At 33.9% G+C, this 72,089-nt stretch overlaps 5 protein-coding genes across 6 annotated transcripts; 3 read left to right on the forward strand and 2 right to left on the reverse strand.

Moving 5' to 3' along the window:
* The first annotated feature begins 1,191 nt into the window (after positions 1-1,191).
* LOC106394024 (probable aquaporin NIP4-2) lies at positions 1,192-5,684 on the forward strand. Its single transcript, XM_048760585.1, has 5 exons — positions 1,192-1,881; positions 1,997-2,221; positions 2,343-2,540; positions 3,414-3,475; positions 3,566-5,684. Exons 1-5 carry the CDS (start codon positions 1,750-1,752, stop codon positions 3,783-3,785), a joined length of 837 nt encoding a protein of 278 aa, XP_048616542.1. The 5' UTR covers positions 1,192-1,749; the 3' UTR covers positions 3,786-5,684.
* Positions 5,685-14,133: 8,449 nt separating this feature from the next.
* LOC125588783 lies at positions 14,134-15,278 on the forward strand. The gene is made up of 2 exons (XM_048760586.1): positions 14,134-14,909; positions 15,015-15,278. The coding sequence occupies exons 1-2, from the start codon at positions 14,856-14,858 to the stop codon at positions 15,261-15,263; spliced, it is 303 nt and encodes a 100-aa protein (XP_048616543.1). The 5' UTR covers positions 14,134-14,855; the 3' UTR covers positions 15,264-15,278.
* Positions 15,279-29,470: 14,192 nt separating this feature from the next.
* LOC106391366 (5-oxoprolinase 1) lies at positions 29,471-34,008 on the reverse strand. Of its 2 annotated transcripts, XM_013831988.3 has the most exons (3): positions 33,781-34,008; positions 30,138-33,627; positions 29,471-30,059 (listed from the first exon to the last, which is right to left on the reverse strand). In XM_013831988.3, the coding sequence occupies exons 2-3, from the start codon at positions 33,623-33,625 to the stop codon at positions 29,747-29,749; spliced, it is 3,801 nt and encodes a 1,266-aa protein (XP_013687442.1). In that variant the 5' UTR covers positions 33,626-33,627; positions 33,781-34,008; the 3' UTR covers positions 29,471-29,746. The 2 variants fall into 2 exon arrangements, with proteins under 2 accessions (XP_013687442.1, XP_048616545.1); XM_048760588.1 differs by lacking the exon at positions 33,781-34,008 and having other exon boundaries at positions 30,138-33,637.
* A 10,023-nt stretch (positions 34,009-44,031) lies between these two features.
* On the reverse strand, positions 44,032-45,372 carry LOC106391365 (E3 ubiquitin-protein ligase SINA-like 10). Its single transcript, XM_013831987.3, has 2 exons — positions 44,878-45,372; positions 44,032-44,807 (listed from the first exon to the last, which is right to left on the reverse strand). The coding sequence occupies exons 1-2, from the start codon at positions 45,208-45,210 to the stop codon at positions 44,151-44,153; spliced, it is 990 nt and encodes a 329-aa protein (XP_013687441.1). The 5' UTR covers positions 45,211-45,372; the 3' UTR covers positions 44,032-44,150.
* Positions 45,373-55,817: 10,445 nt separating this feature from the next.
* BNAC06G12260D lies at positions 55,818-58,300 on the forward strand. Its single transcript, XM_013832455.3, has 8 exons — positions 55,818-56,384; positions 56,469-57,161; positions 57,249-57,320; positions 57,412-57,479; positions 57,567-57,687; positions 57,771-57,851; positions 57,925-58,014; positions 58,085-58,300. The coding sequence occupies exons 2-8, from the start codon at positions 56,955-56,957 to the stop codon at positions 58,175-58,177; spliced, it is 732 nt and encodes a 243-aa protein (XP_013687909.1). The 5' UTR covers positions 55,818-56,384; positions 56,469-56,954; the 3' UTR covers positions 58,178-58,300.
* The last annotated feature ends 13,789 nt before the right edge of the window (positions 58,301-72,089 follow it).

Consider the following 72,089-nt stretch of genomic DNA (forward strand, 5'->3'; position numbering starts at 1 on the left):
AAAAAAATCATTTTATTTGCTTTATACGGTATATAATTAAACTTTTGTAAATTAACATAGATATATATATATAGTATATTTTAATATAAATATTTATTATTGACACTTTCTACTTATATGATTTTATTAACATTTGTATATTTGTTATATCAAATATTTAAACCGTTAATCACAAAACTGTAATGTGATATTTTTTAATACAAATTTCAAAATTAAAATATTAAGATCTCAATAATTTTCCACTGCAAATTTTGAAATCAACATATTTATATATATTTTATATAGTATATAATTTAATTTATATGATATTAATATATATATATATATATACACACATAATATGAATATTTGTTAATGAGACTTCATATTCACATGATTTATGATCATTCAGTGCACGACATCAACCGTCTTTCGTCGTACACATGGATGCAGAGTTACCAATTTGGTTTACAGAGTCAATATGAGTCTGTGTTTGTTTGCTGTAAAAAAAATGATCATTTGTATCTTGTTTAAACAAAAAAAAACCCTTTGATCACAAAATTTTCAATGTGAGACTTTTACCATTTTAGTAATTTATAGGCTCTAACTGGTAACCATGAAAAGAATACAACTAATAAGAAGGAAATGAATGAAAGGGAAAAAAAAAGAGAGAAAAATCTATTTCTCTCCTAATTTGATAAGGAATAATTGTAGTCTTTTATTCTTTAAATGTTAAGGATTGTTAAAGAGTCGTAGGTAATAAATGTTCTTTTTAAATGGTGTAAATTGTAAAGAATGATAAGGAATTCACTACTCCCACTCATTCCCTTGGTCACCATTTAGAGTAGTCTTTTTAAAAATTTAAAACCCTTGGTCACCATTTAGAGTAGTCTTTTTTAAAATAAAAATATAACATATAAGAAAAAATCTAATTTTTTTAATTATATGGTTATATGATTGTTTAATTTCTTTTAATAATAAAAAATTAAACTAAAAAAAGAGAGGATACAAAATTGTTATCAAATATCTATTATTCATAATCATTAATTATCATATATATGTTAATCATGTTAGGTAATTACATAGCTTTTATTTAAAGAAATAAAAAATATTCTCAATTTGTACACTACTAATTTGTACACTACTAATCAATTTGATAGTTAGTTTAATAAAAATATATAATATATATTTATATGAACCAACTTATTTTTCTAAGGATTCTAAAAATCATTATAGTGATGACACGTGACTATGAAAACATGTTGTAATGCTCGATGATTAATATACCGGGGATATTTGGTTTCCCAAATTACTGCCTAAAATTATAGTTTCCAAAAAAATTTGTTATCTTTGGTCAACATAAACAATATTTGGTTTCTTTTTTTGGATCAAATTTTTAAATTTTGCTTTTACCAATTTAGTAACTTAAGAAAGACAACGTGGATGATATTTGACTCATTAATTTATTACCAATTTTAGTCGATTTTCTTAGCATCTCTGTATATAAAAACATCACAATCTTATCATATTTTTCATCTGTTAAATCCAATCACAGCTTGTCGTCCCAACTCATTAAATTTAATCCAGTCCTTCTGTGATTGTTTCAACTAATTTCTGTTTACATGCATAAAACTCTTTAATCTCCAACTTCCCTATCCACAAAAAGTTTGAAGTTTCTTTTTTTTTTTTTGTAAAAGCAAAGACTGTAAACAATTTTTTTTTTGGTCAAACAGACTCTGTAAACAATTAAGTTATAAAATTTAGAAGAAAATGACTTCGCATGGTGAAGGCATCGAAGAGGAGAAAATATCGAGAATTGAGAAAGGCATAGAAAAAGATTGTCATGGAGGAATCGAGAGAGTCATATGTTCTTCTCCCAGCATTGTTTGCCTTACACAAAAGGTATAAAACAATGTATTTGTTTTTATTCCCTAATTATAAACTTATAATGATAGTAAATAATTTAAACAAACTGATTTCTTGTTTTCTTTTTTGAAAAAAAATAAAATTCTTATAGTTGATAGCAGAGTTGATTGGGACGTATTTCATAATATTTTCTGGATGTGGAGTGGTGGTGGTGAATGTGTTGTACGGTGGAAAAGTAACGTTTCCAGGGATATGTGTGACTTGGGGTCTAATTGTTATGGTCATGATTTACTCTATCGGTCACATCTCCGGTGCACATTTTAATCCTGCAGTCACCATTACTTTCGCTGTTTTCCGGCGGTTTCCTTGGTATCAGGTCATTCATCAACTCTCAGTCTTACTTTTGTTTATCTTAAAGATGTATGCATTGTTTCAATAGTGTATAAAATGGGACAACAAATGTGCGACTGAATTTCTGTAATAATTATTTTGGGCAGGTACCATTGTACATTGGTGCACAACTTTCTGGATCGTTACTTGCGAGTTTGATACTTAGACTTATGTTCAATGTCACACCCGAAGCTTTCTTCGGAACAACTCCGGCTGATTCAGTGGCACGAGCGCTCGTCGCAGAGATCATTATCTCATTCCTCCTCATGTTTGTTATCTCCGGTGTCGCCACTGATAGTCGTGCGGTTAGTGTTTTCTATATATGTCACCATTGTTTCATTCCTTATCTCCTTCTAGTTATACATATTGGTAGTTCTTATGAATTGCAATGGGCACACATCATATCTTCGGAGCAGTGGTGGAACCAAAAAATATTTTTATTAGGGTCTTAATTTATATTAATATTTTAAATTATTTTAAAATATAATATTTTAATATCAGTTAAAAGTACTATTACATAAATCATTAGAGTTTAAAAATCTTGCAAATTTTAAGATAATATTCGATAAAACAAAAAAATACAGTGCTAAAACTATTTTAGTAAGAAGATCTTTTATTTGTTATACCAGTTCCAAAAAAAAATTATTTAAGGCTTTGAAACAAAAGTAGAAAATGATCTTAAATAATTGTAAAACATATAAAAAATTCAAAAGTTTTTAATGTGACAAAAGAAAAATATTATCTATAGAAAATATTTAAGAGAATGACAAATGTTTGAAGCTAAATAACATACAATCAAACTTCTAAGAAACAATGGAATGGTAAATAAATTTGAAAATCAAACAAAAACTAGTTTGGCCCATATTCAACAAAAAATCAGGCTTTTAGGCCCATAATTATGTAAAGAAAAAGGTAAAAAAGAATGTCAACTGGGTGCAGCATTGAGGTTTGATTGTGGGAAGGGGGGGGGGGTCAAAGCAAAAGATCTAAACCAACTGAGCAAATGATATTAACTTTTATAAGCTTAAATATTTTAATTTTCATATTGGACTGGGGTCATCTGACCCCCCTCTTGCCCATGTAGATCCGACCCTGCTTCGGAGTGAGTAACCATTAAAACAAGAAACTATGCAAATGGTAGTTCTCATGTTTTGGGACTTCTCTTAATATATTGACAGATTGGAGAATTAGCTGGAATTGCGGTAGGGATGACTATAATATTGAACGTCTTTGTAGCCGGGTAAAACTACTATCTTTTAATTTCATTTTACTAGAAACACAGTTCATATGTAATTGTAAATATTTATTCGGGTTTTGATTATTTTGTTAGACCGATTTCTGGAGCATCAATGAATCCAGCAAGAAGTCTTGGACCAGCAATAGTGATGGGAGTATATAAAGGAATTTGGATTTACATTGTTGGTCCTATCGTCGGTATCATGGCCGGAGGTTTTGTTTACAACTTTATAAGATTTACGGATAAACCACTCCGAGAACTAACTAAAAGCGCTTCTTTCCTTCGTAGCGCTTCTCCTGGTCCTAACAGATAATCCTTTGCTCTCTTTTTTTTTTAATCTTATTGTTACTTGTTGAATATTTTTTACATTTTTCTAGTAACTTAATTATGGTTGAATCAAATCTGGAAAACATAACTTTACATGTTTTGCTCATCTATCTACCAACAATCGATTTCCTCATTTCCACTAGACGTCACTTTGTTTGTACCTGAAATGTTGGAGGTGGTTCGCATGAAGGAACTAGCTGCATGGTGTGACAAATAAGATTTACACTGTAATTAAAAGTGAATCACGTATATTCTATTAGATGATGGGTGGTGCATATCATCTAGAGAGTAGAAGTTAGAAGTCTGTATCTTCTCTGAGTAAACCACACATTTTTATCAATGGAAGGTGAGTGGTACAAAGGTTAAAAAGAGAGGCTTACTTTTGAAGACACTAAGAACAAAAAAACTAGTTTAACAAAAAGAATTAATGCACAGTTCTCTCGATATTAGTTGTCTTTTATTAGAAATCAATAAAAAAAAATTACACCTTTTGTTAATTAGATTGATTCGACTTTATGAATCGCCAGGGACTAATTTCTAATTTACCCAACCTTTATCTTACAATCAAGTTTTCCAAAGTATTCAACTCCCAAAACCTTATTAAACCTCACACAACTCTAAAGTTCTCTAGTCTAATCCTAATTTAATCTATTGGGCTAGATAAGTTTGAATTTTCTGATCCACCCTTATCTTTAAGCTATGTATTATTGTCAATCTTACCAATAACTGACAACATGTCATCATGATTGTGACTGTTGAATGTCAAAGTTGGTCCTAACAATCAACAGTCAAAACGGCTGCCACTGTTATTTTTCTTATTATTTCTAATAATCGCGAAGTTAAACCTTTGTTGCGTATGCCAGGAAAAAAAGTCAAATTATAATCTTAGGCTGAGCTAATCCCTCGGTTATTAAACACTAATAATTAAATTGGTTTACTAGACAGAAGCAGAGCCGGCCTTTGGTAGAAACAAACGAAGCACATGCTTCTAGCCGTTGAGTTTATGAATAAAAGTCGGCCGTAATTTTGAAGTTTCTCCTTTGGTGTAGTGGTATAGTTTCGTTAGCTGGAACTCTGTTTCAGTAACCTGGGTTCGAATCTTCGATGAAACGACCAATTCTTTTAAATTTGCTTGTAGCCTTACAATTTGTAGGACCGGCTCTGGACAGAAGCAAACAACAAGAGTATGCATCAAAGTGATCGTCTTTGCAGCTACGAGCCCTTTCCCTCCCTTGTCTTCCAAGAGGTGACAGAGAAGATACGGCCAGGAGTTACCGGCAGAGAAGGACGATGAGTGGCTGGAGATGGAGCCAAAGACACAGAAAGCATCGCCATCGTCGCTTGAAGAGAATCGGGAGTGGGGTTCATGAAAAGCTTTAGGGATTTTATGCTATTTTAAAATTAATTTAACATTTAATTTCTAACTAAATATAAATATTAGTATTAATTAAATCTGAGGCTAAACATGGATTAAATTGAAAATAAAATGGTATTAGGACAATAGTTAGAAATAAAAGATTATAAGGACCAGAGTTCATTTTTTGACCCAATTTGGCAAATTTTTCTATTTTGTTTTATAATGTTTTGGCTTTAGATTCAATTCTAAAAACTAAAAGCATCTAATCTATTAATTTAGGATTCTATTTTTATTTACCACTAGTCCTTTTTCAGCGCTACGCGCGGATTATGTGCGTTTAAATTTATTTTCAGTTTTATTACTATGTAAATTATTTTGTTTTATTTTCTGTATTTAATTTTATTATTTGATAGTTTAAAAATAATTTTAGTCTCAATTCTTCTAATGTATTTATCATTTGTATCATACACTTAAAAATTAAGAACAATTTCCTTTTCTACCAATTTAAAATTATGATCAACTATGGGATCTAATTTTTTTTTTCCTTTTTTTGGAGTTTATAATTTATTTTACTTAATGTATTTTATTTACTCTCTCCGTTTCATATTGTAAGTAGTTTTACGGAAATTTTTTTGTTTTAAAATGTAAGTATTTTTCATATTTCTAGGTAACTTTTACATTTATTGAATATAGTGTAACCAATCAAATTAAATAGACTTATTTTTGATTGGTTAAATTATATATCTAACCTATTTATTATACAATACTTTTTAAAACATAATAATTTTATTAATCTTTGTTCTTTTAGGCAAAACTACTTAAATTATAAAACGGAAGGAGTATATTATACAAATTTTCGCATTAAGTATCAACAAAGATTTATAAATTGGTTTTGCCACTTAGTATTTACTGGTTATATTAGTATATGTCTTTATTAATGTTTTGGTTAATATTTTGTTTTTGCTAATCAACTGTAATTATCTTTCAGAGCTGTTTATATTTTTTTGTTAATTGGTAACAAAAAATATATGAACTATATTTTCTAAATTATTTTATAATTATTTTATTGCCTTTTTAAATGTAAACTCGAATAAATGTATAAAATCGAATTCTATTTACCTTTAAAGTTATAAAACATTGGATTCAAATCTAAATAAGCAAAACAAACATATGTCTTTCCATTTAAAATCATTGAGGTTATAGATTTCTCAGCTTGGCTAGGCACAAAACCTAATCATTCCCACAATATCCTATAATTCGTATCAGTTTAAGTTATTATATATTTCTTTGTGAGCACATACGTACTTTAAACACACTTATAAAACAAAACAAAATTGGCAATTTGTAAAACTTACTAACTTACCGATGTCCGAGACTTTTAATAATATAACATGTTAAAAAAGTGGTAGATAATAAGCCGCTGGATTTCTAATACCAAATCAAAATTACTATTTTTGTTTTTCATTTAAAGCTTTGAAATTGTGCACACATATTAAAAATATTTAATGTTATATATTTTCTAAACAAAAATATTATTTAACTGTAATTCAATCAACATAAAAAATAACCTGTAAAATATAAAATGTTATATAGCATAAAAAATAAAATTTTATATTGTAAATTTAAAACGTCTTGTAATTTTTTAAAAAAACTTCAAAACGTCATCTATTAAAAACAGAGAGTGTAAAATAGAGATATTTTTTACATCTGTGGATATATATAGACGATTTTATATCCGACAATTCTACATAATTTATGAAAAGTCATGTCTGATTATATCATTTTGAACTGTCCTATAGATTCACGTCTACTAATACTTCTTGAACCACGTTGAAGATCTCGTGTAAAAAATTTCTCTACTATTACATAAATTTTTTTGGTTTCGAAATTGAGACTTTTGGTGTAAAATTATTAATGAACCATTAACAAACCACTTCCACTTGTGGTTATATTTTTTCTGTTTCCTATTGGATTAAAGGGGCATCCGTTTCTTGTGTGGAATATTTATGTTGTTCATGCTTAATTTTGATGGAATTCAAATATGTACAGATGGTTTGGTCAGCTTGTAAAAACATTTATTACACTTTAGATTTCATTTTTTATTACAAATGATGTAACATCTACATATTGTATATGTGGTATAAACTAACATCCTTAATTTGGAAAATCGTTTTCTTACTAAACTGTTAAATTAATCTTACTTTGTTATATATGCAACTTCTAATTTCATTCATAAAGACGTGAAGACTCAACAAAATCACAAATATTATTCGAATAGTAAAATAAAAAAAAATTACTTACTACATCGCTAATTGTCGTATCATTAAAATATGTGATCATTCCACATCACAAATCGTGTAATCTTTTTCTCGACCATCACATGCAGTAAAAATTAAAAACAATATTTATTCACACAACACAAAAACAATTTATATGTTCTTCAGGTTATCAAAGCAAAGAGACATAATTTACAAAGGATATCAGACGTTTCAGATCAGGAAATAAAAAACTTGGTTGTGGCTTTTGCTTCCTCAGAGATTAATCTGTGTCTCTTTCCTTCAAAGCCATAACCTACAATTCAACAGAGATATCTGAAAAGGTTGTAGATTTCCCTATAAATCTGAGGTACATGAAGAACAGGCGAAGACTGAGTAAAATCGCTCTGCATGATCTATGTATAGAGAATAGTTGTTCGTTTGTGTTGATGATCACTACCTATCAACAAAGACAAAAGGTTCCTCTTGTAGAGGTCTCTCTCTTTAGCTTTTCGCTTTGTGTTTTGTTTATTTGGTGAAGGCTTGAGCCTGGATTTTCAGGAATGCTGGAATCAAAATGAACAGTTGTTTGAATATGAGAACACAAACTACTTAAAATGTAAAAATGAAATCAGATTTTACCTCGTGTGCTACTACTGTACCGGTGTTCATACTTCATAGTCAAACCTGCTTAAATGAAAGAGGAGAAAACCTTTTTAACACTGAGTCAAATCACAAACAAAAGACATTAAAACTCAGTGGAAATTCACCTCTGAAAATGCAAGATAAACGGTGGGAGCTGCCTTCATTTTGCTGAATATTTTGTCAAATTGAACTCAGAAGTAATCAAAAGAAGATCATTCAAATCAGCATTGCTATATGAGGAGAACTGCACATGACCATTCAATTTCACAGAGAAATCTAGATCCATAATATTCTACACCAGATCCAAAACCGTCTTCCCTAATTCATGTTTCAAGTTACGAACCGAGGAAACACCATCACGACAAGAAAACATCGTAATTCTGACGGACATTCTGACGGAAAATGAGATCCTCGGAATATTTCTACGAATTTCCGAAGAAATTCCGAGAAAACCCAAAATTTGGGTTTCCTCGGAATTTCCTCGGAATATACCGATGCAATACCGAGGAAATCATATTACTCGGAAAACACCGACGAATATCTGAGGATATATTATAGTCGTTAGAGAGCCATTGGGGGATTTTAAAAATTCTAAGGAAATTCCGAGGAAAGAGCCGTTGCCGTCGGGATTTCGTCGGAATTTCCTCGGTACTGTCGGCAGCATTTCATCTACAAATACCCGCACCCCCCAGCCTCTTCATTCACTCCATTTCTTCATCCTCTCACATACTATATTTACACACGAATTTGATTGAAAAAAGCATGTCTTCTTCAAATTATTATCGTTCTTGGATCGATCGACCTCATTTGGATCCGAACACGAGATTGCTTACGGAAGAATACCAACGAGGTATAACCGAATTCATGGGGTTAGTTCAACGACAACCGGAAGCAGAAACGGGTATGTTAAGATGTCCTTGCTCTAATTGTAAAAATAGAAAGATTATTAAAGAGTGGGATGTTTGGACTCATCTATATTTGAATGGGTTTACACGAAGTTACAAAATTTGGTATCATCATGGAGAAACTGATTATGAAAATGGTAGTACTAGCGAACCTCAGCCTGCGGTTAGGTTAGAAGAACCAATTAGAATGAATGTAGATTATGGTGTAGGTACTGAGCAGATGGTAAATGATCATTTTAGAGGGGAAGAATTACCCAATGCAGAAGCTATGAGATTTTATGATATGTTGGATGCTGGAAAGCAACCCTTGTACGAAGGTTGCAGAGATGGTCATTCAACTTTATCATCTGCAACAAGACTGATGGGCATTAAAACAGATTATAATTTGGCTGAAGACTGTGTGGATGCGATTGCTGATTTTGTAAAAGGTATTCTACCTGAGGATAATGTAGCCCCTGATTCATACTACGAGGTTCAAAAACTGGTAGCTGGTCTTGGTTAATCGTATCAGGTAATAGATGTATGCAGCGATAACTGCATGATTTATTGGAGGGCGGATGAACAGCGGGTTACATGCAAATTTTGTGGAAATGCTCGTTATAAAGATACGAGTGGAAGAGTTCCAGTGCCATTTAAAAGGATGTGGTATTTGCCTTTGACGGAAAGGTTGCAGAGGTTGTATCAGTCTGAACGCACAGCGCAACTAATGAGATGGCATGCAGAGCATTCAACAAATGGTGAGATTAGACATCCTTCAGATGCAAAAGCGTGGAAGCATTTCCAATCAAAATATCTCGACATTGCGTATGAGAGAAGAAATGTCTACCTTGGTTATGTACTGATGGTTTCAGTCCGTTTGGCAAGAGTGGAAGACAATATTCTCTATGGCCAGTCATTCTTACACCATAAAACTTACCGCCAAACTTGTGCTTGGGACGAGAGTTTTTGTTTCTTTCCATTCTCGTTCCCGGACCAGAGCATCGTAAGAGATCACTTGATGTGTTTCTTCAGCCACTAATATATGAGTTGCAACAACTATGGGCTCAAGGTGCTGAAACATACAATGTTTCATGTAAAGAAAACTTTCAAATGCGGGTAGTACTTATGTACACAATAAGTGATTTTCCCGCATATGGTATGTTATCTGGATGGACAACGCATGGAAGGCTATCATGTCCATATTGTCAAGATAACACTGATGCTTTCCAACTAAAACACGGAAGGAAAACGTGTTGGTTTGACTGTCACTGGAGATTCCTACCACCTGATCATCCATATCGTAGGAGTAGGAATTTGTTTACGAAGAACAAGAGGGTGTTTGACAGTCCAGCTCCAAAAATTTGTGGGGCAGATTTGTCAACACAACTAAGAGATTTTGGTGCAGAAAGGACGCAAGACCAAGGTGGACATGTGCATTATCCGGTAGATGCTGTTGGAAAACTACATAACTGGCACAAAAAGAGTATTTTCTGGGATCTGCCATACTGGAAAGATCATCTGCTGAGGCATAATTTAGATGTCATGCATATTGAGAAGAACTTTTTTGACGATCTCATGAACACGATCCTTAACGTTCAAGGTAAAACAAAGGATAATTTGAAGTCAAGACTGGATTTAGTCGATATATGTGCTCGTTCAGAACTTCATGTTGATGAGAAAGGTAGGGCTCCTTTTCCCATATACCGACTTGATGAAGAGGGAAAAGATGCGTTCTTTGATTGGATTTCAAACGATGTGGAATTTCCAGACGGTTACGCATCTAATTTGCGTAACTGTGTCGACAGAAAGGAAGGAAAGTTTATCGGCTTGAAGAGTCACTATTGCAATGTAATGATGCAGCGCCTCCTTCCGTTTGCCTTCAAGGAAGTATTACCACGGAATGTTCATGAAGCAATTGCAGGGATTAGTGCTTTCTTCCGCGATTTATGCACGAGATCAATGACTCTTGAAGGTATTGAAAATTTGAAGACTAACTTAGCCATGATTCAATGCAACCTTGAGAAGATATTTCTTCCATCATTTTTTGATGTTATGGAGCATCTTGTTATTCACCCGGCAAGAGAATTAGAACTTAGTGGTCCTGTGCAGTATAGATGGATGTATTTGTATGAGCGGTATATGTACCATTTGAAGAAGATGGTGAAAAATTATAGTAGGGTGGAAGGTCCTATAATCTCACAGATGATAAATTCAGAAACTTCAAACTTTGTCGAGTTCTACTTTCCAGCAGAAGTGCAGACCAAAAACAGAAGACCTGCTCGGCATGATGATAGAGGCGAACGGGCAACATATCATGTTACGGTTCCAGACATCTTCAAAGATGCTGGACGACTTAGCGGAAAACCAAAGGACTGTCGACTTACTGAGCAGGAGCACAATCATTTGCAAACATATTTGTTCACCAACTGCGAAGATGTTCTTCAATATGAGAGGTAAATAAATTAGCTTACAAATTTTTATTTTAACAAGTTGAAATTTAAATCTTAATTAATTATATTATTGTCAACATATGTACATGATTTTCATGGCAGAAAAGCGGTTCGAATATAGATACGCCACAGAGGAGGAACTTGAAGAACTGAAGCAGAGAGAATTTTCTGGATGGATGCTTACTTATGTGAGTGCTTTAAACAAATTAAAATATTATTTATCATATATTTATACTAATTCACATATATTGATATAACATATATATGTGTTATTTATAGGTGTCTGCTGGTATGACCAGAGGTGAAGCATTTGACGATTGGATACGCGAGATGGTGCGTGGACTAGAGTATGTTGTGAAGTCATATCCGAGATTTTATACTCGAGGATATGCATTCACAACTCAAAAGAGGAGACGTTCGAGTACGACTTATGATGCTGGCGTTTGTTCTGCATCTGGAGATGATGTATACTACGGAAATATACGGGAGATTATGGAAATCAAGTATCCGGGCATGGTTGGATTGCGCTGTACTGTTTTCTATTGTGATTGGTATGACAACACTCCAGATCGAGGTGTGAGAACAGATGCATTTTGTGTTACATTAGTACATTCGAGACGAAAGTTGCAATATTAAGATCCTTTCATTCTTGCTTCTCAGGCCGATCAGGTAATTAAATATACATATATCAATTATTCATAATGATTCATCATCATGTGTATTAATAACACTTATTTACAAATTAAATAATTTTTTAAATGTTACAGGTTTGTTATATCAAGTACCTCCGGGTTGGGAACAGAGATGATCCATGGGTCACTGTTACATCACTCAACCCGAGAGGCCGAGTTCAGGGAAGTTCTGAGCTGGAAGACCCACTACAACCAAGCACATCCGGTAACTTAAGTGCAACAGAAGATTTAGCTGCAGTTGGCCTTGCAGTCGATTTAACCGACTTTGGAGAGGAAGCCGTCGTTCACGTAGAGGATGAACCAGAGATTGGAGAGTTTCACCAAGATCCAGATTTAGATTCATCTGGTGATGATGACTCGGAAACAGAGTAGCATCGCCTTTTTTTTTTTAATATAAGAATACCGAGGAAATTCCGAGGGATAATAGGATTTAGGGATTTCCTTGGAATTTCCTCGGAATAGTCCGAGACTTTTCTGACGATTTAGGACTTTTCTTTTAGGGTTTCTGTTTCCTCGGAAAAGCCTCGGAATATTCCGAGGAAATTCCGAGGAAATCCAAGTGTTCCTCGGAATTTCCTCGGAATATTCTGAGGCTTTTCAGAGGAAGTAGGGTTTTTAAACCGAAAACAACGTTTTGCGGTTTGAATAACACTTATATAACCCTTATTAAGTGTCTTAGACTGATTATGAAGTCAAAAATTTGTTCCTTACCCTATAATAAACACTTTTCCGATTGTATGAGCGAAATCCCCACAACATAAGAGAAACACTTATACACTTTAATGAACGGTAAAGGGAATACTTACAATTCGTTTTGAAATTTAGTTATTTCATAGTTTATGATCATCTATACAAAGATTCCTCAATGGTATGCATTGCATTTGTATAAGTAATGATATAGGGCAAAAAAAATTGATGTTTTGAAACCCCAAACATGTGTTCCTCGGAATTTTCTCGGAATAGTCCGAGGAAATTCCGAGGAACAATATAAACCAATAGAAATACATGCATAGGATATTCTTTTTCCTCGAATTAAAAAACATACCGAGGAAATTCTGACGGATATTTAAGTGTCCGTCGGAATTTCCTCGGAATATTTTCATTTAACTGGGTAAACCAGCCGCCAAATATTTCGCGAAAATTGAAATTGAAAATACCGAGGAAATTCCGACGGACCCTAGGTTTTATAAAGACGAAACACTTCTTCTTCCCCATTTCTCTCTTCTTCCTCCGGCGATGTACCCCTTCTCTCGCGACGATCTCTCCGGCGAATCCTCTCTATTCCTACACAAATCATGTAAGGACCCTATCCCACTCTCTTAGGTTCTATTTGTTAGGTTTTTATGTAGATTTGATGATTTTAGAAGTTTTTTGATAGATTTTTGTTAGGGTGATTGGTTAGGATTGTGATTTGGTTGTATAATAGGTTTAGAATTGTGATTTGGTTGGATAATTTGTTCTGTTGAATTGATTTAGAACTTTTTTATAAATTCTTTATTATTTTTGTATTTATAAAATCGATTTTGGATTTTACAAAACGTTTTTTGTATATAAATTCAATTTTTGGTTTATAAAAGATGATTTCATATTTATAAAAATATTACTAATTTTGTATTTATAAAACATTTTTTTGATTTATAAACACTATTTTATTATTTTTTGTATTTATAAAAACTATTTTTAAATATGTTTTTTTCAATTAATATTTATTAAAACCATTTTTAAATATGTTTTTTTTAATTTATATATTTATTATAACTAATTTTAAATATTTTTTCAGTTAATATTTATTAAAACTATTTTTAAATATGTTTTTTTTTTAATTTACAAGTCTACTCTTGATTAGACCCGGTCTCGATCTCGTCGTGCCTCACCACGAGGTCGTAGTGGTACGGGGAGCCACTCTCAGAGTTCGTCCAGCCATTATCGGGGTTCGTCCAGCCACTTTCGGGGGTCGAGCAGCCACTGTCAGAATTCTTCATTTCCCGCTCCGGTTTTTGCTCCCACTGCTGCACCCCCTTCCGTTGCTGCACCCTCTCCCACTGCTGCACCCCTCCCGCTCCTCCAGTCGTTCCGGGAGTGATGTCTCTTGCCCAGTTGGTTCAACAGCCCGGTCGTGAGCATCTTCCCTATCTCACTCCGTGTCCAAAGGGACGACGTCAAACATGGTAATTAAAAGTCTTTTTTTTCCTTTCATTAAAATTTGATTCATTATTAATAATTTGTTTCTTATATTAGGTTCAACCGATCCGGGAACGGGATCAACGCATGGATCAACAATATGATGTACTCGAACCTCAGCAAGGGATATCCGACTTTCACTCACTTCCCTGCCGAGGACCAGGAGATGTGGTTTCGCCAGTTTGCGGTAAGTATTCTAATTTTTTTAATTATGTTTTTAATCTTTAATTTAAAATTTCTACAAATTGTGTTTTTTTTCAGCAAGAGTTCACCTGGAATCTCGATCACACGAACTTTATCCGTGACGCCTTCGTCCATAAAGTTATGGACAACTATGAGAAGCAGATCTACAAGTGGAAGCAGAAGTGGCTCATCAACTAAGTTTTTTTTTTAATTTATTAAACAATTTTTTGAATTTATTAAACTATTTTGGATTTATTAAACTATTTTATATTTTTTTTATTAAAAAGTCCCGAAGTTGATCAACAACACGGTCTGGGAGGAGTTGTGTGTGCATTGGGATAAGGACGAGACGAAACCTACCTCCGTGACCAACTCCACCAACCGCAAGAGCGATCGTGGCGGGAAGGGCATGTACAAGCACAATTTGGGTGCCCAGACTATTGCCACTCTGGGGGATCGCTTGGTAAGTTCAATCTCTTTTTTTTTTAATTATTTAAGTATTTTTTATTTTATTTTTTATGCATTTCTTCTAATTTCTAATGTTTGTTTAACTTTTGTTTTTTTCAAGGCGGATGAAAATGATGGCGAGCCGGTTGATGATTTCGTCCTAATGAAGACGGCGCATACCAACAAGCACACCGGGGAGATTGATGATGGTGTTGTGAGGGATGTGCTCAGCCTGATCGAAACTCAGAAGGAAGACGAAGAGACCCGTCTATCTCAGCTTCAAACCGACCTGGACGCCACTTCGACGGCTTCGACCAACTTGTCCCGGATTCGAATCAACGAAATCGTTGAATCGATATGTTCTTTATAAAAAAGTTCAATTCATTTATTTCTTTATTTTCATTTTATCATATTTTCTATTATTTAAATTTGTTTATTTTCTATTTCAGTCGGTTCCAAAGAAGAAGGGACGTTTGGTCGGTTTGGGTTGTCGAGCCCGGTCGGTTCCTCCTTTTGCACCACAGCCCTATGTTGATCCAGAAGTGTTTATGGACCAGTTGAAGGACAAAGATGACTGCATAGCTGCGTTGGAGCAAAAGATGGCAGATCAAGAGGCGGGATGGGCAACGAGGAAGCAGAACGAGCAAATGATGGAGATGATGACGAGGATGTACCCGAACGAGCAGTTCCCGTAGTTTCTTTCTTTTTTTTTCAAAAACTCTGAATGTTTTATTTTGGTATGTACAACTTTGAATATTATCTAATATGTTTTCTATTTCAATTTTAATTTTATATTTTCGAATTTCAATTAAAAAAAATAAATTTTTAATTTAAAAAAAAAAATTATTTTTGGAAATATTCCGAGGAAGTGTATTCCTCGGGATATTCCGACGACAACTTCCTCGGAATATTCCGAGGGCATATCTCCTCGGAATATCCCGACGGATACACTTCCTCGGAATATTCTTCCTCGGAATATTCCGAAGGCAAAGGTTTCTCGGAATATTCCGACGGCCGAGGTTCGTCGGAATATTCCGATACCTCTTTTCTCTCGGAATGTTTCCGAGGACCGTTCCATCGGAAATATCCGAGGAGATACCGACGAACAGTCCTAGGAAATGTTTCTTCGGAATGTCCTCGGAATCTTTAATTCTCGGTATTCCCTCGGACGAGGAAATTTTACTTTCCGACGAGAAATTTCTGACGACCATTCTCGTCGGTATGTCCTCGGAATACCATTATTCCGAGGACATACCGACGATATTTGTCGTCGGAATACCGGTGTTTTCTTGTAGTGCACATGGTAAGAGTCTAAGACACACATAAACAGAGGACTCATTGCATAGCACATAGTCTCACCAAATTGAACACAATTTAAATTGAGAAAAGTTACACCGAGCTGGTCGATGTAACCAGTGATATCATTACCTCGAGCTTCTCACGGAGACGTTTGTGAACTTCCATTTGTAGCCTTAGAACTTGTGTGATCTCAATGCTCCTAGTAAAGGAAGAGTGAAAAACTTTAACATATAAGTAAGTGACCATATAACAATCAAATTGCTAAACAAATACGAAGAAAATATTTCAGGTTTATTATGCAGTCAGATTTGATGTTTTCGATAGATGTCATCCTCTTCTCTTGAGGTTCTCCTGTGAAAGAAAGAAACACAATTATACAAAGATACTACTGCCAAGCTGATTAACAGCTTCAATGAACGCCTCATGAAGTTCATCAAAACCCAAACCATTAACCCTCAACACAAATCTATGATATAGTAACACCATTATGGAATCCCACAAGAAAAAACCTTATCGCCACCTGTCCCTTATGATCCCCATCTCTCTTTTGCCGTTTACACCTTCTGCCATTCTCCTCCCTAATGTGTTCTTATTTCATATATAAATATTCCTCTTGTGGCTCCTGCCTCTTTGTAGTTCCAACTGGTACATTTATGTTGCTTCATAAATTTTTTAGTTATCCATTTGGTCTCTGGTGTCCTCTCTTCTTGTTGTCCTTCCATAAGTTGACTCATCGAGACTTCTGTTAATAGGAAAAAAAAAGGCTCAGATTAGAACACGTCTTGTATAATCAACATGAAAGAGATCATGAGTGTTGAGTGTTTCAAGTGAGTGATTGTTCACTACAGAAAATGTAGGTATTAATAGCATTAGATTATAGCGTTTATGACAGTGGTGCTATTGTATACCAACACTGGAGTTTTTAATAGCGTTTATAAATTTAAAACGCTATGTTTGGTATCGCGGAAAAATAAAAAAAATTAGTCGTGTTAATTTGCTAAATGTAGGTGTCTTACCATTGCAGACCCAAAACTAAACGCTATAGTAAATGTAAAATATCTCAAATTTTAGTCAAAAAATACTTTAAGTTAATCTAGGCTTTATACACACAAAAAATATCAATTATCTTCTCTGTCGCATTACAAAAACAAAAAAAAACAATTATCTCCTATGTTACACAAAAAATACTTTAACTTTTGACCAGGCTTTATCATTTTTTTAGAAATTATGTATTTTTTATATATGATCAATGAGAAATATTAAATATAACAAATAAATAAAACTGTGTTACAAGCCATCAAACATGCTAGATAAGCATGATAAACACAATAAAATTAAATAATTAGATAACTAAACTTAGAACATAGATAAAACTAAAAATAAATACATTTGAAGTATATAGTTTCTATATGATTTCGCGTAACAACCACCACCTTCGTACTCATTCAACAATTCATTTTCCACTACAGTCGTTCTCTTGACAGAGCTTCACTAATGGCCATCAAGCACGCCCATCTGGAGAAATAGGATGGTGATTGGTGATCGATCAAACATCACATATCTGAGCAGTGGTAATCAAGATAAAAAAAAAAGTATGTTAGTTCGATAGAGATAATGGGTTTGTAACATTAACAAAGTCGTACAAAATTTACTTACTGAACTTGGCAATCAAATAATCCATAAGATAAGTAGAAACATTAAAATGAAAAATGATAAATGCATTTAAAAGAAACTCTACAACCTTTATATCTACAGAATCTATGTTCAATCCATATATATGTTTGCAGGTTCTACGTTATTCAAATGCAATTTGCTGTTAAGTTAATTCCATTAACATCTCTTATAGTAAGCTAATTCATATCAGTTAGCTCTTTACTAAAGGATAATGTGAAACGATAAAAACTGCAGTTGCACACATGACACACCAAAAAAAATCAACTTTCAAGTGCTCTGTTTAGAGTCCATTAACCTGGAGAGGAGACTTGGTAGATTCATCTTTGAGGATTAAGAAGAAGAAGCGTGTGTTGTTTCAGAAATCATGAGCAACTTTATCCTCTCTACACATGAAAATATAAAACCAAATTGATATTTATGCACAGAACAATATCAACATAATGTTGTTTACTAATCAAACCAATGGAAATATCTCATTACCAAAACAACACAAATCAAATACTTGAAGTTAGAGATTACAAGGAACTAAGGCATTTCACTTACATATAAAGGTTCACAATCGAGAGGCCTTTCTGGAATTCCACACTGGTCAACCCTACCACTGCTGCCTTCGCTGTACACTCCAAGAAAGACGTACGCCATGGTTAGCAACACAACCACTTTCGAAGATAGAGATAAACTCGAACAATCTCAAAAGTAACAACAGCATATTGACCAAAGAATAGTTCAAACGCGATCTTTGTTGCCGCAATCCGCTCTCACCCTCCTCGCCCACTCATTGGCTTGATATCCCCTGCATATATCATCACAATTTACCAAGAATAATAGTTCATATATAACAGCAGAATGAGTTTTTCACTGAGATATTTCAAACGAAATCAGATCAAACATTAAGATTATTGCTAATCTCTTAAAAGATGAGAAAATACTTACAGTGGAAAAGATGCTTAGAGGAAGTTTCAAAAGGCATAAACTCCAACACAACGGGAATCTGTGAGCGAAGGCAGACCCATCAATAGAAATGATCAAAGGAACCAAATTTATGAGAGCCAAGGAGATCTGTGAAGCATTTAAGAGAGAAAATAAGCTGATGCCTTACGCCACCGACGCATACCTAAAGATGAATCCAAGGAAGACTCAGAGAAGACGACGGCGCCGGAGGCAATTGCGCTGGAAGGCCTGTATGATCAGCCTTCTTTCCTCTTTATCAGTTTGGTTATGTTGGCTCCATGAGATCAACCGATCTTGGTTCATGTCTTGGTCAAGGCACTGTGAAAGATGATGCTGTACAAAACTAAATATAACTCAAATCATCTTCTCCTTCATGAACACACTGCATAACCCAATATCCACAGCCACAGCCATCAGAAACAAACAATAATAATAGACAGAAGAATTTTCTATATACAAATGCTATCAAAAATCAAGTCATATAATCAATATAGAGCACAAAATATTGTATACTCCTACCTTTCCGTTTGATTTAGGCGTGATCTCTTTCTGTGGAAGTTTCCGATTTTGTCTGAATTTAGGTTAAGATGTAGTGATTTATATAGGTCGAGAACGAAGGAGAGGTGGAACGAAACCATCAAAGGGGGATTGAAGAGCATCATTGATTGATCAGGGGGGGGTCTGTTATGTGACAGGACACGTCACTAACGGTTTTACGATTAATCTTTATTAAGTTAGTTTATGATTTCCATTCCTCTTAGGATAAGGATTAACTTATTTAGCCTTATCATTGTTTTCAGCTTTGCTATATAAGTACTCTTACGATTTGTAAAGAAAAACACAATATCAATAAACTATTTTCTCATCTTACTTATCTCTCAAGTTACCCAGCAAGAGCTTACGCAGCAGCTACGCTTACGAACGCATAACTTCTAAGAAGATCTTTCTTCATAACCGATCATCTTCTAAGTTTGTGAATCCCCATTCTTCGAATCCGCAAGTAGGGTTTCTAGTTCGGGAATCTATCTATCCTAATACCGTCTCAGTGGTATCAGAGCAAACATTCCTAAGGACTAAGCTATGGATACTCGGCAAACCACAGCTTTGAGCGACATGAACAAACAAATTGAAGAACTTCGTGCTTCACAAACTCAACAGAGTGAAGAGATTCGTAAGGATATAGGTGGAGAAATCTCAGCCCTCAAAGATATAATAGAGAAATACTTTGCTAACTCCCCACCCTTCAACCAACGTGAAGGAAAGCAAGCAGAATCATCCTCTGATCTTACAGGAGCAGATACAAACAGGCGACCCGTCCCACCCGATCGCTTTCCCCCAGACCAAAGTGCATCAAAAACAGATCACCATCCATTCGACCATACACAGAACCAAAACCAGAGCCGTCCTAATAGCTTATCATCACGACTTACGAAGATAGGATTCCCTATGTTTGATGGTTCAGAAATCCGAGAATGGATTTATCGTTGCGAGCAATTCTTCTCAATTGACAGTACCCCACCAGAACTAAAAGTTCGTTTCGCCTCTCTTCACATGACCGGCAAGGCTTTACAATGGCACCACGCTTATATCGCCAACCGCTACAACGTGTTCCCTCTATGGCCAGAATACGTTGCTGCAGCATCAGAACGCTTCAGTGAGCTCTTTGACGATCCACTATCCGAGCTAGTCAGCCTGAAACAAGGGAGCGACTCCATTGATGCATATCTTGAAAAGTTTGATTCGGCTATGACAAGAATTACTCTTGCTCCAGAGCATGCTTTGAGTATCTTCTTGACAAACATGAACCAGCACTTAGCTCTTCATGTTCGACAATTTAACGTCACAACCGTACCAGCAGCAGCAAAGATAGCAAAACTCCATGAGTTATCTTTGGCGCACACACCAGCTAAAACAGCGCGTCCAGCTTTCAACCCCTCTCAGCGATCTAGCTTCACACAAAACAAGAACCAGTACAGCAGCACAACACCAACTACACCCAACACCACTAGCAATCAAAACACCAAACCAATACTCGCTACCCCACCACATAAGCGAATCTCTTTCGACGAGATGCAAGAACGGAAACGAAAGGGTCTGTGTATGTTTTGCGACGAACAATTCACACCTGGTCATCAACTCAAGCATCGACGCTCCGAGTTCTTATTGTTGGAAGCTGATCCAACAGAGTTTGACGAGGAAATTGCTCTTGAAGAACAAATTCGAGAAACAACTATCGAAGATGAAGACGATAAAGTCCCCACTATTTCCGTCCACGCCTTAAATGGTTGCCCAACATTTAACTGTATGAGACTTCTAGGCCAGTATGGAAAGCGGAAAATACACATTCTAATCGATCCCGGCAGCACACACAATTTCCTCGATCTACAAATTGCCAAGGGTTTGGGATGTCCCTTGACACCAATCAAACCAATGTCTGTCGTTGCAGCTAGTGGAGACTTGATTACTAACTACAAATGCAGCTCTTTTCTGTGGAAAATGCAGGGCTACGAGTTTAAAACAGAAACGAGAACACTACCATTGGGATGTAGTGACTTGGTACTAGGTGTTCAATGGCTCTCTACCTTGGGACCTATCCTTTGGGACTTTCTAAACCTGCGAATGGAATTCAACTTCAAGGGTTTGAAACATGTTCTCCGAGGGACAACACCGAACTCCTCTAAAGTAGTCACAGGAAGCAACCTAAACAAGCTAATATTGCAAGAACCTCAGCTCGCCCTGCTCCACTTAAGAGAAGTCGACACCACCATACTCCCTCAACAGCCACTTACGCCACAAGACATCTTCTATCATATCGAAGCCAGCGACCCACAACTCGATGTAAACGGAGCACTTACTCAACTACTCGGCTCCTACACGGACATCTTCGAAGAACCATCATCTCTCCCTCCATTCCGAGAAGGCTTCAATCACAAGATCCCACTCGAATCAGGAGCTAACCCTGTCAACTTACGACCATACCGATACTCATCTATGCAGAAGGACGCAATTGACAAGATGGTTCGTGAGATGATCGATCAAGAAATTATCCAATACAGCTCCAGCCCCTACGCATCTCCTGTGGTTCTTGTGAAAAAGAAAGATGGTTCATGGAGACTTTGTGTCGATTACAGAGGTCTAAACAAACAGACGATCAAGGATAAATACCCTATACCTCTCTTAGAAGACCTCTTAGATGAGCTGGGTGGCGCCAAATTCTTCTCAAAACTGGACTTACGCGCCGGCTTCCATCAGTTGCGGATGTCACCGGAGGATGTGTATAAAACGGCATTCAAAACCCATTCTGGCCACTATGAATACCTTGTCATGCCTTTCGGACTTACCAACGCCCCATGCACCTTTCAAGGCCTGATGAACCATATCTTTGAACCGGTGCTTCGAAAATTCTTACTTGTCTTCTTCGACGATATTTTGATATACAGCGACACATGGGAGGACCATCTCACGCATCTGGACATGATTTTCGCGATATTACGCCATCACCAACTATACCTTAAACAGTCCAAATGCACCTTTGGCGCTACAAAGATCGAATACCTCGGTCACTTCATCTCATCTGACGGCGTAAGCACCGATCCAAAGAAAATAAAAGCAGTAGAAAGCTGGCCGGTTCCCAAGAATCAAAAACAGATACGAAGTTTTTTGGGTCTTGCAAATTACTACAGACGCTTTATACAAAGCTATAGTATTATCGCACGACCCCTTACCGTTCTACTACGCAAAGACGGCTTCTCATGGAGTCCAGAAGCAAACGCCGCCTTCCAAGCCCTGAAAACAGCCCTGATGACAGCCCCGGTTCTCGCCTTACCCGATTTCTCCAAGCCTTTTGTTGTCGAAACAGATGCATCTCAAACAGGTATAGGCGCAGTACTTATGCAGGACAATCACCCAATTTGCTATATCAGCAGAGCACTCGGTCCTCGTCATCAGAACTTATCAGTTTACGAGAAGGAGCTTCTCGCAGTGGTCCACGCAGTGCAAACATGGAATGCGTACTTGGCTCACAGCAAGTTTATTATTCGAACTGATCAACGAAGCCTAAAATTCTTGTTGGAACAGAAAATCACCACTCCTTTCCAACACATGTGGCTCTCCAAGTTAATGGGTTACACATTTGAAATACACTATAAACAAGGAAAGGAAAACGTTGCAGCAGACGCATTGTCCAGGGTTTCTGGCGCCCAGCTTCTCCAACTCACATTGTCTCAGGTCCATCATGGGTTTTATGAGAAACTGAAATCCTTATGGGACTCCGACCCTGTCCTTAAGAAGATTGTCTCAGAACTGCAGACAGACAAATCGCTACATCCAGCTTACTCTTTCGTTAATGGGGAACTACGTCGCCGAGGGAAACTTGTCATAGGCAACGATCAATCAGTGAAGCTTCATATTTTTCAATGGCTCCATGATTCAGCAGTTGGAGGTCACTCAGGCCGCGACTCAACGCTACAACGCATCAAAACCCTTTTCTTCTGGCCTAAGATGAGTTCTGAAACACAACATTACGTCCGGAACTGTCCAACTTGTCAGAAGAATAAGTACGACCTGGCTGCAAAACCCGGTCTTCTTCAACCTCTCCCGGTTCCTGTTGGTGTTTGGGAATCAATAAGCCTAGATTTCATCGAAGGTCTTCCTCCATCTGCTGGAAAACACTGCATCCTCGTAGTCATTGATAGACTAAGCAAAAACGCACACTTTTTGGCTCTGTCACACCCGTATACAGCTATGGACGTCGCCAAGGTCTACCTGGACCAGGTTTTTCGCCTCCATGGAATGCCTAAAGACATTACAAGTGACCGGGATCCAACGTTCTTGAGTGAAGTCTGGAGGGAATTGTTCCGAGTTCATGGCGTTGATCTCAACTTCTCTACAGCCTATCACCCCCAAACCGATGGACAAACCGAAATAACTAACAAGACTTTGGAGACTTACCTCCGTTGTATGGTTTCAGATACTCCTCGCTCTTGGAGTTCGTGGCTACCCCTCGCGGAATGGTGGTACAACACCACTTATCACTCGGCCATTCATAGCACTCCTTTTGAGATTATTTACGGGCAACCACCTCCGACTCACATGCCCTACCTACCCGGAGAGAGTTCTTCCCCAGCCATCGATAGAACACTTCAGAAACGGGAAGCACTAATTGACATGATGAAGTTTCATCTCTTGCGGGCTCAAAACCGTATGAAACAATACGCTGATTCTCACCGTTCTGATCGTGCTTTCACAGTCGGCGACTACGTATATTTGAAGCTCCAGCCATATCGTCAACACTCGTTGAAAGGACGTCACATGCCTCATAAGCTCTCCCCTCGTTACTTCGGCCCTTTTCGCATAACAGATCGTGTTGGTTCGCGTGCGTACAAGCTTGAGTTACCTCCAACGTCTGCAATCCATAACGTGTTTCACGTAAGTCAACTAAAGTTGTGTCCTAACCCGCCTAGTTCTACTTCTACTCTTCCACAATACCTCAACGACGTCGGACTCGACAGAGAACCCGAGCTTATTTTGGAAAAGAAAATGATTAATCGCCAGAACAGACCTGTAACCAAAGTACTTGTCCAATGGAAGGGTTCAACACCTGCACAAGCGACATGGGAGTTTTACCAAGACTTCATTGCCAAATTTCCAGATTTTCATCCTTGAGGCCAAGAATGTTCTGAAGGAGGGAGTATTGTGACAGGACACGTCACTAACGGTTTTACGATTAATCTTTATTAAGTTAGTTTATGATTTCCATTCCTCTTAGGATAAGGATTAACTTATTTAGCCTTATCATTGTTTTCAGCTTTGCTATATAAGTACTCTTACGATTTGTAAAGAAAAACACAATATCAATAAACTATTTTCTCATCTTACTTATCTCTCAAGTTACCCAGCAAGAGCTTACGCAGCAGCTACGCTTACGAACGCATAACTTCTAAGAAGATCTTTCTTCATAACCGATCATCTTCTAAGTTTGTGAATCCCCATTCTTCGAATCCGCAAGTAGGGTTTCTAGTTCGGGAATCTATCTATCCTAATACCGTCTCATGTTACGACTTCTACAGTAAATGGAGACGTAGAAGACGAAGTGGAAGAGTCGTATTGATAGATGCTTAGGAGATAGGTCTTTGGCCATGATTTAATTTTTGGAGATCACACGGAAGGTCCACTTACTCGACAAAGGTATTGTGACATGGCAAATTAATGTCTTCTGATTGGTTGATTATTTAATCTGACGTGGACTGACTCTCCTTTAAGCATATTCCCTTTTTATTACTTGTTTGATTAGCAAATCATAGTAGGACCACTTAAAAAATTAGTTAATATTACATATAAATCTATTTTTTTTTATTATAACAAATCTTTTAAGAAAGAATCTAACAAAATATTACTTAAAATTTTAAATATTTTTATAAAATAGCATATTAATTAATTTTGTAATTAGTAATATAATATTGCTATAAGTCAATGTTAAATAAAATTTTATTATAAAAAAAGAAAAAAAAATTATATACTATTTTTTATAAATTATATAAGTATATTTTGTATATAAACATAGAAGTGGTATATGAATTAAATATGAAAAAAATATTAAATAGGTAAACTAACAATATTTTTAAATTGTTTCATTTAAAAAAATTATCACTCATCATTAAAATGGGTTCAAATTCGTAAACTATATAATATTTTTATACAAACATAAATTTATTAACATATGTTAAACTTTTATATCTACAACTATATATTTTTATTTTATTTTGAAACTCTCAACAATATATTGTTTAAAATGTTTATATACAAAAATAAAATAGTATAAAAAAACAAATTGAAAATTCATGTCATCTTCCAAACTCAAAAATAATAGTGTAATTTTTCAAAATTTTCTTGATAAAATATAACATTTTGAAAATAAATATTCAAACTCAAAATGATGATATTTCAAATTTTACAAAAGATAAAATTATAGATAACAAAGAATAACTTTTTGAAACGCACCACAGAAAAAACTATATATGTTGTAAAAATTAAAGAAATCTAATATTTTTAAATCTTAATTAAAAATAAAAAGAAAACTTAATATCATAACATCCAAAAAATATCCTATATCAATAAATTCATTAAAATAATATGATACTAATATGTATAAAATCTACTAAAAATAATAGGGCTATATTATTTAAAAAAAATAGTGTTTTTACTTATAAATTCCGTAAAATACTAAAATAATGTATGTTAAAGTATTATTTTGAGAAATTTTCTAAAATACCATAAGTTGAGTACCACTTTAAAAAACTACCTCAATCAAATATATACTAACATTTGAGTTTAGGATTTAGTGATTATTGTTTAGGGTTTAATATGGGGTTGGGGTTGAGTTTATAAATGTTTAATAAATATTTATAAAACTTAGCTTAGTGTTATTTTATCACAAATTTAGGATATTTATGAAAATAGTCATTCATTAGTGGTAAATTTGAAAAGTGGTATCAAATTTGTGGTAGAATTGAAATTTCTCCAATTATTTTTAAACACAACATGTAAATATAAATTATTATAAACATAATATAAATAGATTAATTTTAAAAATGTATTCTAGCAAAATGTATAAATTAAAGGAAAAAACATATTTTGAAGGAGGTTATCTATCTGATTATTTCATATTGTTATTTTATTGTGCCTAACTCGAAAATATATTAGTAAATAATAAAGATTAATAACAAAATAAAATGTATTAAACAAATAATTATATATTTATAATGCCGAATAAGAAATATAAACAATAATATTATAGAGTTACACAATTTATAATACTAAAATAGAAATTATATATTAAAACATTTGTAATAATATCAAATATATTTTGTAAAATGAAAAAATATTTGCACGGACGTGCGGGTTAAAATCTAGTTATTTGATTAAAAGAAGGATATAGAAATAAAATCATTGTCCACAACTTCTTCCAATCATCCCCATAGTGCGTAGGACCTTTAGGATTTAGAGTATGTTTTATCGTTGTTTTTTTATATATATGGGCTCGATATTATTCTTTATACAAGCGAATATTCTATGCGAACAATTACATGTTATAGAATTTATTTTGTTAAAATGTTAGTCACTAGTTAAGATATTAGTATATTTTATTTGGGTATGGATGTTAGCTATAAATCTTGACTTCTATGGTAGTAAATTTTTATCGTATGTTAGTAACTATTTATGTTAAAAAATATCAAATAGTTAAGATTTGATGTTAGATAAAATATCACAATATATTCTATAAATGTTAGTAACTAATACTTGTTAAAAAGATATCCAAAGTAGTTAAGATTTTATTAAATATTTTGTGTCAATATATACATATTTTTATAATAGTATAGTATTGTAAAAATATATTGCGAAATGGTTCATTAATCATCAAGTACAATAGCCATTTTCTGATAACTATAGTCTATATTTCAGGTAAAGAAATTTGTAGTTTGGTCCACATCAACTCGTGATATGAGGTTTCAAAGAAAGTTGTTGAAGAAGCTATCTTCATGTTTGAGAAAGCATTGACACATTTGCTTCATGGATATTTTTGAATGTGCTTTCAAATATACTTGATCATTATGTATGTATTGATCTAAGTGTATTGCATGATTGAAAATATCTACTGAAAAAACTTATAGAGATTCTGAATCAAAATGTATATACATTAAAGTTGTAAATGTTTATTTAAAACTCTAGATTCTATTCAAATGTATGATAAATGTCTTGTTTGTGTGGAGGAAACATTTTTGAAAGATCTAAGTTTAAAAATGTATTACTGAAAAAATAAATAATGAATGTTTAAATATTATTAAATGGTTAAATTGAAAATGTATTGTATGATGATATTTATTAGGGATACCAATTTTATTTGGACTTTTACAACTTTAATGATAGTTCAAAAAGTAGTTGATAAAAAATTCTAAATTAATATAGTTGAGAAAGCATTGACACATTTGATATTTTTGAATAAGCTTTCAAATATACTTGATAATTATGTATGTGTTGATCTAAGTGTATTGCTTGATTGAAAACATCTGCTTACAAAAACGTATAGAGATTCTGAATAAAAATGTATAGACATTAAATTTGTTGAAGAAACAATCTTCGTGTTTGAAAAAGCATATATACTTTTGAATACTCTTTCAAATATACTTGATAGTTATGTATGTATTGATCCAAGTGTATTGCTTGATTGAAAACATCTATTGAAAAAACGTATAGAGATTCTGAATGAAAATGTATAGACATTAAGTTTTAAATGTTTAGTGAAAACTTTATATTATATTCAAATGTGTAATAAATTCCTTTGTTTGTGTGGAGGAACCATTTTTAAACGATCTACGTTTAAAAATGTATTATTTAAAAAATAAATTATGAATGTTTAGATATTATTAAATGGTTAAATTGAAAATGTATTGTATGGGATTTATTAGAAGTATTCTCTCCGTTTCATTTTAATTGTCGTTCTAGGTTTATGCACACGGATTAAGAAAACTTATGATTTTGTATATTTCCAAAACAAAAACGCAATTACCTATACACCTAACCATTTTTCAACCAATAGAAAAATGAAGTGGGAAATCTTATTAATAAATTTTGCATTGAAACTCTAAAACGACACTTATTTTGAAACGAAAATTTTCCCCTACAACGACAATTAAATCGAAACGGAGGGAGTATCAATTTTATTTGGAGCTTTACCATTTTAATGATAGTTCAAAAAGCGGTGGATAAAAAAAATCTAAATTAATATAGTTTGAGAAAGCATTGACACATTTGCTCCATGGATATTTTTAATGTTCTTTCAAATACACTTGATAATATGTATGTATTGATCTAACTGTATTGCTTGATTGAAAACATCTATTGAAAAAACGTATAGGGATTTTGAATGAAGATGTATAAACATTAAAGTTGTAAGGGTTTATTGAAAACTCTAAATTCTGTGCAAATGTATAACAAATTCCTTGTTTCTATGGAGGAACCATTTTGATAAATCTACGTTTAAAAATGTATTATTGAAAAAGTAAATAATAAATATTTAGAAATTATTAAATGGTTAAATTGAAAATGTATTGTATGAGATTTATTAGGGGTATCAATTTTATTTGGACCTTTACAACTTAATGATAGTCCAAAGAGTAGTCAATAAAAAAACTCTAAATTAATAAAGTTGATAGTTTACCAAAATAATTACCATTTAACAATAAGGTAATCAATGCAGCGTTCTTTACCAAAAAAAAATAAGAGTACTTTGTAAATTTCTATATTTCCAACGGTAATTTTTAGAAACAATGCAAAAGAGAAATTGACAATGTTTATTTGATAAATAAGTCTCCCACGATCAGCGCTCCTTCAAAATCCAACGTTATTGTTAATAGGGTTTTTTTTTTTGTTCAACTATGTTATTGTTAATGGTTAAAACGGAGACTTCAAGCTTAGCGACTCTTTCTTGCGCCTCAAGAACACATGAGAAGGAAGTAGAATTTTAAGGCGATAAAAAATACAAGGGAATGGTTCGACAACACAATGGTCACATGAATGGAAACACGTCCGAGGGTGAGACCAAGAATCAAAGTGCACATAGGTTTTTCGGAAGGAATTGACAGCAAGCGATACAGCTATACTCAAGTCTTACGTTTTTCAAGATTACCCCCAATGAAACGTTTGTACAATGCCTGAATTGTTGAGGAACAAACATAAAATCAATTACAGCTTATTCACTACAATTCTTGAGAGATTTTGATCATCTTTTATTTTTTGGGTAGATAGATAATTAGCTCTTGTTCTGAATCAAGAGTCTTCTCTTTATTTCACTGAAAGTGCCCAACTTCCAAATAATCTGACACTAAGACACCAGCAACATGATAAGAAACTTACGAGGGGATGATGAGTCACTCAAACGTCTGAGCCAAATCCGCCACCGCCCGGAGTAAGAATCTGTAGGATTTCACCGGCATCCACGTGTACAGTATTCTTACCTCCAAGATAGATTCTCCGTTTGTCTTTAGTGATTAGATAGTTTGCTCCACGAGCTCCATTTTGTCCACCGTTCAATCCACGTGGCGAGTGAACTCGTCTCTCTGACAGAATACTAACCACAACAGGCTTTCTAAACTCTATCTCTCTCACCAATCCATCTCCTCCCTTGTGCAAGCCACTGCCTCCACTCTTCTCCCTCAATCCAAATCTATGCAACAGAACCGGGTACCTGAAAATAAGCCCTTTTGTTAGTCTTATAGCTAGTGCAAGTAGGTTCGGTTTAGATTAAAGAGGAAGTTTAAAGTACCTCTGCTCGAAGATCTCGGGATCAGTCATCCGCGTGTTCGTCATATGGCATTGGATTCCGCTTGTCCCGTCCCATGTCGGTCCAGCTCCACATCCTCCTCCAATGGTCTCGTAGTACCCAAATGTGTCATCTCCGAATGTGAGGTTGTTCATGCACCCTTGTGAACAAGCACAAGCCTTGAAAGCTGTTAGTACAACATCCGTAACTCTCTGAGATGTTAGAACGTTTCCTCCAACAACAGCCGCTTTCTCGCTTGGCGACAGAAACGAACCAGCCGGTATACGGATCTCAACCGGAGCTAGGCAGCCTTGGTTTAGGGGAATGTCGACATTAACCAAACAACGGAGGCAGTAAATAACTGCTGCGGATGTAACTGCTTCAGGTGCGTTCCAATTACCGTATACTTCAGGGCTTGTGCCTGTAAAGTCGAAGAAGGCTTCTCCTCTGTCAGCATCGATTGTGAGTTTTAAGTGAATCACGGATCCGTCATCCATGTAATCCTCTTCTTCTATGGTCACAGTGTTACCAACTCTTGAAGTTGGCGTTTCCGAGGAAACTCTAACAGCGACAGATTTCAGCATTTCTCTCACTGCTTCTTCTGCGTTAAGCTGCACGTATTTCATGTAATCCTGAACAGTTCCAAGGCCATATTGCTCAATCAGCTCTTTAATAAGAGCAATTCCTCTCTGGTTGGCAGCTATCTGAGCCTGAAGATCCGAGAGATTGTCCTGAATCCTTCTCGTTCCAGGAATCTTAGCTTTTGTTTCATCAGAAGAAGGGAACTGCAGAAGTTTGATGATTCCTTCTTCCTGGAAAACTCCTTTCTCAACGACTTTAAACGCTTTTATCGCAGCGCCTTCCTCCCAAATCGCCTTTGAGAAAGGAGGCATGCTTCCTGGAGTTATGCCTCCAACTTCTGCATGGTGACCTCTGCTCGCCACAAAGAAGACAAGCTTGCCCTTGTCGAAAACAGGCGTGATAACGGTTATATCAGGCAAATGGCTACCACCGGCGCAAGGATGATTCGTCACCAAAACATCTCCTTCGTTCAGATTTTCACCCCAGTGTTTGAGCTGCCAGCGAACAGTACTCGACATGGCACCGAGATGAACTGGAACATGCGGAGCATTAGCAACTAGACCGCCGTCAGGGCTAAACAAGGCACAAGAAAAATCCAACCTTTCCTTGATATTCGTCGATATGGAAGTACGTTGCAGGGTTCTTCCCATTTGCTCAGCAATACCCATGAACCTGTGATTAAAGATGGACAGTTGAACAACATCTGCAACATTCTCCGCAAGCTTCACACTGCTCACTGCAGCCTCTAACTCGATTCTAATGTTCCCGTACTTTGTTATTATGGATTTACACCGAGGCTCTACAATAACTGTACTATTGCCGTTCATGATGATCGCAGGGCCAGGAATCTCATGGCCAAATCCTAAATTCTCTAACCTGAACAACGGTGTGTCATGCCATCCGCCTTCAAAGTAAACCTTGTAGTGACTTTCAACCTTAGGAGCACCAGGTGCAGCTTCAACTGCCCGAGGTTTTAGTATACTAGTCACTCCAATTCCCCGAACTCGAACATCACATATAAGAAGACTTCTGTTCTGAAGTTTAAAGCCATACTCTTGTTCAAAGAGCTTGAGAAACTCAGCAGCATAATCAAATGTTGATCCTTCTCCAGTTTTCTTACCCTTCACCATGATCGCTGTATCAGTGCCGTCATATCTTATGTTCAAATATGTCTCAGTGGAGATATTCTCATCACTAAAGCCCTGCTCCTGAAGTTTCTCTTTCACTTCTCTCAGTAATAGAGTTTCCCTTCTAAAGACCTCCGAAAGAGACTCAGGGCCATAAACAGCTGAATATGGCTCTTGGGCATCTTCAATGACATCTGCCAAACCCATTCCGTAAGCACTCAAAATTCCACAGTATCTGTGTACAAGAACTTCTTTCATGCCCAATGACCTAGCTATTGCACAAGCATGTTGCGGTCCAGCGCCTCCAAAGCACGCAAGTGCGTGGTTCTTTGTTTCGTGACCCTTCATCTCCGTCAATTGCCGTATGGGACGGCACATCGTCTCATTAGCAACACTCACAAACCCCATTGCTATTTCCTCCACGGTCATGTCCTTTGCAGATGGATCCTGGCTCTTTCTATACAAATTTATCTGTCCTGCAAGCTTCTCGAATGCTTCTCTTGTTGCTGCTACGTCTAAGGGCTCATCTTCGTTGGGACCAAATATGGATGGAAAATAATCAGGAATAACAAATCCCAAAACAAGGTTGGCATCAGTAACTGCTAAATCCCCTCCTTTCCGATAACAAACCGGACCTGGGTGAGCACCCACAGAATCAGGTCCAACCCGGAAAGCACCAAATTGAAACTTTAACTTGGACCCACCACCTGCAGCAACAGTGTTAATGTCAAGCTGTGGTGCTTGTATGATCGTTCCAGCAATCTGAGTTTCTATAACTTGCTCGTAACTTCCGTCATAGCGACTAACATCCGTTGATGTACCACCCATGTCAAATCCAATCAGTGGTTTTTCAGTTTCGAGACCAAAGAGTGTCTGCGAATAACCAACAACTCCTCCTGCTGGACCTGATAACACAGCCTTGTGCCCTGAGAACCTACTCTCTGGTGCTAGACCTCCATCAGATTGCATGAACAGAACATTCACTTTCCCGAGATCATCGTCAAACTTGGAGATGAAACCGGATAAGTACTCTTTGATCACAGGTGTTAGATAAGCATCCACGGTGGCAGTAAGACCCCGAGGAACAGCCCGGACCATCGGAGTCAAAGCAGAAGACAAAGAGACATGTCTAAAACCCATCTCTAACGCCAACTTCTCCACGGCCAACTCATGTTTGGGATACGTGTACGAATGCATCAGAACAACAGCCAAACAACTAATCCCTTTATCAAGCAGACCCTTAAGCAAGGGTTTCAAAGCTTCTTCGTCAAAGGGCTTGGCAACTCTAAGAAGCTCGCCAGACACTCCCTTAATCAAACCCTCCAAGGTATTATCATCTTTCTCAAGGGCAAGCTCAACTCTTTCATCAACCTCGATAACCTCTTCGTAAAGGTTGGAGGGTTTGGCCACAGTAAGATCAAAGATATCAGGGCGAGCTTGGTTACCTATCTGCAGCAAATCTTTAAACCCTTTTGTAACACACAAAGCTATCCTTTCACCTTTCCTCTCCAACAAAGCGTTTGTTGCCACGGTCGTACCCATCCTTATCCACTGAATCTTATCCGTTGGTATCTTAGACGCTCTTGGGATCTTCTTCCCCGTGTACTCTTCCAGTATCCTCCTGATTCCTTCCACCGGAGCGTCGTCGTAGTTGGCTGGATCCACCGATAAAAGCTTCAAAACACGACCATCCGAGTGACCTGGGATCTCGGCGTAAACATCAGTGAAAGTACCTCCTCTGTCTATACAAAACCTCAGCTTCCCTTCAACGACAGTACCCATCTCTGCATACATAATCAAATCTCAGATTGACACAAAGATCGATTTTAAGAGATCACAAGTTAGATCCATTAGATCGTAAGAAATCAATTAGATGATCGTGATCAGTGGTAGAGTAACAAATCCGTGAATCAAAATTCAGATATTGATGAATATACCTTTGGCCGGAGAGGAAGCTTGAAGAGCGAGTTTTAGCAGAGAGTCAACAGAGCTTAGTGGATAGATGAATGATGAAGGTGACGATGACGATGATCTGGAAGGATATGAAGGATCGCTCTGGTTTAATTTGCGTTTCTGGTTTGACTAAACCGTTTGTTTTTATTTGTTAGAACCTAACCGGATTACCAATTTTTAAATTCAGCCTCTCTTAGGCTATTTATAAAGCACAGGCTGAACAGGTGAAATCAATAAGAGAAAAGGACAAAAATAGCAAGTTTTTGTTCCCAGACTAGTAATCAAGGTCAAAAGTCATAAAAATAGCATTTAATGTTTTATCAAAAGTCACAAACTTAGAATTTAGAGTTAAAGGGTGGGGTTTAGGATTTAGGGTTTAGGGTTTAGAGTTTAGGGTTTAGGGTTTAGAGTTTAGGGTTTAGGGTTTAGAGTTGAGAAATGAAGTTTTGGGGATAAGATTTCAAATTATGAAAAATAAAATAATTAAAATTTTCAAAAGATAAAATGCTATTTTGGTCATTTTAGTTTTTGAATGCTATTTTTGTGATATAAACTTAGAAAGTTGCTATTTTGGAGATTTGCCCAATCAATAAAGTTCTTATTTTGTTTTTATTTTTGTAATTTGTTTTAGGGCAAATCTCCAAAATAGCACATTTTTAAGTTTATATCACAAAATAGCACTCAAAAACTAAAATGACCAAAATAGCACTTTTCTAAGTTTATCTTTTGAAAATTTTAATTTTTTTATTTTTCAAAATTTGAAATCTTATCCCCAAAACCTCATTTCTCAACTCTAAACCCTAAACCCTAAACTCTAAACCCTAAACTCTAAACCAAACCCTAAACCCTAAACCCTAAACTCTAAACCCTAAACCCTAAACTCTAAACCCTAAACCCTAAACCCTAAACTCTAAACCCTAAACCCTAAACCCTAAATTATAAACTCCACCCTTTAACTCTAAACCCTAAATTTGTAACTTTTGATAAAACATTAAGTGCTATTTTTTGTGACTTTTGACCTTGAGTGCTAGTTTGGAAACAAAAATTTCGTTTAGTGCTATTTTTGTCTTTTTCTCTTTGTTTTACGTCTGCTATATTTATTTAAGATAGATTTAGATATTTGAGCATGTTTTATTGAAGGTCTAATGAGCGCCTTCGTATTGGTAGCTGAGCATATCTTGCACACATGTTAATTTAAACATGGAGTTTTGTACCGTTAATATAAAGAAACATTTATACTCTAGGTTACATTTAGTCTTATTTATTACATTCTAGGACAGATTCTTCTATGTACACACATTTTATTCATTCTCATCATTCTTAACTAAATCAATTCTTTTTTAGTTCAATTATAAAATGTTAGTTTTGATAAAAAGAAGAGAACTAGTGGGCTTTAACCACATCTTTTTTCACATATCTGGTTAGGACATCTCTAGCTTCATTCTATTTTTCGACTCTAAAATAGAATTTAGAAGAAATATGCTTAAATGGTCTATTTTTCATTATATAATAGAGTAAAAATGGGTTTACTTTATATATGGAGCAAATTGTTTTTCTTTGTTTATCACTCTATTTTTCACTTTAAAATAAAGTATTATTGGAGATGATCTTAGACATATATCTATTTGAAACCATATCCATTAGATCAACTAAGCTGAATCATCGTGAGTCTTCATGGCTGTCAATTTATTTCTTCTTCGACAAATGTTTTTCTTTTTGTTTAATAAAGAATTTTGATGCAACAAAGGATTTTTTCACAAAAATTGATTGGAATTTGGAGTGTGCAAGGACGATAGCGATGTAGACGACGAAGGAGGTGTCGACGATGGAGACAATGATATAGACAACATCGACAATGGAAACGGTAACACAGACAACATCGACGATGGAGACAGCAATATTGACGACGTCGACAATGGAGACGGCAAAACAGACAACATCGACAACAGAAACAGCGACATAGACGACAACGATAATGGAAACGGAAACCATGTCAACGTAGACAACAAGCAAACCCTAACGCATCTCCTCCTTGTTGCTCTGCTGCTATGCTTTCTTGATTTGATGTTCTACCTGTAACTAAAGATCTCTCTAGTGAATCCTTTTGGTTATGTACTGTCCAAATATATGTTATGTTGCATCTGCTTCAAACGACAAAGACGATCTCCCTCCATAAAAGTAATTTTCTTTTCATGATTATTTCTATTGGATAATCGAAATTTCAGACAGAAAAAAACTTAGCTGAAAGAATCTCTTTGTTCTTATTAATAAAAAAATGCTTTTTGTTCTTGGTCATAATTGTGTATGCGATGGATTCTTTGTGGAGTAGATTAAGAGATGGATGACTCAGTTTCTCAGTTGTAGATGCTTACCATAGGAAAATCTTGAGAATATGTTAATATTTGATTAAGGTTCTCAGTCGTTGCTCGCTTCATTCTCGTCGTCATTACACCTTTCTCGCGTCTCTGACACCAATTTCTCTGTCGTATGTCGTCGGGAAGCAACTTCGATGTCTTAACTCTCTGAACCGTAATAAAAAAATGTTTAACCTTTTACGGGCCCAATGTAAATTATTAACCAAATTTAACTTGGTGTCGTGTCCACCACCCCATCCCTTTCTTTTTTTTCAAAATTCGAACGCTTTAACCAACCTGACCAGAAACAAATGTCGCCTTGCTTAAATGCCCATCTTTAGTTCGCTTTTCCAAGGAAAAATGGGTTTTCAACGACTGAAAAGTGTCTTGGTAGCACAATGTGCTCTTCGGTGTATTAAAAAGAGTGTTTTACACTATATGACATTTTCTTAGTTTTATTTACAATATAAGACACTTTTCACTACTATAGTAGTTTCTTTCTAGTGAAAGACACCATTACCCCCAACCAAATCAACCTTTTTGTTCCCCTCTTCACGTGGGTTTAGTATATTGAAAATTCAAAATGATTTACTTTTTAATTTTATTGTATTAATCTAAACCACACGAACTAAAATTCACTTTTATCTCTTAACTTATATATAATCGTAATAATAAAACGAATGGTGCGGTGGTGAAAGAAAGCAATGTAGCTCCGACAGCGGCGTAAAATTCGTAAAAGTTCAGATGTCACTAGACAAGCTTGAGTCCTCTCATCAGTCTATCTGTTCAATTCAAGTGTTGATTATGCTTTTATTTAACTGTTTTATGGTGTTATTTTTCTTTTTTGGGATTTTTGTGCTTGGATAGAATTTTAGGTGTGCCATTCCTTGGGAGGAGGAACTGATCTGGGATGGGAACTCAACTTTATTCATCTCCACCTCAACAAGACCCACCATGAGAATAATACCAGAAAACAACTGGAACCATAGATACAAATTATTGGCTAAGGAACACAATATAGCTCTGCCACCAAAAGAAGATGACCAGACCACCACCGAGAGAAGAAGACCAGAAACCGACCCGTAATCATAGCTACAAATGAAATTGAAGAGACGGTGGCGAAGGAATTCGATGTACTCATTGTTTTAGCAAACTCATGTTCTGTGATTTCACCTATAAAAATTCCCATTTTATGCAAATTAACATTGCTGGTTTGTTCATTATAAAAATTGGACGCTAGATATATTTGATGTGTTACCTGTATGTGTATTTGTTCTTAAGTAAACAAATTGTAAGAAATTGCAGGTTATGTAAACAAACTTTGTATTTTATTTGTGTTGTCTGTGTACCGCATACTTGTGTACACGAGCATATTGGATAACCATGTGGATGTGTACATAATTTTGGTGTACACATGTACAAGTACATTGCTTGAAAATTGCCTTTGTATGGGTTCATGTGTTTTTGAATGGGGCTTTGTTTAGATTTGGATACCATAGACGTTGGTTACCTTGTCTTTATAATTTTTTTAAGCTTTATTGAATTGTTCAGTGTCCCAATTATTTCATTGCTTGCATGTGAGTTTAGTATTCATTAATGTTTTGTTTGTAAAAAATTTATTGGTTTTAAGGAAAGTGACTTGGATGTGTATGGTCGTGCACATGTCCTTCATTTAAGTAGGTGTACACATGTACATGTGAAGTCAGTTTACACATGTACTTTAGAAAAAAAAAACTCAGTGCACACATGTACATTATATGTAGTGGGCATGCTTTTAACGTTTACAAAGATGGCAAGGAAATGTAGAAAACATTATAAAACCCATTACATCTCAAAACATGAAACAAAATAAAAAAAAATTCGTTGAACACGTAAGAGATGAGAAATGGTGAATGCACAATCCAAAAACATAGTTATGGTTTCTATGATTGTTCGTGAACAAGCTCTCTCTGCTCATATACATTACAACAAACCATTCACAACAACAAAAAATTTGTAACATTGATTGACACATCTCTACATGTACAAAGAAAAGAGACGCTTTGATAAAAAAAAATAGCAAAGAGACGCAGCTATTCAAAATTGTTTTGTTAATAAAAGAAAAAAAAAGGAAGAATGTTGTTCGGTTCTCAGGCCTTCCTCGCTTATAGAAAATTTATATAAAGAGTAATACATAAATTAAGTTGTTTTGTTATTACCAAACGAACTTATATATCAAATGTTTTTCCTTACAACACAATTCTTTGGAACTTAAATTATGAAATTTATATTGAAGATTAATAAAAATCTTTGGCACCTGCCTAATTGTTTTTTGTAGTCTAGGAAAACAATAATAACGATATTTCGTAGGAGGTAATGATATATATCATGTTACCTAACTTTCATCTTAAACAAAGTATCGGTTGCAAAAAAGTAATGCTATCATCTTTCTATATTTGAGCCTTAAGTATAACAATAGTCAGGCTGCAAAATTTTATGTTAACTTAATGTGTCCTCTAACCAAACTATACTTCAAATTATAAGCTTAATCCAATTTGTAATTGTTTTTTTAATATTTTAATTTTCCATCTTATGTTGTCAAAAAAAATATAAATATGATATTATGAAAATTAGTGTAACTTCAAAATCAAAAATATATAATTTTTATTTACTGATAAGTTAGTAAGAAATACCAAATGTATCGGCCCAACATATAGATGATTATAAGCAATCAAAAGTTTTATACATAAAAAAAAATTGATCATATATAAATCTTAAATTCGTCAATACAATATGTTTAATTAGAAAACAACTACTTATTTTGGATTATCTATAATTGAGATCGTTTAAATGTTCTTTTTAATTTCAATTGAGCCGAAGGAAGATCAATAGTAAACTGCCGGTATAATTATTGTTAGAAGACAATAAAAATCTTAAACTTTGAACCAAATTTTCGCGATACACAATTTTAGAATCAAGCTCTTTTGATAAGTTTAAATTATTTGTTTTTATACCAGGCTGTTTAAATAAATGAGAAATTTTTTCACCAAGTTAATGCTTCCACCGAATTTTTAAGCTTGGTACAAATTTTTGAAGAAGTTCTATATGGTAAGTTTAATTTAAGATAATAATATACTTTGTCACCAAGTCTACAATTTCGGCCATTGAAAACAACTTGTCAAATATGTTTGTGGTAGTTATTGAAAATTTACATAAATATTGGTTCAATGTATCACGCTAAAATACGGTTTCTAGATAATTAATGCTAATTATATTATTTTTCCAAACAATCTGAAAACCTACATATGCCTACTATATATATATACAGTTTTCCTTTAGAAATACTAGGCATTAAATTTTTTTCACAACTCTTAATTTATGATTATAAGAATATCAATGATATCATATTTTAATTGTTTGAATTGGACTTCTATATTTTTTCTATGTGTACCAAATATTTATAATTGGTTAATTATTCTATATTGAGAAAAACGTAAATATCAAATATATTTTGACTACAAGAACACGTGTATTCAGAAATCATCAGATTTTACAATATGGAAACATAAGTTTTTTAATAAATATTTCACCTTATGCAAGGCGAAAGTCTTATTCTAGTAATATAGTATTACAAAGGGAAGATTAAACATTTAGACGATGATGATGGTGATTTTCTTATTCATCAAGCGTTAAGCTGAAACTTTGTTTACTTTCATCACAACAACTACAAACTTAATAGACCAAATTTCATTTTTTTCATAACTAAAAATGCCAAGAGGAACACGACATTCTTGGTCATGACCACGTAATCACAGTATTCAGCGATAATATTCAACCCCCCAACAATACAGAATCTGAAAAAAGAATATACTTTCTCTGAGTTGCTAATGATACTTGAGATACCAAAGAAGCCTCCCTTTCATTCCTTCAACATGTAAACAAAGAAACAAAGCAAATAAGACTAGTTTGAAGACAATTTTTTAGGTGTTATCTAAAACAGAATGTACATTAAAACTTTTCATGTTAGCCTTATATATTATTCCAGTGCTTCTCAGTTCCAGGCGTTAATTCTGAGTTTGGTGAGATAAATATCTTGGAAGATCAAATGAGCAAGCTAATAACTCAGTTATATTCCATATACCGTGGAAATCAAACTCGTTAGACAAACAACTCGTTTTGTACATAGTGAAGGTGGTCTGCTTAGTCAACCTAAGAGTCTTTTTAAGGACTGTTTGTCTGATGTGGAGATTGTTTGTCTGATATACAACCAAACACACTTGAGATAATTGAGATGAGAAGTCTAAGATCGATTGACCAAGGAGATCACATATAGTAGACAATTTTAGCTATCAGAACTGATAATCTAAACTATTAAAACTGAAGTACAAATTTAAAATAACTCTGACTTTTCCTAAAAAATTACAATCTCATGTCACTGAGTAATTAAGATGTATTTATTTAAAACAATATATAAATTAATTATTTTGCTGAACCATTTCCTAATCTACGCAAACTATACCAGTATGGTTCGTTGGACTTGGTCCATATATATCAAAACTATGAGTTTAACTATCCAACACATGGCCTAACTCTGAACACATAAATATTGATAGTGCTCATATTATAAATCGTACTATGAATTTTTTTTTTTAAAATCCAAGACCTCGGATTATAGTATCCATTATTAATAGTGCTCATATTATATATCGTACTAGGAAGTTTTTTTATAATAAATCCAAGACTTAGCATTATACAGTAGTATCCATTTTGTGGCATATAGAGTAATTTGTTTAATCTTTAAATACATGTCGTACTTGCAACAATCTATCAAACCGGTTTAATATAGTTTGTTACAACGTTGACCACAGATTATAGTATAAATTTGGTGGCATACGAAGTCGTTGGTTTAGTAATTGCAAACAAATTGTTTTCACAACAAACTTGGTCTTGGTGTACAATTCAAAAATCAATTTGTATACCGAAATATCTATCAAAATTAGTTACGAAAATCTAAACTTAACAATGTTGATCAATGAATAAAAAAAACTATCCCAAAACGAAATTATAGAAACTCAATATATATACATACCTACCAACCACGTATTAAAAGATTTCCTAATAACAATAAAAATATTTTAAATATTATAGGTTGTTCACAAAAATCTCTAACATATTAACTAGTTTACTTATCTACACCTAAAATCAAGCATATATATTTTCCGTGATACACTATGTTTTAACATTCTACCATTTTAAATATTTTTTAAAATTTATTTCCAATTATAAACTTTAAAAAAGAATATTCAAAAGTATAAAATCCCTACAATCAATGAAAGTTTAAATATGAAATTAATTAGCTCACTAACCATGCCATCGTCCTATACATATACACTAGGTAATAACCCGCGCCTTGCGCGGAATGTGATTATTAGTTTCGTTATTTTTTAATAATGAGACATTAATCTGTTTAATCTGGATATCGGTTCGGTTTTAGGTTGTTTTTTTGGTTTTTAATCTCCTAAAATATAACTATCATTTTAAATCCATATTTATTGGGTTTGTTCGATTAAAATGTTTGATGTTTTTGTTTTCTTTCCATGTGATAATCAAAAATTACTATTATTTGTTTGTTTTTATGTTATGAATTTTAGATAGTCGTGATGTCGAACCAATGGTTTCATATTATAGTTTCTAAACGGATAATAGTTAAAAAAAGATAAGAAAATTATTAAGACAAATCATTTTACTACAATTTGGTCGATAGTGAAAGAAGCATTAAGAAAAATAATATTTTAACTTCCAAAAAATTAGATATTTCAGATGTGGTAAATACTTAGTTATAAGGTGCTCACGTCAATATGCACATGTATGTGTATGTAAAAGTATATAAAGATGGTTGATAATTACTATTAAATGTCATTTTTTCAAAATAATACATGAAAAAAAAATTCTTAAAATGAAATTATTTAAAAACAAAAATATTGTAAAATTTATATAAACTATAATATATAACTTATATATAATTCTTTAAATATATATATATATATGCATATAATGGATCAAATTGGATATCCGTTCCTATAAATATTGGTATTTGTGATTTGTTTTTTTTACGGATAATGCAGTTTAGTATTTGATTTGCTTTGTAGAGTAACGGATATCCGGATTTTTCGGTTCGAATCAAAATAGATAACGAATCGAATCAAAATTTATGAATAATTTGTCCAGCTCTATTCGTAAACAGTAAAAATAACGTAAAGAAGAACCATGCATGTGAGTTTTATATTAAAAAAACGTAAAGTACATAGTTTGAACATATTTATGTAGAGTTTGACTGAGAAGCTCTCTACATGTGACATGTATCCATTTTAGTGTGAACGCATTTATTACAGTGTTTCTACAAGTGACATGTGTCTAGTTTAGTGTGAACGCATTTATTACAATGCTTCTCGTTTAATATATAAGGGATTTCTTACCATCTACTCTTTTTTGCATCCAAAACACGCAATTAACATAAAAAAGGCCACTAACCGAGGTTTTATTTTTGTTAAGGAAGCAATTACCGAAGAGCGTACCAGTAATCATATGATTCTATGTTTGATTAGGTTTGCTAAAATCAGCTCTTACAAAAGTATTAAAAATTCTTTTAGTTTCTTTGTGAACAAAATTCCACTTAACAAGTGAAAACTCAACATTACGTTTTCTTTATGGGAAATAGGAGATGTACAAATCACAAATGCAGTTGATGCTTCAGTTGTGACTCTCAACCCAACCATGAAAGAAGCTATTGACTTTCATCTTAATCTCATGGACTAACAAAATCTTGAAACTATTTTGTTTTAATTACAGAATGATAAACGATGATCTTCATATTGCTCTTTGTGAGAGAAATAGTGACAAGAAGTTGATTAAGCATCAAGATGAAGATTGGAATGAGATTCAAGTCAGACCCATCTCTGAAATTTTGGCGGCAGTTGAGGTAAAATTTTAATATTTTGAGATATTTTACAGCGGTCTTATTGTGATTAGATGATTAATATATTGTGTCCGTGAGTACATATAGACCGGTTAAAATTTGAAAAAACAACCATGGAATTGTGAATTCTGTCATGCATGTTTTAATTATCCAAGTTTTGTTTATATAGTTAGATATTGCACTTCTAACATGTCCAAAATGTATAAGAGTAAAAATTATTATTAATAAAATATTTTTAACTGATTTAAAATTTTACCCAAAACATCATAAAATTAATAATACGTTTAAATCATATAATAATATATGAAAGAAATGTTAATATAAATCTGACAGGACATGATACATTTAACACATGGATTCAATTATTATTTGTATAACTACGTAACATCATACGGTACTGCAATATATGGTCTCAACAATAAAATAAACTAAATTAGTGAAAATGCAATAATTAAATTATTATGTTTTAAAATGTTTATATATATTCTAAAAGAAACACCCGCACGGGTCAAGCCCTAGTTTCTAATTAAAATCAGGATAAAAATATCTCATCACACATAGAAAAGAGTAGTTTTCAAAAGAAAAATAGGGGGATTTTTCAAATTTAAAGACAAGATATTTTTTCAAATTATCCTATTTATATATTTAAATATCGACATATATAAAACTTGGATCGGATAATTTCAGTTCAGTATAGTTAAAAATTTTCAGTCGAAAGTAATCAACCCAGACGTATTAACACCTACTTTTGCATAATTTACCTAAGCAGTTTAGTTGGTATCTCAATCCCGGTTAGTGCGGTTTGGTAGCTAAAGTCCCCAAGTTGAACACATTTCGGACTCGATATGATTGTATTTAGTGTGGAATCTCGCAATATTATTACGGCTTGTGTTCCATAATGATCTCCCTAAATACTAAGACATTGATTCTCAAATCACAGAAAACCTTTATGCTCAAAGCCTCAAAGTTTAGGTCCACCAACTAAATCATATATACACCTAAAAATGTGAGAGAACGAAATAACAAATTCAATTATTTCCGCAACTCAGGCATGACCATAAGCCCGGCCACGGCCAAGTAAAATCCGCGAACTACCAGACAACATATAGGAAGGAATCACCATGAAACCATCTTCTGGTTGTTCATTACTCAATTTCTGAATGTTCTTCATCATGGATCGCTGGACTAGTGAGCCATCGACGGCTAGAGGTACAGTTACCAGATAGTATGAGAAGCATCCCACTTCCCGTGCCGAAGGTGCAATACAGGTCACAACGACATACACAACGTGCAAACCCCTGAAAACTTGAACTACCATCACTTCCCCATCCTTTTCTTCCTGAAGGATTGTGGTCTTATCCAATCTAATGGTTACAGAAACGTCCCAGACAAAAGGAATCACCTCGTCTTTGTGTTTAGCACGTACGTGGCTGTTGAGATCCTTGTAATAGCCAGTGTAGTTGCAGTTAAGTACGGGGCAGGAACACGGGGGGAAAACACAAAGCTTCTCGTGGCTAAATCGATTACCATATAACATTTTCTCCTTACACCCGTACTTGGCGTTGGTACATGAGACTCTAGATGTTTCTATGACCTTCTCCATGGCTCTGCAGCGAATATAACCGACGGGTAACGTGCAGGACGGACATATGTTCCTGACTTTGGCGCAGCACACAGAACAAGCTAGATGACCATTATCACACTAAACACACAACCACAGAGTTATTACATCTGAAACCAAGGTTTATCAATCAGAGAGGAAGGAAGTAAACCTGAAAGATGGGAGCCTTGAGGGGCTCGCAGCAAATAGGGCAATCGAGAACATCTGGATCCAAAAGCGTTACGGAAAGAGAAGAATCTTTGCTCGAAGAGATCTGGCTTGTTACGGGATCTTCAGCAATTCGTCTTGCCTCTTCTATTACCACTTCACGATCGCTGTCATCGCTCATGGATTCAATTTGACGATCATCTTCTTCGTCTTCTTCACCGGAACTTCCGGCTGTTTCTTCATCTTCATCGATGGAAGGAAGTCGCTGCCGTTTGCGGGATTGATGGTTGCTTGATCCTTCTCCGTCGTCTCCTCCAGAAACTGAGAATCTCGCCATCTTTTGATCGGATCAGATCTGTACGACTCCTGAAGAATCTTTTATAGAGCAACCAAGTTACAGGTGGGTCGGGGAAATACTCAAACCGAACCGGTTTAAACCACCCAAATTTTTTAGATCTTTTATAGGGTGGTATATGATTCTGATGTTTAGCGTTGGCTCAGTCCATCCAACAAAAAATAGAGCTCTAATCCTATATATCACTTTTAAAGTTTTTTTTCGTCAACTTTTAAAGTATTTAAGATCAGTTTAAGGCTAAATTAAAAAAAAAAAAATTTAATACAATCGGCTCTGTTGAAAATTTTAGAATCTTATTAGATCACTGTATTACTTAATTCTCTCGTATACTAATTTAATACTATAACTAGGATAAGAGCTGCACTTTGCAAATAGTGAATTTATTTGTAATCAACAATTTTTTTTATATATTTGATCATTTTGTTTATACATATACAATATTTTTTTGTTGTTATTATATAATTTCTTTTCGATAGACCGAATCAATTTTATTAAAAATTGTGGAATTAAACTATAATTAATCTGTCATAAGTTGATCAGATTGAACATTAAACAAATTATAACACAAAATTTTTATTTTTTCCACCGAACACATTCTTGAAAAAAGTGAACAGTATTGTTTCCACAGTTGAATTATTTTGACATTTATCTTCCATATGGTTTTAAAAGGTTTCAGATCAACCCTTGAATTGATACATGTCATTTTAATGCTTTTAGTCGTATGCTTAAGGAAAATTTAGATTTTTATAATTTAAAGTTGTTTTAAAAAATTCAAAATATAGCATATAAAAAATCTAATATATAAGAAAAATATAACATATAAGGCTCATTTTTGTAATTTAAAGGCGTTTCAAAATTTTTTAAATATAACATATAAGTTTCCTCATTTTTGTAATTTAAAGTCATTTAAAAAATTCTAATATAACATATAAGAAAAAATCTATTTTTTTTAATATATGGTTAATATGATTGTATATAAAATTAAACAAAAATGAAGAAAGATGCAAAAATTGTTATCAAATTTTTATTATTCATAGTTATTAATTGTCATATATATGTTAATCATATTATGTAATTTCGTAGCTTTTATTTAAAGAAAGAATACACGCTTCTTATATTTTGGGTTAATATAGGGGATGATTGGTAAGTGATGTGGCTTTTATTTTTTGGCTTTAGCTGTAGATTAATTATTTCCAGACCACTAAATATAAAGCTCTAGAAAAATTGATTTCCAAAGCTATTTTGTTTCATATTTTAGTTTTTATGGTTGTACCTTTAAATTTTTTATTAAAGTATGATTGGTAAACTAAAGTGAATGTAGAAAAAAAAATGAGCTGTGGAAAGCACTCACATCACTTACCAATCACCCCCATAATGCTTCGTAATAATTGGATTTGGACCAACATTTTTTTTTCAATTGATTCTTAAGCTGCCACATAAGCTAAATTGTCATCTTAATTAAGTGACATCTAAGCAGAGTCTCTTTTTAATTAGTATAAACTTAAGGTTACAACTTTTTAAATGATCTTCAATTAATATATAGGGGATTCGTTAGTTGCTTGAGTTTTGAGAGAAAGATACTACATAATAAGTTTGCTTTTACGAACAATCTTGGTAAGCAGCCCATCTTATGTGTGGTGCAGTATTTCAACGGTACGAAAACTACTACTATTGGGGATCAGACAGAAGATACAATCTAGATATGAGGTTAAGGTGTGGAAAGACCCTTGGATCCCTGCTACACTAGCTAGGACGGTTTGTCCTTCTGCCCATGTATTGCACCCTAACATGAGAGTTAGCGACCTTATTATTCGAGAATTGAAGGAATGGGATGTTGGACTACTGGAGGATATGTTGCCCCTGGTGATATACCTCTCATAAGGAGTTTGGTAACAAGCTCAACTCATCGTCGTGGTACATTTTGCTGGAACTATGCTAGGAAAGGCCAGTACACGGTTAGATAGTGGGTAGCTCGGAACTTATTGAAGACTGAGGAAGATATGAAGGTATTGGAGTTCGGTATAACCAAGCTCCAATCCTTTGCTTGGAAAGTAACAGCACCTCAGAAGATATGTCATCTTATGTGGCAATTGATAACAGGACATGTGGTTGTAATGAGAAACCTAAACCGTCGTAATATGAGATGCGATAATTATTTCCCAAGATATGGGCAACCAGAACAACTGGTACTCATGCCATATTTGAATGCCCTCCAGCTCTACAAGTATGGTCCCTATCTGCAACACCATCTAGCCCTAACATTTTTCTGTTACCAGGTATTTATGCCAATATGGATTACCTCTTCTGGAGAAAGAATAGCATTGTTGAACCAGAACTGGACATGAATCCTTATTCCTAGATAATCTGGTATATCTGAAAAGCTCGGAATGATAAACTCTTCACGGGGATTGACATGGATCTTTTGGAGCTAGTTCGTTATACAGAAAGTGAATGTTAAGCCTAGTTTAATGCAAATGAGATGGTCATTCCAGCTCCACAAGAGCATAGTAGCGACGAACTCATGGTCATAAGCCTGTATAATATATACATGGTGGATGGTTCATGGACTTCCACAACAGAGTTTAGTGGTTTTGGTTGTGGTTGGAAGGATAGTATTGGAAAGATTCAGCTCATGGGAACACGAAACTTAAGGAGGCGAGAGACTGTTTTACATTCAGAAGTAGAAGCAGTGCAATGGGCAATGGATAGCATGCTACAACATTCTTCATGTCAGCTCTTTGGGACAAATTGCAAGGATATGATCGCGATGATAAATGAGCCTCGAGCTTAGCCAAATTTTGCAACATAATTGGAGACTATAAAGACGTTGCAGATATGTTTTTCAGACTTCGAGATATCTCATATCCCAAGGGAACATAATGGAATATCAGATTCTTTAGCTAAGATTGTGAGATCTTTTCATAGAGAGCTTTGTTACATTGGTTCCGGTATTGTTACTAACCATCTCAAGTTTGAGTAATAGAATAGTTGTTCGTTGTCAAAAAAAAAAAATCAGTCTTGTGCGATAATTCGACACTCTTGTAATAAATTTTCTTTCTATAAACGACGTTGATGGCCCTGAGATTAGGGGTGATATTGATGCTGGTTAACATGCTAAACAATATTTCCAAAAGGTAGAAAACATAAACTTGCATATATAACCATATATCACTTAGTCTATTATCAGTGATCTCCTCGTTAAATGTTTAGCTCTGATACTAAATTTACAAACACATAACAGGTAGAACCACAAAGGAGGTATTTAGGATCAAAAATATTTTTGGTGAGGTATTTAAGGATATACAAAGATGATTTATAATACAAAGTGGGATCTTTATTTTATTAAGAACACTTAGAGATATACAAATTTAGAAACATATAGTAGGTACAACCACAAAGGAGGTGTTTAGGATCAAAAGTATTTTTGGTGAGGTAATTAAGGATAAACAAAAGATGATTTATAATACAAAGGGGAATCTTTTTATTAAGAACACTCAAAAATATTACAAGGGATTCTTTAGGACTCAACTCTCTCAACTCACTTAGCTTGGATTACCATACTCTCTAAGCCTCCTTATTTATATTACAAGGCTTTCAATACACACCATTCGTACTTGTATAATACACACCACACAGAGTTGCCCAATATTTTTCCACACTTAGTTGACATAATATTTTGGCAAAATACTTATTTTGATCCATGATATTTTAAAATTATTATTATTTCTTATTCCCCCTTCCTCCAAATGAGAGGTGTTGTTCCCGCCCTACGTGTCTTCCTCTTCACTGTCAGAAAGCTCTGAGATGTCGTAAATCTTTAGGCCTGGAATGTACCTTCTTATCATGTACTTTCTTCTTTCTACTCGGTAATTCGGATGATCAGGGTTGGAGTCTGGCCACACGTACTGCTTATGAAAGCTCACTAGTATTTGTCGTACCTCTTCAACAAACTCTGATGGATAAATGTCTCTATTGTGCCAGTGCGCAGTATGCGAAAAAAAAAGTCTTTTGTCGAGTATGAGTACTGCCAGGCCACCTGCCCTTTGGGCTTTGGTAGAAGTGCATTCCGTCAAAGGGATTATTATTGTAACTTAGCTAGACCTGGGCGGCATATATCTTGTCAATGGTCATTCCATCATCTTGCAGGTTTTTATTGTTGAACATTCGAAACGTGACAAGAATAGTGACTCCTTGTGCGTGAATCTTTTTTGCCACCAGGTCACATCGTGGAACACTGTGAGCCACTTATACAAAAGTTTGTAATGTGGCTTTCTCCTTGTCAAGATGCACTTTGCCAAGTACTGTAGTAGCTTGCATTTGTCGAAAAGTACTCCAATGGTGTATAAATCGGCCAAGTACCAAAACAAAATATATGCTTCTTTTGGGAATTTTTCATAATGAGCCGGGTTCGCTTTTATGGTGGTAAGAAATGGATACACCGGATGATAAGGGAGCCTGAGAAGTGGACCTTGGTCTAGACCGTACCTGTGGATGTAGAGCTTCAGAAATCCGTGGACGGTTTCTAGTCCTCTGTAGACCAAAACAAGGTCTAACATCCTTGCTTGTAGTCCTTGTGGCATCATTGAGATCATTTGTCTCAAGGACTTTTCTGCTGGATTTTCTGGACTAAGAGCATAAATCATTGGGATGATTACTGAAATCTGACGCTGAGTTCTTGATAGAAAATCTGGTAGAACATTTTCTTTCCCTTTGATATGCTTGACGTCAAATTTCCATTGTGAAAACCAACTCCCCCATCTGAGTAATTGTGCTTGAGGCATGACTTTCTGTTTGATCTGTATCATCTTTGGAAAAGATGACATGTACATCTCGATAAAAAAATGTTGGCCCACCAGATGAAATTCGAATTTTTCGATCCCTTTTTTTACTGCAAGAATTTTTTTGTATGTGGAGTGGTAGTGTTTTTCACCTTCTTTGAAGACTCCACTCTTGTAACCGCAAATGTGCTGTTTTCCTTTTTCGTCTTCTTCTAGAAGAACATCACCCCAATAGCAGTCGCTTGCATCTATCTGAAGAATTCTTTTACCAGTAGCCGGAAATTTCAGTGATGGAAGTGTCTTTGAGATCCGATTGAGTTCTTTTACTGCTTTCGTACACTTCTGGCTCCATGGAGGAACATCTTTCTTTAGTTGAGCTGACAGTATTGATATGGATATTGTGAGGTCAGGGATAAAGTCAACCATGTAATTTACAATTCCAAAGAATTGTTGCACTTGCTTGAATGTTAGCTTCTCAACTGGAAATTCGTTGAGTTGTGATGCAGTGTGGGGCTGGGGATGATATTTTCCTTCTGAGATGTGCATACCGAGGAAGTTAATTTATGTATCTCCAGTGACCATCTTTTTTTTCCCGAGAGCATGATACCATATTGCTGTATAATATCATGAAATTTTTTCAATAGGCGAGTATGAGAGTCAATATCTAGAGAAAATAGGAGGATATCGTCGATGTACACTAGGGCATTTGAGAGTATTGGCTCAAATATTTTGACCATGGCCTTCTGGAATAATGAAGGTGTTATTTTCAGACCAAACTTATAAACTAGTTTATCTCACTTTTTCTTATGTTTTTTCTACATATTTTTCAAAAAAAAAGTATTCAACTTTACACCAACTCAATTATATTGTGTATTTTAACTAATTTTGTATTTTTATATTTTGTTAATTTTGTCTTTCCGACTTATATTTTTTAAAAATTATATTTGATATGTATTAATTTTGGTTGTTGTTTTCTATCATTTTTTCTAGCCTAGGCTTGAGCTCGGTGGTCAAAACATGAATAATTTCTGAAAATGAAATACTGATTAAAATAAACTGAAGGTTATAATAAATTTTGTTAATTGATTTGGTTTTATAATAAAAAGATGAGAAATTCGGGATAACTAATTAATTTATTAAAAAATTCTTTTTAGGTATCAAGTTCATAGACAACCTTTTCATTATGTGGCTTGGTGATAACTGATAAAAGAGTCAAGAAACTTCAAACAAATTATTATGTGGCATGTTAAGAGGTGTTTGAGTATTCCGATCGTACATAAACAAATTATTATTGTTATCTTGATCTAAAACTACCGTCTATCTCGCACACGTGAATATTAATTGTTTGTAATTTGTAAGATACTTTAGAAAGGAGTTATTTGTGAATAACCAAGAAAACTATAATTATATTTTTAGAGAAAAAGCATAGAGAGATATAAAGAGAAAAAAAAAAAGAGAAAAGGTTATTGGGAAAACTGTTTTTTAGAGGTAATTATGTCCCTTTACACTAATCTATATTTTGTGTCATATTTTCCTATAATACCCTTTAATATTTATAAAATTAATTTTAATAAATAGTTTTACAAACAAAAAAAATTTGGAAAAATAGTAACATTTGTTAAAATACCTATATGAACTTAATGGTATATTTTCCAATTATAAAAAAAGTTAAAATTATAAATTTCAGATTATGTTCTAAAAAAAGTAGAAATGACATTCTACGAAGTAGAAAACGAAATCTACTTTTTTCATTGAATCTACAATGTTTAGAATACGTGATTTACGTAAATAGGAGTATTCTACAAATATGTAGAATAAACATTCCGCGCTTAACCTACCATTCTAAAATTCTTAGAAATCGAAATCTACACATTAATCTAATTCTAATACATGTAGAAACCGACTTCTACAGATTTACTATAAATCTAAAACATGTAGAAATCAAATTCTAAACATTACTATAATTCTAAAAAACTGTAGAAACTGATTTCTACATATTAGTTGTATTCTACGGATAAGAAATCAGTTCCTAAAAATATGGAAACAAAATATTTGAGAATATTCACTTTTATATTTAAAAAAAAAATCGATTTAAAAAAAAAAAACGAAAAAGGAACAAAAAAAAGAAGTGGAGATAGAGATAGAGTTTCATACCTTTGCAGAACAAATTAAAGAGTGATAGATTCGTAAAAAGCTCACGAAATCGTATGGGTTAGGCCAAATAATCGTCCAAATCAGAGTGAAATTGAGTGAGTTAGGGTTAATGAACTTGGGTAAGAATTTGATTTTGTCTCCCTTTATTCGTGAATGGGAAATTATGGGTTTCATCCCAGAGAAATCGAGTTTAAAGAGTTGAAATCATGCTTGGTCGGTTCAAATCAAGTGGGAATCAATCCGGATATAATCATACAAAACCAAAAAAATCGATTTGAGATTCTTTCCTCGGCACGGGATCGATCGATCTATTCTTACAGATCGGTCGATCTGTGTAAATCGACATTCGCCGATCGAGTGAAATGGACCAGGTCGATCAGTATATATTTCGCGTTTTTTTTTTGTTCTGAATAATGATCGGGATCGATCGATCCACTATAACTTGTAAAGTGGGATCGATCGATCCCCCTTGTCGAACTCAATATATATATTTTTTTAAAAATTACAATTTTAAGGGTATTACTGCCATTTTGGAAAAAATTAGTCTAATAGGACATAAAGTAGTATAAATTAGTCTAAAATGACATATTTACCATTTTTTTGCTCTAAAAAAATAGATTTCCCAAGGTTATTTTGGTTTTTTTTTTTGTCACCAATCCCAGCGATAGCAGTCTGAATATCTTCCGCTTTAAAAAAATTTAAAAACTTATTTTTTTTTAAAGAATTTTAAAAATTATCCGAGTGGTAGATATGATTCACGCTCTTCTTGATGGCAAAAAAAAAACCAAAATCACCTTTTTTTTTTTTTAAATCTCTTGATAGACATTATTCAGACTGCTATCGCTGGTTTGAATCATGTCTATCAAGAACCCATCTGAAGATGTATCGACAACCCAAATCAAATGATCAGTTTAATTTTAAAGCCCATAGAGAAAATATTTTTGGGAAAGAAGGAAAAGGTTTGTAGCTTGCCACGTATCATGTTCTCCTTGCTCTATTTGATGATGTGGATGCACGTAAGAGAAAACATTTTTACATAGATAGAAAGATGATTTGTGAATCTATTTCTTATCCCCTGTGTATTAATCTTCGAGCATTACTATATATTTTTATAGTTACGTATCATAAAATGGTTCTTAAAATCTTTAGAAAAATAAGCTGGTCCATATAAATATATATAATATTTTTTATTAAACTAATATCAAATTGATTAATAGCGTACAAAAGAATATTCTCAATTATTTTCTTAAATAAAAGCTATGTAATTACCTAATATGATTAACATATACAGTATATGACAATTAATGATTATGAATAATATATATTTGACTATAATTTTTATATTCTCTTTCTTTTTTGTTTAGTTTCATATTATTAAAATAAATTAAACAATCTCATTATGCATATAATAAAAAATTAATTTTTTCTTATATGTTATATTTTGATTTTTAAAAACGATAATAAATGACTAAAAATGGTAAAAGTCCCACATTAAAAAATTTGTGATCAATGGTTTAATTTTTTTTTGTTCAACCAAGATACAAATGATTATAAATCGTATGAATATGAAGTCTCATTAATAAATATTTATATTATATATATATATATATATATATATATATATATATATATATAAATATAATTTAAATTAAATTATATACTATATAACAATATATAAATATGTTAATTTGAAAATTTTCATTGATAAATTATTGAGATCTTAATATTTTAATTATGAAATTTGTATTAAAAATCTCATATTAAAAGTTTTGTGATTAACGATTTAAATTTTTGTTACAGCAAATATACAAATGTTAATAAAATCATATGAATTGAAAGTGTCAATAATAAATATTTATACTAAAATATACTATATATATACATATATTTGTGTCAATATCACTAAAGTTTAATTATGTATCAAATAAAGTAAATAAAATGATTGTTTTGATTTATTTACCGAAAACATGATTTTAAATAAACAAAAGCTATTGGTTTTGATTTATGTGATTACTCTAATGTATATACTTTTATGTATAAAAATTATTTATTAAATATGTAGTTTCTAATATGTTATTGATCCTGACAATATCACAAATACACTTCTTCAAATCGAAGTGATTTTAATATTGGAAGCACTATATATATATATATATATATTTTTTTTTTTTATTTCATTCATATTAAATAATTTAGTCCTGATTTTTATTTGTAAAATCTTTTAATGAAATATCATGACAAGATTTCAATCACCTCCTTTTGAGATTGTTCTAAGAATGAGAAATTTGATCATTCGCCTAATATTTGACTCTCCTTAATACCCTATATAGCTATTATAATTGTAAGAATGAGATATTTTAACTATTTATTATAAGTTTTCCAGTTTATCGTTTAATAAATCAAATAGTTCTTAGTTTATACATAGTTTACATATACCTATAGTGGTAAAATATTATATATTATTTTATTGGTATACTCTTAAGTAACTAAACCTCAAAAACGTAGATTGATAAAATAAAGAATTTGTTTTGTTGTTTTAGAATTAGATGATCAGACTGAACTGGTGAATATATACAATACATACATTTATATTTCGAATTTGCACATATATTCTTTAACATCTTAATATATTAGATTTGAACACTAACATGTGAATTGAGTTTGTCGGTGATCTTCTCCAAAAAGTTGATTCTTAGATATGTATCTGGAGTGAAATTAATTTTTACAAATGTCTATTTTTTTTTAATTGACACTTATGTAATTCACTAAATTCACAGAAGAAGTTTCAAAAAGAAACAAAACTCATATAAATGAAACCGCAACGAGAACGAAATCACAATTTCATATGAGTGGAAAATGAAATAACTTATGGAGAATCAATAGTAAACAAATCCAGAGCAGAAAACCTAGTTCAACTTCGTTATTTTACCATCGATGTTGCCTATTTGGTTTTGGTGATTTGTGTCAGTCGCAAAATTTACATTCTTTTTGTGCATATGAAATCTTAAAAAAAATTAAGATTAATTGTAATACGTTAACTCTTCGACAACGATGATACATTTAATAGACCAACATTTATATTTGTCATTTTATAATCGATAAAAGTTGTACTGTTACCAAATATTAAAACTATTTTATGAACAAACACTTCTATAAAAAAAACCCAGGTTCTAAACCGCGGCCGAGTTGTCCGATTAAACGGCGCCGGAGCGCTCGGCGGATGTCCACCGTGGCGATTTCATCATAAGCGGCCCAGAAATCGGATTCATCAAAAAGTTCATCCTTTTGAAGTTTCAAATGTTTTAAATCTCATGTTAGATGACAGATCCATGAATTTGATGCATAAACAACAAGAAAAGTTTATAAAATTTGTGGATTTTGAGAAAGATATGCGTTGACAGCGGAAAACTAGTTGCAGAAACCCTTAACAAAATGCGTAGAAGAAGATGATAGAATTACAGTTATGCCACTCGTTTAAGAAACGTACAAAAATAATTAAAACACGTTACTTGGGTTTCAAACTCGACGTTGGATGAGCAAATTCAAGCCCATTTACCAACAGACACATTACTTTCTTTGTTATTCATCTAAGTTCGTATATATATTTAGTAAAAACTTAAAATAATAATTAAAATTACTCCCCGATTAATCTCCGTATAATCTCCAAGTTATTGATAATCGCTAGGCGTTGACCGACCGCCCGACTTACGATTGGCGTAGTTTCGAACATGGAAAAAAACTTATCCATGCGCTCGGATTATCATCATTAGAAAATTTAAGCAGGCAAAAAAAAATTATCTCCGACTAGGGTGCCAAACCGTAGCCGTTTTAATAAACGAAATTGTTTGTTTAATCTTTTTTTTTTTTTGAAACACAAAATTGTTTGTTTAATCATCTCTTTTAATCACAAAGGAACACCTCTATCTGTCTGGGATCGCTTTAATTGAGGTTCACCATTTTCACGGAGCAAGACGATGGCTCAAAATTGTTTGAATCCTTCTTTCCGAATCTCTAAAACCATAATCAATCACTCTCACTTCGTCAAGAATTTAAAGAATCCGAGCTTAAACTCGCGATGGCGCCTCATGGTTAATCGAATCCGATGCTCAGCTTCATCCGACGGTGTCGGCAACACCTTAAGAACTTGCAAGCATTGCAAAACCCAATTCAATCCCATACGCAACTCTCCACAAGCTTGTAGATTTCACACTGCTCATTTCGGAGGTAAAGTTAGCGTTTTTTATTCAAAGTCTGTTTCGGCGAATGAAGAAACCAAAGGATTGTTTTTATTTTATATTTATTTGTTAGGAGAGACGAAGAGGAAGTTCGAGAGTGTATACACTGGCGGGACGATGGATACACCAAACTCTGGCAAAGTTTTACAGTATTGGCATTGTTGTGGTTCTGAAGATCCCTTTGATCCTGGTTGTACTGCTTCCCCTCACTCCACATATGACGATTGATCCAATTTTTCTTTGTTTATGTAATCTAAAATAATGTAATGAAGTTGACTATAAAGGAAAAGAATATTCTTTAGTGCTTCTTAATTCTCTTTAATCACATTACCTTGCCATATTGTACACAACAAGGTTACCTTTGCTCGTCAGTTATGTGTTTGTTTTTTTTTCTTGTCGTCTATTGATTCTTGCCCTATGATCTTGGTTTTGCTTATTGTTGTGATAGTTAAAAACGTTAGCGTTAGCCTTTGGTTTAGTTTATTCCTGATGTTTTTTTTTTTTTTTGTCGTTTGATTCTATATATCATTTGAGTTTTCTCTAGTTGGTAAGAATTAGGATGGGAGATCATTTAGTGTTGGTGGTTGATAAGTTATCGAGCAATTCTGGTCTCGTAGCGTTACAGGTAGACACAGTTAAGGAAGATGATGCATCTGCAGGAACCGATGATGTATGTAAGAGAGAATTTGTACAATGCAGGATTTGTCATGATGAAGATGAAGATTCCAACATGGATACTCCCTGTTCTTGTTCCGGAACATTAAAGGTTAATTTATCTTTGTTTTCTATAAACAGAATCCAGTTTTAAATTTTGATTCTTAACCTCAAGAAGCATTTTTATCAACCGTCGCAGTTTGCACATCATCATTGCATCCAGAGATGGTGCAACGAGAAAGGTGACACCTTATGTGAAATTTGCCGTCAGGTTAGTCAAGCACAAGATAATCATCATATAGCTTTCTTCTTCTTGTGCTGCTTTCTTGAAACTATCACATGAAACCTTGTTCGAATGAAAGCAATATAAACCTGGTTACACAGCTCCCCGCCAATTGTTTCACTACACAGGCATCTCTATGAACTTCAGGTACTTTTTTGTTGCTCTTACCTTTATTATTGTTCTAAAATGTAGTTATTCTACTGAGAATCATGTTCTTTGTTGGGATTGTCACAGGAGTGATTGGGGAATAGAGGCACTAGATCTTCGTAACCCTTATTTTCTTACCGATGATCACGAGCTTTATTCGTTTCATAGCCCCACGAGCTTGGTTTGTTGTCGTGTAATTGCCTTGCTGGTATGTTTCTTCTCTCTGTCTAGACTCTTGAGAACAAAACACTGAATGAAAAAACACAATGATATTATCATGTTCATGTGCAGTTCATCTTTCTACTGTTCTTGCGCCATTCTCTTCCAGTTCTTTTAGGTGGAATCGATGATTTCTCGTTAACTTTGCTTCTGGTAAGCAACCGCCTCAACATATATATCATGTCATCTTCCCAAGCTAGAGAATGATTTTGTTGTCTTTTTGCAGTTGCCATTATTGAAAACATTGGGAATCTTGCTGGTTGCATATTTCTTAGTCAAGTCATTCACAGCTATACAACGTTGCAGGCAAGAAAGAGTAAGAAAAAAGCTTCTTTGACTCCCAAAATATGATTCTTGCAGAGATTTAAACCTTTGTTGTCAATTAGGATACGAGATTCTCTGGTTTCTCTTCTGATGAAGAAACTGCGCCGCCTTGGATATTGCCCGAACGACCTGAACTGCAGGTTCCCGTAAACTAAGACAATCAGTTCTTAAATTCTCCTTCTGTGGTTTGATAATGATTTGTACGTATGTGTACCATTACAACATTATACACAAACTATACATACCCATTAAATAAACGTTGCTTTGGTGGTATGGTATTCCAAATTGATTAGATAAAACTGCCATGTTCGAAATCGATGGTATGGTATTCCAAATTGATTAGATAAAACTGCCTTGTTCGAAATCATGCTACGCTAGTTAACAAAAAATTAGAGATTCTGAGATTAGTTTTTTATTTATTTATTTTATTAGAAAAAACTGAATATATAACATAAAAGTGTATTATAGTGTGATAATTTGTGCATATATTATTATTAAAAAATATATAGATATTTAATTTTAACAAGAAAATCATTGCTAATTTAATGTATATTATCTAGTTACGAATATTCAAATACTCTAACTAAACTAATTTTCAATATATATATATATATTTAAATATGTTGTCTCATCAAAACCGCACATCTCAGATTTGTTAGAAATATTTTTTTTATTGGTAACACATGAACCAAAAATGTTGTCAATGTAAGATATATCATAAAAAACAATAAAAATCAACATCAAAGAAAAAGCACAAAAGAAACTAAAAAGCTAAAGTCCCACGTCCTAACGAAAGAAAAAATGTTGATTAGACGATCCTCTATATATTTAATGAAAAAATATTATCGGTAGTTTTACAATAATTTAAAAATGAATAAGTTGAGGTGCCACGTATAAAGAGTTTTATACCCAAATTTTTTTTTTGATGAAATTTGAAATTTATTGATCGGAATTTTTACAAACGATTAGAAGTAGTTTAATGTCTTAGGTGCAAACTTGAAACTAATCGAATTCTAAAGAGTAACTGTAAACCATCTCCTTAGTAACCCTTCCAATTTGTGGCCATGAGTGTATCGCAGAGAGCAAATGCGATTACGAACCGCCTTGTCTATGAATCTTCTTAGTTGATCCCCCTGTATCTCTCGTTGCTGGTGACGCCTTGAATTTCTTTCCTTCCAGACGTAGTACACTGTTGTTTGGAATAGCATCCTTGCGAGTATTGAGTCCAGTGTTTTCCCTCCCATAGTACGTAACCGATTGACTGTCCATTCCCAATCTGGGTTGATGTTCCGTCCGACAAGTGGTCTTGCCAGAGATTCCCAAATCGTGTAAGAATATGGGCAGGCGAAGAACAGGTGATCTCTTGTTTCATTTCTCTCTCCACAAAAGCCGCAAACCTGCGCAATGCCCCATGTTCGCATACGATCTCCCGTTGATAACCTGTTCCTTATTGACAGCCATGTTATGAATGAGAATCTAGGCACCCCCTGCGCGAACCATACCACTTTACACCAATCCACATTACTTCTCCTTTGTCGTAGTTGATCCCAAGTCCTTGCTGCCGAAAAGTTTGTCCTGTAATCATCCTCCCCATGCTTCCATTGTACTCTATCGCGACCTGTACCCGACGAGGGAGGATCCGAAGCTAAGATCTGGCCGTATATGTTCCCCTACCTCCGACTTCCACGGCCGCGAATGTTCCACGTATTGCCCCTCGTAGCATCACTAACTTTGGCGTGGCGTGGTATACCCAGATAAGTCGTACCCACCGTACCTGTAATATTTATCAATTTCCCAATTCCAAGCCAATTGTCAAACCAGAAGGAAGTAGTTCTGCCATCCCTGATATGAACTCTAGTGAACCCATATGCCAAATCTCTAAGTTTCAGGAGCTTCCTCCATATCCAAGATCCATTTTATACCCAAATTTTACATAAATATATTCGGACTACGTACTATTTTACATTTTTTTAATATAAACCTTTGATGCAGGGTTCTACGAATTATACATAAAAAAATAATTTACAAAAAAATTCACTAATGTCTAATTTTGACTTAATTTTTATTTAAAGAATTTTATCTTTCATGTGTTATTTTGAACAAAAATATATTTTAATGTTAATTAACTCTATCTTTATATATTTATCAATCACATTTATATATATTTTACATAAACATACATGTAAAGGTGGGCACAAATCTGTTTCGTTCGAATAATTAGTCATCCGATTCGATTTGATTCGTAGCCATCCGGATATACGGTGCCCTGGATAAGGGATATACGGTGTTCGGGATATCTGAAATTTTTTAGATTTTTAACCGGATATTCGATTAGATCCGTAAAAATAAATAAATTAATTAAAAATAAATAAAATCTAAAATAATATAAAATAATAAAATTTTGTCACAAAAATAAAAAAAAAATTATTTACCTTTTTGAATACGAATAACTAATTTAATAAATTTGGTAAATAAAAATATTGTAAAACTTATATAAAATACATTATTTATATAAATTATATTTAATTCATTAAATATATGTATATATATCATATAACGAATCAAATCGGATATCTGTTTCTAAGAATATTAATATTTGTGAGTTGCTTCGTTTTCTATGGATATTACATATTAGTATTTGATTTGCTTCGTAGAGTTACATATATATCCGGATTTTCTGTTCGAATCGAAACATATAACTAATCGAATCAAAATTTACGTATATTTGCCTCGTCCTATATACATGTGCACATTGATGTGAACACCTATATAACTAAATATTCACTACAAGTAATGATTCTAATTCTCTTGAAAGATGAAATATTATTTTTCTAATGTTTCCTTTCACCATCGACCAAATTCTAATGAAATGATTTGTCTTAATAATTTTCTTCTTTTGCTTCAGTTGTTATCTAGATTTGATTTGATTTTTCAAGCATTTAAAAATTATAATATGAAATCATTAGTTCGAGATTAGGACTGTCCAAAATTCATATAACATGAATCCAAACAAAAAATAATAGATTTTGGTTATCATCGAAAAAACCAACCTAAAACATTCTAACCGAATAAATAAAATAAATATTGATTCAGAATTTTAGTTATGTTTAGTAGATTAAAGACCATAAACTAAATTTAAACCGAGCCAATATAAAAATTAAACATACCTAATCTCTTTTTATCTTAAAAAGTAACAAAATTAATAATTTCATCTGATGCAAGGCTCGAGCTATTATCTAGTCTATAAATAAAACTCACGCTGTGTGTATAATCTTTCAAGTTGGGCTTTATAAAGAGCCCAAAAACTTGTCGAGAAGTTCAAATGCTACGTTATTGCCGATTAATCATTTTAACCGGCCGATTTATTGGGATCCAAGTAAGTAATCCGATTTGGGCTTATTCGACACGGTGTTCCTGAGTGAGGCGGCTTGGCACCCGCATTTTTGGACATGGGGATATAGCGAACGGTTGTGATTCAAGCATCAAATTGTGCAAAATATCCTGACTTTCACATCTGAAAAAGGCGATGAACATCAATCAGTAACAGCCGGTTGTGTTTGATTCAAAAACTTCAACTGGATTCCTAATGCTCTATACAGTCTCTATTTGGTAACCAATACAAATAAAATGCAAAAGAATAAAAATGCATAAAATATTTTTATAAACAGTGTATAATTCTGTTAAAAATAAAGAGGAATTCATTATTTTCCTTTAATCTTCTGGCCACCATTTAGAGTCCAAATTTTGCACTAACTCGCATAGAAACGGTCCAATAATGGCGGCTACGAAGCATAGCAAACAAGGTAGACCCATGGATAGAGTCACGTGGGGAGAATAAATTAGAAGAGGTCCAAGAAAGCTCCAAAGCAGATGGTGTGTCCACATAGGTATGTTTCAGTAAATGAGAAACCGATAAAGTTACTGCAAATGCACAACGAACAAATTATTTTATTATTTCTAACAAAGGCCACACAACCTCTTCTCTTATTCTTTTGGTCCTTGCTCGGATCATTGGTCTACCTTGTTTAGCCATCGTTCATCTGGTTCATGCACGTATCATTTAGTATAAAAAAATTATTAACAGGTCATTAATTCAAGTAGTGTTGATCTTCGTATAATCAAACAAGTAATAAAAGAATGATATAAGCTTTAGATAGAGTGTTCACGTAGATGAAAATAATCGACCAATGAGAAACTATATTTTTGCTACGTAACCTCTTTTATTTGTTAATTTTTACAAAATGATCCTTTAACTTTTTACTTAAATAATTATAACCGAAAATATTTTTTTAGTGAAATATACTATTTATATAAATATAATTATATTTTTTATTTACATAATAGTTTGTAAAGAAATATTTAGTGTAAATAATATCATAATTTATAAAATACTAAAATAAATTGGGTTGGTTTTAAACTTTCACAAATAAAAAGTATTATTTGTAAACTTAGAAAAGAATATACCAATAAAATTATTTTTCAGGAAAGAAAATAGAAAAATACATCAGAGACAAATCCATCTGTATTATGAAATTCCTCTATTTTAAAGAAAAAATAGGGAAAATTTCATGTTTACCACTTTTCATCTTTACCACCACTAAAGAGACATTTTCAAAAATACATTATCCATTAAGTGGCAAAAGACTTTTATACCATTGTTCTCTATATATATAATAAATCATTATTTAAATAAATAAAAATAAATAAATAAAAATTTTGAATTTTTTTTTTGAATTTTTTTCTGTTTTATTTTTTTCAAAATTTATTTTTTAAAACCGAAAATTATGTTTGAAACTATCTTTTAAATTTTTTTATATTTTTTTAATATTTTTTTATATATTTATTAGAATCCTAAATTTCACATTCCAAAAACCCTACTCCACTCCTCAACTCTAAACCCTAAGTCTAGATTAGTTAACCCTAGGGGTATAAGTGTCTTTTAACCTTCATTAAAAGTGAGGGTAAAAGTGATTAGTGTACCGTTCGTTGGTGATCATATCTCGATTTTTAACTCTGTCCAAAGGTCTAAAGGATTCTCTATAGTCAGATACTGATATTTGAGACTCTTAATAAGATGATGGCTAATAATTTATATTGCCCTGTATCAATCTTTCTCATTGGCATTATTGCCTTCTATGATACATTCACCAAGTCTTTTTGACTTTAGGATAATCTTGTATCCAATGCCCACCGTAAATAATTATCTCTAGAGAGATTTAGGGCAGCAAAATCCAGGTTGATTTTCGACATCTCAAATCATTTATCACTCAATATTTAGATATAATTTTCATGCGGCCTTACTCTTAAAAACAATCAATTCAGATTTCAATCTTGTGAGAACAATGAGACTATCACTTTTAAAGACATTTAATCAATCAGTGAATTTATAGCAAGTCTCAGCAATACTATTTCTATTTACTCATAATATTATGGTTTATCAAGACTAGCAAAAACAGATTCAATTAATCATGGAATTAGGGTTTAACAATCAATGGATTTTAACAAGACTAGTAAAAAAATTTATTTATCACTCAATCAGTTTCAAGGCTGATTTTAGCAATACTAGAATATAGATTTCAAGCATGAATTTCAATGAATCAGTTTCAAGGCTGATTTTAACAATACTAGAATATAGATTTCAAGCATGAATTTCAATGAATCAGTTTCAAGACTAATTGGTATTTAGCATAAATCATGTGTAAATAATTTATCTAGTATCCGAATTTATCAAACCTCAAAAACATATTATCAGATCAATCAATTTAATCGAACTTAGCATACAATCTTAAACCTCAAGACATTATATTTTATCATGAATCTATCAACCTAGCATACGGATTCTCAGTTCTCAAAGACATCCAAATCAAATCAATATAACCTATCATACGGATTATTTAGGGTTTCTATTTAAAACAGATCAGATTACAAAACTATCAATCCTAGCAGATGATATTAAACCTCAAGAATCATGCAGTCATATCATTCGGATTTTAAACAAGTAAACCTCAATCAATCTATCAACCTATCGGATTATATAAGCAAAGCAAGCTAGCAAACTATCAGATTCAATCAATGTTTTAACAGGCTGGTCGGTTTAAACAATTTTAAATCAGATGAACAATTAACCAAGCAGGATGAAAAAATAAATCTATCAATTTAACGGTCAAACAATTCTAGCAACATAGCATCAGATTCAATCAGATTTAAAACCTCAATGATCAAAACCGAAAACAGTTTTGATTTCAAAATATTCGATTAGGGTTTTAATAGGTGATTTGATAATTATAGTATAATTAATTTTGATACTTATATTATTTAGGGTTTATAGATATACACTACAAGAAAACAGCGGTATTCTGACGGACATTCTGACGGAAAATAAAATCCTCGGAATTTCCCGAGGAATTTCCGAGGATATTCCGAGGAAACCCAAAATTTGATTTCCTCGGAATATACCGACGGAATTCCGAGGAAATATCATTCCGTCGGAATATTCTTATGAAATACCGAGGAAAAATGTATTCCTCGGAAAAAACCGATGAATTCCGAGGATATATTATAGCAGTTGGAGAGCCGTTGGGGGATTTTAAAAATTCCGAGGAAATTCCGACGAACTAGCCGTTGGCGTCGGAATTCCATCGGAATTTTCTCGGTCTGTCGGCAGGATTTCAACTATAAATACAAGCACCCCTCTTCCTCTTCATTCACTCCATATCTTCATCCTCCCTCTTACTCTATTTACACACGAATTTGATTCATAAAAAACATGTCTTCTTCAAATTATTTTCGTTCTTGGATCGATCGACCTCATTTGGATCCGAACATGAGATTGCTTACGGAAGAATACCAACGAGGTATAACCGAATTCATGGGGTTAGTTCACCGACAACCGGAAGCAAAAACAGGTATGTTAAGATGTCCTTGCTCTAATTGTAAAAATAGAAAGGTTATTAAAGAGTGGGATGTTTGGACTCATCTATATTTGAGTGGGTTTACACGAAGTTACAAAATTTGGTATCATCATGGGGAAACTGATTATGAACATGGTAGTACTAGCGAACCTTAGCCAGCGGTTAGATTAGAAGAACCAATTAGAACGGATGTAGATTATGGTGTAGGTACTGAGGAGATGGTAAATGATCATTTTAGAGGGGAAGATTTACCCAATGCACAAGCTAGGAGATTTTATGATATGTTGGATGCTGGAAAGCAACCATTGTACGAAGGTTGCAGAGATGGTCATTCAGCTTTATCATCTGCTACAAGATTGATGGACATTAAAACATATTATAATTTGGCTGAAGACTGTATGGATGCGATTGCTGATTTTGTAAAAGGTATTCTACCCGAGGATAATGTAGCTCCTGGTTCATACTACGAGGTTCAGAAACTCGTAGCTGGTCTTGGTTTTTCGTATCAGGTAATAGATGTATGCAGCGACAACTGCATGATTTATTGGAAGGCGGATGAACAGCGGGTTACATGCAAATTTTGTGGAAAGCCTCGTTATAAAGATACGAGTGGAAGAGTTCCAGTGCCATATAAAAGGATGTGGTATTTGCCTTTGACGGAAAGGTTGCAGAGGTTGTATCTGTCTGAACGCACAGCGCAACCAATGAGATGGCATGCGGAGCACTCAACAGATGGTGAGATCAGACATCCTTCAGATGCAAAAGCGTGGAAGCATTTCCAATCAAAGTATCCTGAGTTTACGTATGAGAGAAGAAATGTCTACATTGGATTATGTACTGATGGTTTCAGTCCGTTTGGCAAGAGTGGAAGATAGTATTCTCTATGGCCAGTCATTCTTACACCATACAACCTACCCCCAAACTTGTGCTTGCGACGAGAGTTTTTGTTTCTCTCGATTCTCGTTCCCGCACCAGAGCATCCTAAGAGATCACTTGATGTGTTTCTTCAGCCACTAATATATGAGTTGCAACAACTATGGGCTCAAGGTGCTGAAACATACGATGTTTCGTGTAAAGAAAACTTTCAAATGCGGGCAGTACTAATGTGGACAATAAGTGATTTTCCAGCATATGGTATGTTATCTGGATGGACAACGCATGGAAGGCTATCATGTCCATATTGTCAAGATAACACTGATGCTTTCCAACTAAAACACGGAAGGAAAACGTGTTGGTTTGACTGTCACAGGAGATTCCTACCACCTGATCATCCATATCATAGAAGTAGGAATTTGTTTACGAAGAACAAGAGGGTGTTTGACAGTCCACCTCCAGAAATTTGTGGGAAAGATTTGAAGACACAACTAAGAGATTTTGGTGCAGAAAGGACGCCAGACGTCGGTGGACATGAGCGTTTTCCGGTAGATGCTGTTGGAGACCTACATAACTGGCACAAAAAAGTATTTTCTGGGATCTGCCATACTGGGAGGATCATCTGCTAAGGCATAATTTAGATGTCATGCATATTGAGAAGAACTTTTTTGACAATCTCATGAACACGATCCTTAATGTTCAAGGTAAAACAAAGGATAATTTGAAGTCAAGACTGGATTTAGTAGATATATGTGCTAGTTCAGAACTTCATGTTGATGAGAATGGTAGGGCTCCTTTTCCCATATACCGACTTGATGCAGAGGGAAAAGATGCGTTCTTTGATTGGATTTCAAACGATGTGGATTTTCCAGACGGTTACGCATCTAATTTGCGTAACTGTATTGACAGAAAAGAAGGAAAGTTTACTGGCTTGAAAAGCCACGATTGCCATGTAATGATGCAGCGCCTCCTTCCGTTTGCCTTCAAGGAACTATTACCACGAAATGTTCATGAAGCAATTGCAGGGATAAGTGGTTTCTTCCGCAATTTATGCACGAGATCAATGACTCTTGAAGGTATTGAAAATTTGAAGACTAACATAGCCGTGATTCAGTGCAACCTTGAGAAGATATTTCCTCCCTCATTTTTTGATGTTATGGAGAATCTTGTTATTCACCTGGCAAGAGAATTGGAACTTGGTGGTCCTGTGCAGTATAGATGGATGTATCTGTATGAGCGATATATGTTCCATTTGAAGAAGATGGTGAAAAATTTAAGTAGGGTGGAAGGTTCTATAGTCGCACAGATGATCAATGAAGAAACTTCAAACTTTGCCGAGTACTACTTTCCAGCAGAAGTTCAGACCAAAAACAGAAGACCTGCTCGGCATGATGATAGAGGCGAACGGGCAACAAATCATGTTACGGTTCCAGACATTTTCACAGACGTTGGACGACTTAGCGGAAAACCAAAGGACCGTCGACTTACTGAGCAGGAGCGCAGTAATTTGCAAACATATTTGCTCACCAACTGCGAAGATGTTCTTCAATATGAGCGGTAAATAAATAAGCTTACAAATTTTTATTTTAACAAGTTGAAATTTAAATCTTAATTAATTACATTATTGTCATCATATGTACAGGATTTTCAAGGCAGAAAAGAGGTTCGAATATCGATACGCCACAGAGGACGAACTAGAAGAAATGAAGCAGAGAAAAGTTTCTGGATGGATGTTTACTTATGTGAGTGCTTTAAACAAATTAAAATATCATTTATCACATATTTATACTAATTCATATTTATTGATATATAGGTGTCTGCTGGTTTCGCCAGAGGTGAAACATTTGACGATTGGATACGCGAGATATTCGTTGGACCAAAATTTGTTGTGAAGTCATATCCGAGATTTTGTACTCAAGGATATGCATTCACAACTCAGAAGAGGAGACGTTCGAGTACGACTTATGATGCTGGCGTTTGTTCTGCATCAGGAGATGATGTATACTACGGACACATACATGAGATTTTGGAAATCAAGTATTTGGGCATGGTTGGATTGCGCTGTACTGTTTTCTATTGTGATTGGCACGACAACACTTTAGATCGAGGTGTGAGAACAGATGCATTTGGTGTTACATCAGTAAATCCGAGGCAAAAGCTGCAATATTATGATCCTTTCATTCTTGCTTCTCAGGCCGATCAGGTAATTAAATGTTAATTATTTAAAATGATTCATCATCATGTGTATTAATTTATAATTTTACTAATAATTTTTTAAATGTTACAGGTTTGTTATATCAAGTACCCCCGGGTAAGGAACAGAGATGATCCATGGGTTACTGTTACAAGACTCAACCCGAGAGGCCGAGTTCAGGGAAGTTCTGAGCTGGTAGACCCACTACAACAAAGCACATCCGACAACTTAAGTGCAGCAGAAGATTTAGCTGGAGTTGGCCTTGTAGTCGATTTAACCGACTTCGGAGAGGAAGCCGTCGTTCACGTAGAGGATGAACCAGTGATTGGAGAGTTTCACCAAGATCCAGATTCAGATTCATCTGGTGATGATGACTCGGAAACAGACTAGCATCGACTTTTTTTTTTTTTTTTTTTTGGAATATTCCGACGGAATTCTGAGGAAGATAAAGGTTTCCTCGGAATTTCCTCGGAATATTCCGAGGAAATTCCGAGAAAATAGGGTTTTTAAACCGCATAACACTTATATAACCCTTATTAAGTGTCTTCGACTGATTATGAAGTCAAACATTTGTTCCTTACCCTATAATAAACACTTTTCCGATTGTATGAACGAAATCCCCACAACGTAAGAGAAACACTTATACACTTTAATGAACGGTAAAGGGAATACTTTCAATTCGTTTTGAAATTTGTTATTTCATGGTTTATGATCATCTATACAAAGAATCCTCAATGGTATGCATTACAATTGTATAAGAAATGAAATACAACAAAAAAAATTGATGTTTTGAAACCCCAAACACTAGTTCCTCGGAATTCCCTCGGAATATTCCGACGGAATTCCGAGGAAGATAAGGGTTTCCTCGGAATTTCCTCGGAATATTCCGAAGAAATTCCGAGGAAATAGGGTTTTTAAACCGAAAACAACGTTTTGCGGTTTGAATAACACTTATATAACCCTTATTAAGTGTCTTAGACTGATTATGAAGTCAAATATTTGTTCCTTACCCTATAATAAACACTTTTCCGATTGTATGAACGAAATCCCCACAACGTAAGAGAAACACTTATACACTTTAATGAACGGTAAAGGGAATACTTTCAATTCGTTTTGAAATTTGTTATTTCATGGTTTATGATCATCTATACAAAGAATCCTCAATGGTATGCATTACAATTGTATAAGAAATAAAATACGGCAAAAAAAATTGATGTTTTGAAACCCCAAACACTAGTTCTTCGGAATTCCCTCGGAATATTCCGACGGAATTCCGAGGGATATTTAAGTATCCGTCGAAATTTCCTCGGAATATTTTCATTTAACCGGGCAAATATTTCGCGAAAATTGAAATTGGAATTCTGACGGAATTCCGACGGATACTATCCGTCGGACCCTAGGTCTTATAACCACGAGCCGCTTCTTCTTCCCCATTTCTCTCTTCTTCCTCTGCGCCTCCTCTCCCTCTTCTCCGGCGATTTACCCCTTCTCTCCGACGATATCTCCGGCGATCTCCCCTTTCTCCTTCACAAATCATGTAAGGACCCTATCCCACTCTCTTAGGTTCTATTTGTTAGGATTTTGTGTAGATTTGATAGATTTTTGTTAGGGTGATTGATTAGGATTGTGATTTGGTTGTATAATAGGTTTAGAATTGTGATTTGGTTGAATAATTTGTTTTGTTGAATTGATTTAGATTTTTTTTATAAATTTTTGTTTTTTTTTGTATTTATAAATTCGATTTTTGTATATAAATTTGATTTTTGTGTATAAATTCGATTTTTGTATTTTACAAAACAATTTTTGTATATAAATTCGTTTTTTTGGATTTTACAAAACGTTTTTTGTATATAAATTCAATTTTTTGGATTTTACAAAACATTTTTAACATCTTTAAAACTTTTTTTATGATTAAAAACTATTATTTGGGATTTTAAAAAAAAATATTTTTTTTATATTTATATTATATAAATTTCTATGTTTATTAAACATTTTTAATATTATTAAAACTATTTTTTGTAATTATTAAACTATTTTTTATTTATTAAAACTATTATTTGTTTATTAGAACTATTTTTATATATTTATTAAACATTTTTAATGTCTATAAAACTTTTTTGTTATTAAAAACTATTATTTGGGATTTAAAAAAAAATAATTTTTTTATATTTATATGATATAAATTTCTATATTTATTAAATATTTTTAATATTATTAAAACTATTTTTTGTAATTATTAAACTATTTTTTGTTTATTAAAACTATTTTTTGTTTATTAGAACTATTTTTATATATTTATTAAACATTTTTAATGTCTATAAAACTTTTTTTGTTATTAAAAACTATTATTTGGGATTTAAAAAAAAAATTAATTTATATATTTTTATATTTATCAAATATTTTTTTTATAATTTACAGGTCGCATGATGATCAGACCCGGCCTCGACAGCGTCGTGATGCACCCGCTCCTGCTCCTCTCGCTCCCGCTGCTGCACCCGCTCCTGCTTTCGCTGCTGCACCCGCTCCTGCTCCTCCGGGTCCTCCGGGCGTGATGAGTGTTGCAGAGTTGGTTCGACAGCCCGGTCGTGACCATCTTCCCTATCTCACTCCGTATCCACATGGACGGGGTCAAACATGGTAATTAAACATATTTTTTTTTCATTAAAATTTGATTCATTATTAAGCGTTTGTTCTTTTTATTAGGTTCAACCGATCCGGGAACGGGATCAGCGCATGGATCAACCGTATGATGTACTCGGCCCTCGACAAGGGACATCCGACTTTCACTGACTTCCCTACCGACAAGCAGCATCTGTGGTTTCGTCAGTTTGCGATAAGTATTCTAATTTTTTACTTATATTTTTAATCTTTAATATAAATTTTCTACTAATTGTGTTTTTTTTTTCAGCAAGAATTCACCTGGAATTCCGATGAGACGCTCTTTATCTATCACCACTTCGTCTATAAAGTTATGGACAACTACGGGAAGCAGATCCACGAGTGGAAGAAGAAGTGGGAAATCAATAAGGTTCGATTTAATTTTGTTAAACAATTTTTTAAATTATTAAAGTATTTTTTAATTTATTGAACTATTTTTTTTTTTAATTAAAAAGTCCCAAAGTCGATAAACAACACGGTCTGGACGGAGTTGTGTGCGCATTGGGATAAGGAAGAGACGAAAGAAACTTCTTCCACCAACTCCACCAACCGCAGGAGCGACCCTAAAGGGAAGGGCGTCTTCAAGCATAACTTGGGTGCTCAATCTATTGCCTCTCTGGGAGATCGCATGGTAAGTTCAGCCGCTTTTTCTTCAATTATTTAAGTTTTGAAATTTTATTTTTTGTCCATTTCTTTTAATTTCTAATGTTTCTTTAATTTATGTTTTTTTTCAAGGCGGAAGAAAATGATGGCGAGCCGGTTGATGATCTCACCCTAATGAAGAGAGCGTATACCAACAAGAAGACCGGCCAGATTGATGACGGTCTTGTGAGGGAAGTGGTCAGCCTGGTCCAAACTCAGGTGCAAGACGAAGTGTCTCAGCTTCAAACCGAGGATGACGCTTCGACGGCTTCGACCAACTTATCCCGGTTTCGAATCAACGAAATCGTTGAATCCTTAAGTTCTTATTTTTAAAGTTCAATTTATTTATTTCTTGATTTAAATTTATAAATTTGGCTATTTTCTATTTCAGTCGGTTCCAAAGAAGAAGGGACGTTTGGTCGGTTTGGGTCGTCGCACCCGGTCGGTTCCTCCTTCTCCTGCACCACCGCCCTTTGTTGATCCAGATGTACTTACGGCTCAGTTGAAGGACAAGGATGATCGCATATCTTTGTTGGAGACACAGATGGCGGCTCAACAGGCGGGCTATGAGGCACAGAGGAGGCTGAACCAGCAAATGATGGAGATGATGCAGAGGATGTACCCGAACGAGGTGTTCCCGGACGTGCCAGACCCGTAGTTTTTTTTTTCCAAAAACTCGGAATATTTTATTTTTATTTGTGAAACTTTGAATATTAATTAATATGATTTCAATTTTAATTTTAATTTTATATCTTCGAATTTAAATTTCAAACTTTTTTTTTTTTTTTT

Source organism: Brassica napus, chromosome C6, assembly GCF_020379485.1.
Source record: "Brassica napus cultivar Da-Ae chromosome C6, Da-Ae, whole genome shotgun sequence".
Lineage (NCBI taxonomy): Eukaryota > Viridiplantae > Streptophyta > Magnoliopsida > Brassicales > Brassicaceae > Brassica > Brassica napus.

Coding starts and splice junctions, on each gene's coding strand:
- BNAC06G12260D (XM_013832455.3), top strand. CDS start 56,955: ATGGGAGATCATTTAGTGTTGGTGGTTGATAAGTTATCGAGCAATTCT. Junction 57,162..57,248: donor CTTGTTCCGGAACATTAAAG/GTTAATTTATCT, acceptor CAACCGTCGCAG/TTTGCACATCATCATTGCAT. Junction 57,688..57,770: donor GTCGTGTAATTGCCTTGCTG/GTATGTTTCTTC, acceptor GTTCATGTGCAG/TTCATCTTTCTACTGTTCTT.
- LOC106391366 (XM_048760588.1), bottom strand. CDS start 33,637: ATGTATGCAGAGATGGGTACTGTCGTTGAAGGGAAGCTGAGGTTTTGT. Junction 30,060..30,137: donor CCCGAGATCTTCGAGCAGAG/GTACTTTAAACT, acceptor GCTTATTTTCAG/GTACCCGGTTCTGTTGCATA.
- LOC106394024 (XM_048760585.1), top strand. CDS start 1,750: ATGACTTCGCATGGTGAAGGCATCGAAGAGGAGAAAATATCGAGAATT. Junction 2,541..3,413: donor TCGCCACTGATAGTCGTGCG/GTTAGTGTTTTC, acceptor ATATATTGACAG/ATTGGAGAATTAGCTGGAAT. Junction 3,476..3,565: donor TTGAACGTCTTTGTAGCCGG/GTAAAACTACTA, acceptor TTATTTTGTTAG/ACCGATTTCTGGAGCATCAA.
- LOC106391365 (XM_013831987.3), bottom strand. CDS start 45,210: ATGGCGAGATTCTCAGTTTCTGGAGGAGACGACGGAGAAGGATCAAGC. Junction 44,808..44,877: donor TCAAGGCTCCCATCTTTCAG/GTTTACTTCCTT, acceptor TTGTGTGTTTAG/TGTGATAATGGTCATCTAGC.
- LOC125588783 (XM_048760586.1), top strand. CDS start 14,856: ATGTACAAGCACAATTTGGGTGCCCAGACTATTGCCACTCTGGGGGAT. Junction 14,910..15,014: donor CCACTCTGGGGGATCGCTTG/GTAAGTTCAATC, acceptor GTTTTTTTCAAG/GCGGATGAAAATGATGGCGA.